This window comes from Canis lupus, chromosome 31 (assembly GCF_011100685.1).
Source record: "Canis lupus familiaris isolate Mischka breed German Shepherd chromosome 31, alternate assembly UU_Cfam_GSD_1.0, whole genome shotgun sequence".
Lineage (NCBI taxonomy): Eukaryota > Metazoa > Chordata > Mammalia > Carnivora > Canidae > Canis > Canis lupus.
This window is the reverse complement of record NC_049252.1, coordinates 25,666,628-25,738,716: the sequence shown is the minus strand read 5'-3', so window position 1 is coordinate 25,738,716 and position 72,089 is coordinate 25,666,628. Positions and strand designations below refer to the sequence as shown.

The 72,089-nt window shown below is 36.4% G+C and overlaps 3 protein-coding genes and 1 long non-coding RNA gene across 13 annotated transcripts; 3 read left to right on the top strand and 1 right to left on the bottom strand.

Moving 5' to 3' along the window:
* Positions 1-14,374: 14,374 nt before the first annotated feature.
* Positions 14,375-15,184, top strand: KRTAP26-1 (keratin associated protein 26-1). The gene has a single exon (XM_038581321.1). The coding sequence runs from the start codon at positions 14,401-14,403 to the stop codon at positions 14,968-14,970; it is 570 nt and encodes a 189-aa protein (XP_038437249.1). The 5' UTR covers positions 14,375-14,400; the 3' UTR covers positions 14,971-15,184.
* A 10,851-nt stretch (positions 15,185-26,035) lies between these two features.
* On the bottom strand, positions 26,036-48,812 carry LOC111093496. The gene is made up of 2 exons (XR_005382252.1): positions 48,556-48,812; positions 26,036-26,127 (listed from the first exon to the last, which is right to left on the bottom strand). It is a non-coding gene; the product is annotated as an uncharacterized LOC111093496 (long non-coding RNA).
* On the top strand, positions 35,844-66,144 carry KRTAP24-1 (keratin associated protein 24-1). 6 transcript variants are annotated; one of them, XR_005382248.1, is made up of 5 exons: positions 35,860-35,978; positions 36,732-36,948; positions 39,584-39,683; positions 46,087-46,183; positions 46,764-46,945. XR_005382248.1 is itself a non-coding variant. In XM_038581315.1 (2 exons), the coding sequence occupies exon 2, from the start codon at positions 55,970-55,972 to the stop codon at positions 56,729-56,731; it is 762 nt and encodes a 253-aa protein (XP_038437243.1). In that variant the 5' UTR covers positions 35,855-35,978; positions 55,868-55,969; the 3' UTR covers positions 56,732-57,585. The 6 variants fall into 6 exon arrangements, 1 of the variants encoding a protein (XP_038437243.1); XR_005382249.1 differs by lacking the exons at positions 36,732-36,948; positions 39,584-39,683; positions 46,087-46,183; positions 46,764-46,945 and adding exons at positions 64,143-64,269; positions 64,789-64,952; positions 65,531-66,144 and having other exon boundaries at positions 35,844-35,978; XR_005382247.1 differs by lacking the exons at positions 36,732-36,948; positions 39,584-39,683; positions 46,087-46,183; positions 46,764-46,945 and adding exons at positions 64,143-64,269; positions 64,815-64,952; positions 65,531-66,144 and having other exon boundaries at positions 35,849-35,978.
* On the top strand, positions 35,846-49,453 carry KRTAP25-1 (keratin associated protein 25-1). Of its 5 annotated transcripts, none has more exons than XM_038581317.1 (3): positions 35,934-35,978; positions 46,087-46,183; positions 48,527-49,453. In XM_038581317.1, the coding sequence occupies exon 3, from the start codon at positions 48,577-48,579 to the stop codon at positions 49,207-49,209; it is 633 nt and encodes a 210-aa protein (XP_038437245.1). In that variant the 5' UTR covers positions 35,934-35,978; positions 46,087-46,183; positions 48,527-48,576; the 3' UTR covers positions 49,210-49,453. The 5 variants fall into 5 exon arrangements, with proteins under 5 accessions (XP_038437246.1, XP_038437245.1, XP_038437244.1 ...); XM_038581319.1 differs by lacking the exon at positions 35,934-35,978 and adding an exon at positions 36,930-36,948; XM_038581318.1 differs by lacking the exon at positions 46,087-46,183 and having other exon boundaries at positions 35,846-35,978.
* Positions 66,145-72,089: the final 5,945 nt, after the last annotated feature.

Below are 72,089 nucleotides of genomic sequence, written 5' to 3'. Positions count from 1 at the left end.
AAGAGAGAGTGAATCAAATAAAATGTAAATATTAGCCATATTGATATTCACAAGTGCTATAATGTATTTATCTAATGACCAGATTTACAGTAAATCAGTCAAGGTTTGTAATGATCACAGATGGTACTTACCAGATTAAAGAACATCCATTACTACTGAGAGAAACGTTTTTCAAAAAATTTTCTCAGGAAACAAAAACAGCCATCAGTGCCATTCTATCATGTTTTAAGTCTAGATTTGTTCACCAGGTTGCTCAAAGTGGGTTTGCTCCCAGTTTCTTGTGTCCTGTCTCCCCAGGGCTGTGGCTGATTGTGGCTTGATCCCCAGGAGTCTGGTTTAATTTCCTGTAGTAAATAAGTCTAGCAATCAAAATGTTGATCTTGAGGTGGTCCTGGAGGGACTCCTAATGCAAGGCCAGTGGTTGGGGGGCCCTTGGGCTACAAATGGAACACTAGGCAATCAAAAAAAAAAAAACATGTGCTACATTCTAGGCTGTTGAGCTTTCCTCTGGAGGACAAATATCATCCCAAACTATGTTTGTTCTGAAAGATGTCCAATCAGAGTTACGTGTTTCCCATATATCCATCAAGTAGCTTACTTAGCAAAATGCGGATGGCCTATGTATTTGTGGTGAAGACCAGCTGACCATTTTTACATGGATTTTCTTAGGCTCTCTCATTTCTATCACAGTTACATCTTCATAGAATCATAATTATTTCTCAACGTGTAAGAGATCTTTGGTGAGCTTCACTCATTATACAGTTGAGCAAATATACTTGCCAAGGTTATATGATTTACTCAAGCAGAGTCAGGGTTAGAAATCAAGCCTAGAGATTACCATTTCAGTGCCCCACTGACCATACTCCAAAGTGTCCCTCATGAGAAGTTTATTAAAAATATTTAAATGTACTAAGCACAATAATTTTCATGAGCCCTGTATGTGCATTAAAGGCTACCCATAACACATAAAAACCTTTATTGGATCATAAACATGACCTATCTTAAATTAATATGCCAGCTATAATAAACATTAATCTATCTACAGAATTTCAAATATCTTTTAATGAAGATTAGAATATTATTTTTCTAAATGCATGGTTTGTTGAATGGTAAATAAAACAATAGGTCCCTTGTTTTGGAGATTCAGCTGTAAATAGCTACCTTCCCTGACATTTATGAAACCATGAGTCAGAATAAAGCCTGCAATGGATGCCAATACTCATTACTAAAAAGTTTTAGAAGCCACAGCACAAAAGGGGGAATAGCACATAGTGTGGGTACTTTGCCTAGAATCTGCACTTAGGACATCCTGTCTTTTTTTAATAATTGCTCAGCTACAAATTACAACTGTGATTCCCTCAGGGGTTATTGCTATATTTCTGTCTTCTCCTCAAATAACTCTTTCCTCCACGTGAGCCTTGGAGGTGACCTCTGCTTAGCCAGTAGCAGTTGTAACAGAACCCAGCTCCTGAAGGACTGCCAGGAAACCAGAAGGGAACCATCAGCTGTCAACCAGCATGCCTGTGCCCAGCTTCCATGAACCATTCCCTACACTTCTCTGCTTTTGGTATGTCCAGAGCCTATCACATAATCATCACCTACCTTTTTCTCCTGAAGTCTTTAGGTCCCTACGACCCAATAACCTGCACTCAAAACTTTGAGCTATATAGGCAATAATAACTGTCCTAGGGTTCACAGGTCTCATGCTTCAGCATGATTGGATATAGCAGCCACTGACCCCTAGTGGCGTGCTTTTCTTATTAACAAATGAGCTACAAATTCAATAGCTTTTGTCCCTGAGTTCCATATCTTATAACTTGAGGTATTTTGAGTAATCTCTCATAGTTGCTGATTCCTAAATAAAGTACCTACATGTTTCTACTTAGCCTAGTTAGAAGAGGTGGACAATCTCTTAGAAGACCATGTTATAAGTCCGTATTATTGTTGTTGCTTAAGATTTATTTATTTGAGAGGGAAAGAGAGCAAACAGGGAAGAGGGGCAGAGGGAGAGAGAATCTCCAGAAGACTCCCCAATGAGTGTAGAGCCTGATGTGAGGCTCCATCTCACAACACTGGATCATGACCTGAGCCAAAACCAAGAGTCAGATGCTTAATCCACTGGGCCATCCAGGCTCTCCTTGGCTGCATTGTCTTAAAGAAAAATTTAACATACCCATCTATTGCTTTACTATTCGGATTTAAGATTATTTATTAACTAAGCCATGGCTCATATTTATTATTTTTGTCAATTTTCTTCTTCTTTTAATGCCCTTTAAGGATTTGAAATATGTTTTCAATATGGCATCAAGTAGTTTTATCTTCTAATAAATTTGATTAATCTATGCTAGTGACTGCTGCATAAATGCCTAATTTTTCATGATTATTTCAATAGTACTATAATTACTGTACTTATACTAAAATTTCTGTCTTATTAAATGATTGCTAAAACAAATAGAGTTAGTTATGACATTGCAGAGCCACAGTTTCAACTAGAAAACAGAAATTTTTGGAAGGGGACAATGAGAACCATGCACAGTCTGAGATTTTACTTGCAAACTGACAAGTTAGCCTAGCACAGATTCATGGATGCTGGCAGAAGACATGACACCCGTGGGTCAGAGACAAAGGCTTTATTATTCATGGCAATAACAGAAGCCAGAGTATTAGCATTTGCACCAATTCCCTGACTCTCAATTCCCTCAGCATAACAGGAAGCCACATGGTACTTGCAGTTGCAGTGAGTTGTTTTATAGGAGAGAAGTCTTGAGATCAGGAAGCTGGATCATGGCTACAATAATGGACATGAAGCATATCCCTTTTTTGCCTCAGTGAGAAATGCTATTTATTTTCCAAAATTATTTACTATGCAAACATGACTGAAAAGATAATTTAGAGAAGAAGGAATCAGTGAGTCTATTCTCAAGACACATAGAAATGCTGAAGTCCTACAGGTACCATTCCCCCCACCCAATATCTAACTCTTTTTTCTACACTGCACTGCTTCTGATGAATTTTCCTGTGAGGATGGCACTCCACTCCACTGGCTACTCAGATCAGTCTGAGTAGTCTGAAGTTGCAACGAAGTCTAGGTCTTCAAGCAGCAATCAGTGGGTAGAGGCTGTCTCCCTTTGCCAAAGTCTACAGCCAGCAAAATCATCAATCACAGAGACTTGTAGCTCAAACTGGGTTCCAGGGAGTATTAACAATTATATAAACATACCTCTTCACAATCAGGAGAATCCCCTTTGGAATTTATGGAATGGGGATGTATAGTTCCATGATACTTATAACAACAAAAGTTCATTGAATTGGCCCCAAAGACCCCCACCCACAAGATCACCTTACCTATTCTTCTCTACTGTGATATCTTTTAAAATCTGATTGGCTGAATCCAAGCATTCCCCTCTTGTCCACTGAACTGGGTAGAAAGGTGACTTGGGCATCTGTCCCAAAAGGAGCTATAAAAGTGTGAATCCCTCTTTCCCAGAAGTTTCACAGCATATTGAAAGGAACTCACATGGGCCTCTGTCTTCCTTGGGGAAAGAGAGACATAATTCCTATGGGTCTTACCCTGAATTGTCTCTCTCTTTAAAGTGACTGTTATCAGGATATGGGAGACAGAGAGAGAGGAGAAAGTCAGTCTTTCATTATATAGCAAGTCACCTTTTATCAGCATTATAAACCCAAATCAAGGCACTCAATACCTCATCTCTGGTGTCCCACAGGAGTCTATTTGGAAATTTCCTTGAGAAAACAAAAGCCTCCTTCCAGTGAACAGAACCCACTGAAAAAAACTCTTTGACCTTTTACCATCACCTCCAAGTAGTCAGGCTGCAGGAGGGTCTGAGCTAGGAGATGGCCTAACTATTCACTCTTCCTTCACAGGAAGGAGCATATCATCCCTTAATCCCCCAAGAGAACCAGCTCAGGTTCTAACAATGTAGCTAGTTTCTGGTTATACCATTAGTGAATTTTCTTCATTTTAAGCTCAGTGTAGGTGCATATCTCTATAACTGTCATCTGAAAGAGGGTGGAAATTTTTGCCCACTCAGATGAATCTTTGTACTAGTGATTTTATTAGGGAGAACTTGGGATGGACTGTCAGAGTAGAGAAAACTTCATCCTGCTCAAGCCAGGCATTGTTGGTCAGCTCTTTGTGAATCTGTTTCCCAGGAGGTGACTTTTAATTGCTTGCCCAATTCCTCCTTATTAACAAACAATAAAATGTTAATTAATAGACAATTAACAGACAATAAAATATCGCCCTATTAACCATACAAGTTGGTCTACATGTTCATTTGATTCCAATAGACTGCCTTCAAATTCATCAACCTATGAGGTCTTCTTCCCTCTTCAAGAAAGTGATGTCTCTTTTAACAACCCATCTTTATTGCCATGGGGAAAATGAGGATGTAGGTAAATGTGGGGAAGGAGCAGATGAATGTGATGTGAAATGTTGGGGTCTGGGAGCAAATGGTCAAGAAATAATTCCTGAAACATTTTTGGTGCAAAAAGGGTGGTTTTATGAAAGCACAGGGACAGGACCTGTGGGCAGAGAGCTGCATTGGGGTTGTGAGGAGTTACTGATTATATACTTTCATGTTGGGAGGGGGTTAGGGATAGTGTAAGTTTCTAAGGAATTTGGAAGCAAGGTTTCCAGGACCTACCTTGAGGGGCTAGCTGTTGTTAGGAAAAGGTCATTTACTACTATCTAGTGAAACCTTAGTCATGAGACCCCTCAGATGTATATCAGTGGGCTATATGCTTGGAAAATGATTGCTAACATATATCTTAGGGAGGGTACAGATAACAGAACTTTACAAAAGGATTTTTATAAGATCCTGGAAATTGGGCTAAGGTTTCCTTTTGCCTCTAGCAAAGTATTCACATTGAGATAGCTAAACGCCTTGAGGAAGGCACTCGGCCAGTTTCAAGTACTTGTCAATGGGGTGTAAGTTATAAAGAGGTTTATTTTTCTTCTATGTTTCTTTGCCTTTGTTCCTCAAGTCAAATGGGTAAGTGATCCAGAGTAGTCCCAACATTCTTCTGACTGCTTAACACATCCAACTCATTTCCACTTCTTGTTTTTGTTTTGCAGGTTGTTTGGCTGAAAAATCTTTAAACTTCTCATAGAATAACCCAACCCCTTGCTTCTGGTTTAGATATTACGTTTGGCAATACTTTATTTTCTCAATATTCTGATTTTGAAGTCCATACCTCCAAGGAAGGTCACCACTAGGCAAGCAAAGTAGTCAACAAATGCTCTGAAAGACCTGTGGTTACTCCAGCTTGAGCTTCTTCAGTTTTTGGATTATTTCAGTTTTATGCATGATCGTTAAAGTCTAAAGTCAGTTTACTCATTCTCATGCTAAGATGCTAAAATGCTAGGCAATGGATGATTATTACGAAAGGATTTTTTTTAATCATAAAATTAAGCATTCTATAGTCTTTGTGATACTTCACATCACTTTCAAGATACCTGCTGGTTTAAGGGTTTAAGATTTTTTTAAACTAAAGGACCATTTGCTAAGTAATCCAATCTATATGCATTTCAGATAAGAGAGTGTTCTCCATTCTTTTCAGAATGGCTCTACATTCCTCCAGAAGATTCTTGGTGAGATAAGGTAGATCAGAATAGAACAGTCCTCCTTTCTTTACCATTAATATGAAAAACAGATAGTTGTCATTTGTGGTAACCAACTCCTGTGTTTTCAGAGTATTTCGCCATTGATTAATTTGCCTAAATACAAAATAAGACCACCTCAAGAGATACTGGTCAAGAAAAGAGATGAAAGGTTTTCAAATATTATGAGAAAACTTTTAGAAAAAACAAAATCTCCCCCACTTGGAAAACAAAACAAAACAATTCTATCAAAACCGAGGAGTAGCCTGTGCTAAAGATCAAGATAAAGACTTGAATCACTTAAATGTCTTTCAACTGAAGAAGAGTGTTTCTTGATCTTTTATGAAGTGTTCTAAAATAATACTTCAGAGGAAACAAATGTTTTAGGCAAGTCAGAGTCTTCATTTGGCCCTAAGTTCTGTTCTATGTGGCAGGATAAAGGTTTGTTAGTGCCAAACTCCCAAAAAGCACCTACTGATTTCAGTGGGACTGTTTGAGTTGCTGACAAGTCAAAATATTGACATTTTGATCTCATATTCTATTAAAAAAAAAAAAAACTAGAAAATCTTTGTATTCTAAAGTGATATTTCTTATCATAAAGTCTTTCCCCAGAGTTCTAGTGTGCCCACAGAGTCTAGAGTAAGAAGGAGCCAGAAGAGGTGCTTTTTCTATGCAAGGAAATAACTGAACAAGGATCCTCTGTGACCTAGAGGTGAACTGCAGTCTTCCCCTGGCTGTAAAGTGTGTTATGTGAAAAATCCAGGACAAGCACTATAATAGACCTAGACCTTCCTTTTCTTTAGGAGGTTTATAGTAAATCTTTGTCTTGGCTGTGAAAAGCTCTCAAAGAACCAAAGACAAATTGTTTCTAGTTTCTAAAACTAAGGGCCAAAGGGATTGCAGATATACATGCACATCCAAGTGAATAAGTTAGGAACTATCAGACAGAATGACTGAAAATAAGGCAGACTCTGCCAATCTCTAATCAATTTTTTTTTAAGGATTTTATTTATTTATTCATGAGAGACACAAAGAGAGAGGCAGAGACATAGGCAGAGGGAGAAGCAGACCCCTCACAGGGAGCCTGATATAGGACTCCATCCCAGGACGCTGGGATCATGCTCTGAGCCGAAGGTAGATGGTCAACCACTGAGCCACCCAGGCCTCCCTCTAATCAAAGTCTTCTCAGCAGCCATTTACCATCACATACATTGATCTTCATTCTGATATGAGAAATATTTGAGATAAAAGACAACTAAATGCATGAACTAAATAGAAGAAAACAGTGACTAAAACATTTTTATTTATTGTTTGAATAAATATTTACAAAAACAAAATATTGGGCATTTTTAGCAATACACACAGAAATAAGGCTATAATGTCTTTAATATAATTGTGATCAAGCAGCAAAAATAAGAGGTGAACTAAATAAATATAAAGTATGAAATGATCAGTACAATAGGAGATAGGTAAAGTAGAAACAAATTCCAAGGAAAATAAGTGGCTTCTGGTTGGGCAGAAATGAAAACTTCCTGGTAGGGATTATATTTGACTTGAGCTGTAAAGAGTAAGTAGGATATGGTTAATTAGAGAGGGTAGAAAAGCATTAGAGACAGCAAAGGAGATATGAGCAATATAAGTAAGACACTCACAGAGAATGGCAAATACGGGTCATCTGTAGTTCCAGATAAACACTTGAAGGACTCAGGCCTGGCAATGTATATGGGATCCATATTCTGAATAGCTTTGAGTGAGAATTTAAGGACCTTTGATTTTATTCTGTGGACAATGGGGAGGTACTCGAGATAACTGCAACTGAGGGAAAGATATTACTTGAGCTATATTTTATTACTAATCTGTCCTTGGGAATATGATAAAGATAGAAGTTTTTGTGAGAATAGTTTTATAATATTTTAAGCCTATGTGGCTGAGAGAATATGGTACCATAAGTACAGATCAAGTGTGTGGAAGGAGAAACCAACTTTAGAGAAAGCACTATTTATATATAAATATTTAATTTGAAAGGTAAGGTGTCCCAATGGAATGATCTAACAGACAACTACAAATGCAGGAACACAGATCAAGAGAGTAAGCCTGTAATTTAAAATACTGTGTAATTTATGTAGAGCTGTTAATTGAATGCTTATGATAGATGAAATGCAGAATAAGGAAAATGCAGAAGAAGAGGATTGAGAAAAATCTATTCTGGAGAATAGAAGGAAAAAAGGGATGTAGATATGAAGACAGAGCAGGTGGTCTGTGTGATAGAAACAGAACCATGGAATCAGAGCATTGCTGAATAAAAGTAGGACATGGTATCAAAAGACAGAGTCACCTGCCATGGATCTAAGACTGAGGGGAAAATTGCCATTGCATGCAGGGAATTCATCATGGGTGATCTTGAAGATCACAGCCAAAATATTGGTAAGGATAAAATTTAGATTTCAAAAATATGGATGGAGAAACATAGGGAAAATATATTGAGATTAGGTAAAGGTTTTTTTAGCTATAAAACACAATCTGTAACAAAAATTAATAACTTGAACTTCATCACAATTAAAAATATCTACTCCTCAAAAAGTCACTATTATAAGGTAAAGACAAACCACAGGCTGGTAGAAAATATTTATAAGTTTTATATCTAATTAAAAAGTTGTATCTAAAATATTTAAAGAATACCTCAAATTGAACAATAAAAAGCAGACAACCCAATTAAAAAAAAAAGAAAAAGGAAAAAACATTGAGCAGTGTCCTTACTAAAGAAGATATACAGATGGAAAATAAGAAATGAATACGCTCAGCATCATCAACTACTAACACATTTTAAAGCCGGAATGAAATGCTACCATATACTTAGTAGAAGAGCAATCTGACTCTACCACGTGTCTGAATATACCAATGCTGAAAAGCATGAAGTAGCTTGTACTCTTGTACACTTCTGGTGGGAATATAAAATGTTGTAGTTAGTTTAAATAACAATTTGACAACTCCTTAAGAGTTAAACATTGACCTATCATGTGAGCAAATAATTCCATTCATAGGTATTTATCCAACAGAGATGAATTTATATATGCATTCAAAAACTTGTACGTGAAGACTGCCTGGATGGCACAGTCGGTTAAGTTATCTGACTCTTTGGTTTCAGCTCAGGTCATGATCTCAGGACCCTGATCTCAGGGTCATATTTTCAGGGTCATGAGATTGACAACTCCCACCCCCAATGTGGGGCTTTGTGCTAAGTTAGGAGTCAGCTTGAGATTCGCTCTCACTCTTCTGCCCTCCTACTCGTGCTCTCTTTCTCTATATATATAAAAATAAATAAAATATATAAAAAAACTTATACAAAAATGTTCATAGTATTTTTGTGTTTGTAATTCTCAAAACCTATACATAGCTCAATTGCTCATAAACATATGAATGGATAAACAAATTATGGTATATGCATACAATAGAACATTGTGCAGAAATACAAAGAAGGAACAATTGATACATGCTACAACTTGGATGAATCTCAAAATAGATATACTTGAGTAAAAGAAGAGAGAAAAAATAGAATGTATGCTGTATCATTTCATTTCATTTAGCAAAATGTTAGAAAATGCAAACTAATCCAAAATGGCAGAAAGATCAGAGATATTTGGGGGATGAAAGGTAAGAGTGGGGTGAGGTGGAGAAAGGTAGGAAGGAAGGACTACAAACAGTCATGAGGAGATTTGGGGAGATAATGAATGTTATTATTATCTTGATTTTTAATACATACAAATGCCAAAACATAACAAATTGCACTCTTTAAATATGTCAGCTTATTGTATCAATTATACCTTACTAAAGTTATAAAATATATGAACAAAGGGAGCAAGTTGAAAAAGACCTTGTAAAGGTGAACAGGACACAATTCAAGGGCTTAACTATGAATAGCAGAAGGGATACCTCCACCTACACTGTCTTTAATACAGATATAAAAAGATGTACTAATAAAAAAGAGTTTTCTGATATCATCTATGGCAAGTTCCTTTATATGAATGAAGTGAGAATGAGTGAAGCAAATTTTGTTCAAATCATGTGTAAACCATAGTTTCCACACTCAAGAATGTTATAATATATGAAAATTCAGTTGAAAGTAGACTACTGCCTTATTAGTTATCCAAAACTCTGCATTGCTGATCATTGAATTAGTACTTCCAATTGATTATGATTTAATGATTTTACACATGGCATCCAACAGGGGATGCTATATAATTAGGCCACTTCATTATGTTGTAAGTTGAAGTGGACTGACTACAGATAATGGGTTGTCTTTTTTAAGCCAAGTTGAGTATTAACCAGGGATTGCAGAATGATCAGGAGAGAAATTTGATGAAGTGTTTCCCATCCCCCTGAACTTCTATGTTCATATTCTTTTATATATCTTGAAAGCTGACTTTCCCTGGTGAAACTGGATAGATGGTAAGAAAAGTATATAAAAGAGATTACTGAGTGGACTAAGTAAAGGTCAACTTTTATTTTATTTTATTTTATTTTATTTTATTTTATTTCATTTCACTTATTTATTTATTTTTTAGACAACTTTTATTTAATAAAGAAAACCTAAGTTATATTTTGTGAATGCTATGATGTTAGTCAGCAAATATTTATTATGGATTGACTGTTTCCACACATATATTAATAATAATGATCACACCTACTCGCATAGGAATGCTGTGAGGATTAAATTGGTAAATATGCAAAAAACACATGGAATCATGTCTGATATATAATAAGAACTCAGTAAATAGTAGCTAATAAGGGTTCTCTAATGTAGTCAAAATATAAGACACTACAGCACATACAGAAAGAATGTTTTGCTTGCAATGCAAAGGAATGTGTGTGTGTCTGTGTGTGTATATGCGCACACACGTGTGCATTAAATAATGATAGCCATACAGATTGAAGGCTGGAGAGATTTATGTTGATAGGAAGATATTTACAAAGAAGGAGCTAATTTAACTGTGGTGTGAATGATGGATAAAATCAAAGAATCATTGCAAAGGAGAGGAAGGGTAGCATGGATGAGGAGGGGATGTGAAATGAGGAAGAATGTGCAGTAACATGAACAGACAATCCCAAAATACGGAAGAGAATCCCTACTGGGAAGCAGAGGAAAGCTCACTAAGTGTTGGGACAATTCTCTACGGACAAAAAGAAGTCATTGATGTTTTCGAGTAAGAGTCATATGATGAAATTAATTCAGGGGCTATTAATTTGAATACAATATTCAAGCTAAAGAGAAGATGATAGTGATTATGAGTCAAGATGGCAGTAAGAAATGTTCATATTCACTGAAGGGGAACAAAACCCAACTTGAGGGATGGCAGTGATAATAGGAAGGGAAATGGATGAAAAGACATACTATTAGTGGAACAAGGGAGAAAACCATTACGATAGGTTTTCCCTATTTCCAATGTTTAATCATAGCCCTCTCTTCTTGAAATCAGGTACTACAGCACCATGCCTATAGAACAAAATCTTAACTGCTTCTTTGATGATTAAATTAGATTCAGCATGTGAATCTAAGTTTAGTTGCTACAATTTGTCTCTAAGAATCCTCCACTGAAAGCACTACGTGGTCATTTTTTTTCTGTGTTTATGCCATTTGCCACCATATACCCTGAAGCATCTTCCCCTTGCCAAGCCCACTGACATCTCCTTCTATGCTCCAAAATTAATATTGAATCCAAACTCTATGTAAAGTCAGTGAGCAATGTTTACCCTTCTCTATCTAACATTTATAGAACTTCGTAAACACTGACATGGATTGAGGCCTGTCTTATCACATATACAAGACTGGGTGTATTTGAAAGTAAAAATCAGTAGTATCTTGGTATTATTGGCAGCATCTATCATAATGTTTAGCTCAGACAAAATGCTCAATAACTATTTGTTGGCTAAATGAACACAAAACTATATCATTTACTGTCTTAACTATATTGTTGCAATGGTCTGAGGATCCTTTGTGTTAGAGAGAGAGAGAGAGAGAGATTCAGAGATGTTCCTATAGAGTAAGAAGGGTAAGGACCTCTGGTTCATTGAAGAAAAAGCAGAAAAGTGAGTAAATCTGGGGGAGCACAAAGGATGCCTTGTTCCTCAGTCTATCCCTGAACTTCTGCGTCAGAAGAGTGTGAAACCTGTTTATAGCTTATGGGAGCCTGCTAATGAGATACCTATTATGCCACTTGAACTCTACAGTCTCTACCAAACAGCATTATTTCAACATTTGCTACATTAAGGTGCAACTTACATTTGGGGAATCCTATCTTCTAAGATATCATGAATATTTTTGCAATGTTACCTACACATAACAGGAAAAAAATGAGAGTCTTCAGTAGTGCTCTAAACTAATTAGACTCAAGGTGATACTTTTTGGAATGGGATAAGAAGGCTAAAGCAAGAAAATAAATTATTCTACTCTACTGTCTTTCAGTTTACCATTTCAGTTTTTCTTATATCTCAATGAGTTCTAAAAATGAAACTGAAAAATAGATTATTATTAATATTCCAATAATGCCATGGAATGGTACTGATAGGGACTGGGAATCAGAGCAATTATGCTAATTGAAAATGATTAATAAATGATACTATAAAAATATTTCTAAATAATGCCATATCAGATAATGATACCAAAAACACTTTGGGGGCCAAGGTTACCCCAAAACAAATGTTCAAATGTTTGAACCTCCTTTGTTCAAATATTTTTTTGTATTAGTTAGTGTAATTTTCTACATTTCAAATTTTCTCATATGAATACTTAAAATAGTAAAATTGACTGTAAAGCATTGTGAGGATAAAGTGATGTGACATGTGGATTTCTATACTATAAGGCTTGCACAACGTAGACACTAAAGGAATGCTAGTTTCCTCATTCCACACCCGTTTTCATGGAAAAACATTCATATATACATACAACACAAACAATACATATACATGCATAAACAGAAATATATCGATGTACTAATTATACTGATCTTGGGCTCTTGCTTACTTTAGAGAAGAACAGGCTTAAAGAACCCCAACATATAAATGAGATAAGTATTCAGTTAAATATAGTGGCTGCACCTATTACTAACGCCATTCAGTTGATGTATCCAGGATTTCACAAGAAGACTCTAGCAATGTGTACAGAGTATCAGGTGACTAAGACAGGAGGGGTGGAGATTGAGTTTGGAGGAACTCCTCAAGCTCCTCAGGTACAAATCATCAAAGGGTAATGTTCTCTGACCTAAAATACTAAGATAATTTAAACGTATTAGTACAAGACCTCAGAGACAATATCATTTTCTTTTCATATTTCTATCCCTGGTAGCAAACATAGTCCTATATTGGCTCATAGAGAAACCAATCTTCTGTTTCAGAGATTTGGCTCCTCCTGGATGGAGGGAGACTTATTAAGTGTGGGTGTATCCATTGAACATTAAAATGGAAGAAATTGTGATTTACATTGAATTTTTAGCTAAAGGGAATTGGAAAGTAGATCAAGCAAGGCAATTAAAATTCCTGTTAAAGTAGTCACTAGAGCCACTAGATATGTTGATATATAAAAATACAGTGGAATGGATGAAGCTAAATACAATGAAGCATTTTTAAACCAATTTTTACAGGAAAATATATTCCCAAATAGCCTTGAAAGCACTAATGCTATATATATGATGATTTCATATATATATATGATGTTATTTCCCATGTAAAGCAGTTTAGAAGCTATTTTTTTTTGGAAATTGACATCAGAACCAATGTAAGAAGCAAAACCAAACCCATTTCCAGGTCCTAATCATCATTTCTTTCTTCTTTTTTTATTCTATCAAGAACATTAGTTTTTGTTAGGAACATGAGTAAGCATGAAATATATAAACCTATACTAACTATTAAAAAAAAATGTCATGCTGTTCAACTTTCTTTGAGGGGTGTTGTTTACTTGCTGTTGTTCACAGTAGTATTTATATTTTCAACTGAAATCATCTTATTTTTCTATAGTAAGAATACTTTAAACATAAACCAAGCTTTTCAGCATGACTCTGTTTATTGAAATGCATAAAATGAGTATCGCTTTTTAAAATAAAAATATTTTGGTAGGAAGCCATTTCCACCAGGATTCTAAAAATAAAGCAAAGCATAAATTTAGGCACATTGACATTTTCTGTGTTATACCGCTTTTAAACTTTTTCTGCCCCAAATCATTTAGGTTATAGATCTTCCACATCTTTAGGTTATAGATTTTCCACATCCTTTTACAAAATACTTGTATTCAAGTTTCTTACTATTGGCGATTTCCAAAAAGAATAGAATTTCCCCTCAAAGAGAAAGAATTTGCCACTGTTTCAAAGAATTTTGCTACGCCTTTTTTTTTTTTTTTCTCCCGGAGAGTTTTGCTACAACTTTTAAAGGGAATTCCAAGACAGGAATTCTAAGAACGTTTACATAGTGGTGGTTATACTTGGATTACATGAATGACCTTCAGACATACCTGTTTTGATTGGATATTTTAAGGAGAGATCCTATTAAAATTCAGTCACACTTCTTTATAGATATACTTAATCCATAGAAGGAACATCCAGGTTTATGGGAGGTGGGAGCTCCCCTTTCAGGGCTATAATAGAGAGTGCTGATGCAGCTTCCTACAACAAGGAGGAAGAGAGTCTGCGTTCCCAATCACCACCTTCCAGGGATATATAAGGGATCAAGTTAAATGAGGGGGGACACTCACTTCTTTCCATTCAACGAGAGCCTGCTTTTGAAACCTCACTATGTCTTGCCACAACTGCTCTGCCAACTACAGCTTGGGATCTCTCAGAAATCCCTGCCATATTCCTCTCACCTCCTCCGTGGCCCTCTGCTCTACCCATGTGAGCTGTGGTGATGTCGTCTGCTTGCCTACTAACTGTCAAGACCATCCCCAGCCTCTGGACAACTGCCAGGAGACCTGCAGTGAATCAACCAGCTGTCAGCCAGGCCACTGTGAGCCCAACAACTGTGAAACATCTTGCTACCCTTCTACTACTTACTACGTGTCCAGACCCTGCCAAGGAACCACTTTTCTTCCTGCTGTTTCCTACGTCTCTGGCTCCTGCCTCCCCGTATCCTTTAGACCTCTGACCTGTGTGTCCAACAGTGGCCGACCCCTGAGCCTCTTCACTTATGGATGCCGCCCCTTGGGTTCTTTGCCCTGTGGTCCTCAAACACTGAGCATTGTACCCAGCAGCCTCAGACCTCTGCGTCCTGTCTTCAGTGGATCCCAACCTCTGAACCATGTGTACAGCACTTGCCGTCCATCTTGCTCTGCTCTGGGAGGGCAGTGGCTTCCTTGTTCCAGTTAATAATCATGCTAAGGATCTGGGACAAAAAATTCAAACTGTGGACTTTTGCTTCTTTCCTAGTAGTGCCCTTTCTTGCTTTTTACTCTGCCTGACGTAATTTGTGCTCCTCCTTTCATATTTTTATCTTTTCTTTTTATCGCTCTTTGGCATAAAATTATTTGATTTACAATGCTGTTCATTGTCACTCAGGTGTGGGAAGAATTTATTTGGTTCATGTTGCAATAAATGAGATTAAGTCAGAATTAAGAATCTGGTTCTTCAGTTTGTCTTTCATTATTTCATTTGAACACAGAAATGACCAACCTCAACTGTGCGCATGAATAAGACATGGGATATGCAACCATATGTTCTTGTCTGACAGTAGGGGAATGGCTTAGTGGTTTATTCCTCAAACTTCTTTCTAGATCTCTGATCCTACATACTTAAGACACCCCAAAAGCCCTTGGTGGAAGTAACTTTAAGAAGGCAAGATTAGGAACATTTTCCTTTTCTCTCCCATCCAATAAACATACTTCCACCAAAATGTCCTTTCTCATTGCAAACTGAATTCTGTTCCCCTGCTACGAAAGCCTTTGATGGGTTCCTATGCTCTTATTCCTATAAAATTGCAAACCCCTGACCATGACATTGTTTTCCCTCATTGTGTTCCTCCATGCCATCTCTCTGGCTTCATCCCTTTCTCAATGTTGCCAAACTAAACTTCTGCAATTCTGACTTATGCGTAGGTCCTCAAACATGCAACATTTTATAATTATCTACCATTCTGCATGTCATCATCAAGGCCAGGATGCACTTCTAATCAATCTACCTTGAAAACTTGTCCTCAGTTGTAAAAACAGAAACCAATGTCATTTAGTAATTGTTGGTTTATTCAGCACAACTTTATGGCCTACCTACTATATCTTAAACCATCCTGCACCAGAGACAAAGAGCTGGACAGGGCAGCCCAGGTGGCTCAGCAGTTTAGTGTTGCCTTTGGCCCAGGGCCTGATCCTGGAGACCTGGAATCGAGTCCCACGTCAGGCTCTCTGCATGGAGCTTGCTTCTCCCTCTGCTTCTGTCTCTGCCTCTCTCTCTCTCTCAATCTGTGTCTCTCATGAATAAATAAATAAAATCTTAAAAAAAAAAGAGCTGGACAAGATCAACCTGAACCATCTCAGTTTTTGCCAGAAGCCTATATTCTGGGACATATCTGTATTAAAGATACATTTTTCCCTCACTCAATGTAAAATGTGTAGGGTATATATTTTCCAAATTAAAAAACACTAAATTGTAAAGGCATGATGTTAACATTTCTGGAGAACTGAAATATCTGGAAACTATCAGCATGCAAGAAAGACAATGATCTTCATGGGCTGACAAGTAGCTGTTTCCTTTAGAGAAGGCATATGCATCTGGTTCTCAGAATCCATCTTCCCCTGTAGACTTTCTGACACTGAAGTGGAATGCCAGTTCCTCACATATTCATGTTCATGCAACTGTTGTGAAATCCATTCTAGTTCATTCTTCTGCCTAACCAGCCCTGTCTCTCCTAGATGTTCTTCAAGTTTGTGACATCTGCACTCTTTATATTTTGAAGCTTTTCTCAACCTTTTCCTTGCCCTTTACCCTGAAGAGTAAATCGTGACTTAGCCTGTTTTTATCTCAGACATACTTCTATTGTTGACATTGTTGGACTGCTTATTTTAAAAACAATTTTAAGTGGTATTGTACTGGAAATGAAACATACTAATTTGTGCTCAAATCATTATTCCACAGAAGAAGCCATTCTTCTGATTTCTAACCCATGTGTTTGTTGTGCCTATCCTTGAACTTTAAAATGAAATTATACAGTATCTACCCATTTTTTTTCTGACTTATTTTACTAAATACTGTGTTTGTGAGATTTGTCCATGTTTTGTAAATATCAGTAGTCTAGTTTTTTTTTTTTTTTTTTTGATACGTATAATACCCAAGGTAGTAAAACACCAACATTTATTTAACCATTCTGCTGTTGACGATCATAACAAGTTGGTTCCTGTTTAGGTTAGGAATAATGTATAGAATACTCTTTTATTCATGTACCTATCTTTTGCTATACATATGGAGGTATTTCTATTGGGTAATATACTTAGGAGTGGAATTGATAAATTGCAAGGGATGTGCCTGTTCAGCTTTATTCTGTGCCACAACAAGGTAATGCCCAACAGTTATACCAATATTAATTTCTACTATCTGAGCATGAGCATTTCATGGCTCTGAATCCTCATCAATATTTGTAATTGTCAGTATTTTTACATTTGGCTATTCTAGTGAGTATGTTGTTATGAAAATTTTGGTTTTATTTTGATTCCCTTAGTGACTCATTAGATCAGGAATATTTTTTAATGCTTCTTTGTCACTTGCCTTTTTTTTTTTGTAAAGTATCCATTCGTGTCCTTTGTGGATGTTTTTAATTGATATGTCTGTGTTCAGAATGAAGAATTTCTTTACATAGTGTCTGCATTCTTTGTGGGGTAGATGTAGTTTGAATACCTTCCTCCACATCCTTGCTTATCTTTTCTCTTTCTTACTGGTGTCTTTGGATTAATAGAAGTTCCTTATTTTAAGTTAATCCAATATATCGATATTTTATTTATGGTTAGTACTTCTTAGTTTCCTATTTAGGAAATCTCTGTTTGCCCCAAATTGGTGAAGATACTATACTACATGGTAACTTTAGAAACTTTTGTTTTGCCTTCAGCACTTGTATATAACATCAATGTAAAGTTGATGTGTGTATGTTACACAGAGGAGGCCAAAAGTCCAGTTGAACCACCACCTTCTCCTAAAAGACTCTCCTTTTCCTACTGCCCTTTATTTCATAAATCAAATATCTATATATGGATGTGTCTATATCTAGATTCTATTCTGTTCTATTCACTATTTGTTCTTACATCAAAATCATGCTTAATTTTTCCTTGTTTTATTTATATTTCTGAACTCTTCTCTAGACTTTGAGGTCTTCAAAGGCTGCCTTTGTATCAATAATGACTAGGCTCACTGAAAATGTTTGTTGATTTGAACTTAAGTAAGTTATATTTTGGTTAGATAGTTGTGGAAGCTAGGGAAAGAGGTATTTAGATTTAGAAGAGTACTGATGAGAAATTGCACATGTTCAGTTTTGTTCCAGAGGAGTCTTATTCTGTGTTATTTTTGTGAAGTTTGGCTGAAAACTGGTATACACTTCTCATCTCTCCCTAGTTTAGAACTCAAACAGGAGGATTTTAAGGGAAATTCTATACCCAATATCTCCTGACTACATAGAACCTACTAATATTTATATATTAGCTTGCAAGTGATGATTTTGTATTGCTAGCCCAGGATCATGTTTCTTATTTAATTAATTTAATTACTTTAACATGCAGTAGGTCATTATAATTGTTCCTAATTTAGACAAAATCATACAGATTGTAAGTTACTGATCTGGGATTTATTTATTATTTACTAGTAAACTACATTATGATTATAATACAAAAAATGTGTTTGTTTAAGCCAGTTAATTTCAGGTCAGTAAATAAGTTGATAGGAAGCTAGATGCTTTCTAGCTTCATGGATATATTTCCTATGGCTAATGTAAGGGGAGAATAGGTGCTTAAGCTTTTTCTTCCACATATTTATTCTTTATTAATATCCAAGCACCAATGTGTTGATTGCAATTAACCCTCTGGGTATTGTCATCTTCGAACTGGCTGTCACAAGAACAAACTTACTTTTGCTAAGCCATGAACTCAAATACTGCTTTGCCCTTCCTATATGAACTCTAACCAAGAATACATGTTAGGTCTCCAGCATAACTAACTATGAAACATTGTCCCTGAAGTTCAAAATCAGACAGAATCATCTCGTTCTTTTTCTTGCCTGAAGTAAATTGAGGAAAAATAAATATTTAAACTTGAGTAATGATGAGCTAAGTCTTTAAATCAGGCATCCAAAAAGAAAAAATGCAGTGTTAGTCTGACAGATTGTTCAGATATTTTGAGGGTAGAAATTGGAATCTGAGTTTTTTCCTCAAGGCTTAATTCTGTATAATCACTTCTCAATATAAACAGTAGTTTCTTCCTTCTCCACTGAGACATAATTTCTCACAGGGAAATTTTCTAGAAATTGAAAAAGGTGACGCCACTGGAGTAACTCTTAAGGAACATGTGGACTTCCAGTTTTAGCTCCAACATGTAAAGAATGTAGAGGTCATCACTTCTGTCTTACAACAAGAAAAATTAGGACTACTTGAAAATCAATGACTTTTCTTGGACCCATCAGAGAGATGAATTTACACAGTAAGTTGCCATCTCAAAATTTGGAGAACCAAGTGAATCCAGAGAATCACAGCTGAGCTTGTTTACATGGAGCAGAAAGTCATGCTGAAACCATAACCCAGTTGGAATACTTAATAATTTTGAGTCACTGGGGGGCTGAGTATGAACCAGCATGAGGATAAGTATATCCTAAGGGCCACAGTTTTAGGGATGTCTGATATTTCATGTGTTTTACCTCCAGGAACTCCATCAGTTTCTTGGAATGAAGAATCCAGGAAGATGCTCTTTCAGCCATATCCAAGGAAGGGGCAGAGTAATCCTAGTGCAGCATACCCAGAGCCACTTCCTCTATAACAATCCCCACTCTCCAGGAAGAAAAACTTTGCTAGAGCTTTTCCCAACCTGAGGAAAAGACATTTCTCTCTTTTTAGTTCCCCACAGCTTTCCTCTTTCACCTAAGTGGCAGGGAGGAGGTGCAAAAACTAAGACACATGTGTGAAGGTCAAACTCAGGAACAGGTCCTCTGCAAGGTTGAGTTTTAATTATAATAGAAGGTGCCCACTCTCCCCTACCTTATCACCATGCCAACAGCCCTGCAGCCTAATAATAGTGGGTTGCAGTCAAAAGAGCTACATGATGCAGCTTCTGTCTGTGAAGCATATGTAGGAAAGCCCAAAGCCAAAAGGAGAGATTAAAAAAAAAAAAAAAGAAATGAAAAAAAGAATACTAGAGAAATCTGAAGCCTCAGGCACCTACAGCTATGGAAAATATCTAACACGGCCAAAATCTTAGGCAGATTAATTGGAAGCCTCACACTAAAGGCCTATTTACCTCAGTTTCTAACATTCTATGCATCTTGTCTGACTTTCAATGAACTTTTAAGGCACACCAAAAGGCAATAAAATCCACTGTCTCCAGAGAAAAAATAAGCATGAAACTCAGTTCAGATATAATGTAGTTGTTGGAATTATCGGACAGGGAATTAAAGTAATTCTCATTACTATGTTCAGAGCTCCTGTGGAAAAGTAGGCAATATACAAGAACATATATATGGCTAATGTGAGTGGAGATAAAATATGAAGAAAGGATAAAAAAATGCTAGAAATAAAAAATACCATACAAAAATGAAGAAATGCCTTTGATCATCTCATTAGTAGACTGGACATGGCCAAGGAAAGAATCAGTGAGCTTGAAGATAGATCAATAGAAACTTCCCAAACTGAAATGCACAGAGAAAAGAGAATAGAGAAAACATATAACAGAGCTTCTAAGAATTGTGGGACAATTTTGAAATGATGGTATACTTTTGGCATAATTGGCATAATTAGAATACCAAAAGGAGAAGAAAGAAAGGAAAATAAAACATTAATTGAGGTAATAATGTCTGAGAATTTTCAAACTTTAATGAAAAGCCCCAACCCCTGATTTATAAAACTCAAAGAACATCAAGAAGCATCAAAACCAAACCAAAGCCAAAACCAAACAAAAAGAATGTTTATACCTCTCATGTCATATTTAAGTCACAGAAAAACAAAGTGAAATCTTGAAAAACAAAACAAACAAACAAACAAAAAGCCAGAGATAAAATAACTTATTGAGAGGAAATAAGATAAGAACTATAGTGTACTTTTTGTCAGAAAGCATGGAGGCAAGAATGGAGTGAAATATTTAAAATATTGAAAGAAAAAAAAACACTAATCTAGAATCCTATATCCAATAAAATTATCCTTTAAAAGTGAGAAAGTATTAAGGTTTTTCTCAAACAAATTCTGGGGAATTCATCAGCAGTAGAACTCTCCTGCAAAAATTTGTTAAAAGAAGTTCTTTGGGGAGAAGAAAATTATGTTTGTAAGAAACTCTGCTCCACATAAAGAAAAGAAGAGTGGAGAAGAAATAAAGATATAAAATAAACGTTTTCATATTTCCATCCTTAATTAATCTAAAAAGAATGTATACAGTGGCAGGGCTGCTTAGCTAAAATTCCTTTCATCATTTGAATCAAACCAGTCTTTTGCTAACTTTTTTTTTTTTTTTTTTTGAAGAGTGGTGGATATTACCCCTGAAATGGTTGAGAACGTCTACTTATATAAGAATTACTTCAGATTTACAACTCTGTCAATATTTCATTGTATTAGTTGACTAATACATTTGCAGCATTTGGTGTACATTATTGTTCAGTACATAATAAAGAATTCTTATTATGTGCCAAGTTCTCTTCTGGGCACTGCAGCAACAGTGATAAACAAAACAGATGCAGGGATGCCTGGGTTGCTCAGTGGTTGGCCATCTGCCTTCGACTCAGAGCATGATCCCAGGGTTCTGGGATCGAGTCCCACATCAGGTTCCCTGTAGGGTGCCTGCTTCTTCCTCTGCCTGTGTCTCTGCCTCTTTCTCTGTGTCTCTTATGAATAAATAAAAAAATATTAAAAAAGAAAAACAAAAAAAACAAGACAGATGCTATCCCTTCTCTTCTGGAGCTTACACTCAATCTGGGGGAGAGACAGAAATAGATAGTAAATAGTGATCAAGAATATGAGAACATTAGAGTGGATAAAGTAGTATAAAAGGAATGAAAATAGTACTATAAACAGGAGGAGATAGCTACTTTCAACAAGGTCAGAAGCATTTTTGTCTTTTAAAAAGTGACATATGCATTGTAACTAGTAGGATTAGAAGAAGAGCATCCTGTGATGAACTGAGGGAGATGTTTGGAGCAAGGAGGACAAAATCAAAGGCACATACTTGGGATGGATCTAGAACAGAATGAGATTAGTGTGGCTTCGGGGCAGTGAGTGAAATTGCCAATATATTTGCCAATCTATTAGACACTCTTGCCAACAATACGATCATCAACTCTATCGGGTTGATGTGTTTAACAAGCATTGGTTATGAGTGTCAACTGGATGGGTGTCCAATTAGAGACAGGTATTTCACCCATACTTACAATGAATCATAGCATCTTACTGGGACAGTAAGACTCAGAGTGGTTCCTATTACATAAAAATGACTGGTTATCTTACAAGAAGATCTTTTAAGAATAATCTTCAGCTATAATTTTTAGTATTTGTTAAACAGTGACTAATCTCATGTTTTACTGGAGTAACACTAGGTTCTGACCTAAGATTTCATAAGATAAAATATTCTTTTTAAAAAAAAATTTTTGGTAAAGGTTTTATTTATTTATTCACGACAGACACAAAGAGAGAGAGGCAGAGATACAGGCAGAGGGAGAAGCAGGCTCCATGCATGGAGCCCAATGTGGGACTCGATCCCGGGTCTTCAGGATTCCACCCTGGGCCGAAGGCAGGAGCTAAACTGCTGAGCCACCCAGGGATCCCAAGGTAGAAGCTTCAGAGGAAGAGGAGCTGGAGATGCAAAACACAGAATTTTGCTGTATGGAATGTGTCAGTGGCCATTCAGGAATAAACAATTATATTCTTCTCCAGATGTTTTAACATCATCTCTGCCAGTTATTTATACATTTATTGAATCAGCTGAATAAAAATAGCAACAACAGGGCTTGAACTTTCAGATAGATCCTTTGGAGTTATTATGTGATAGAATAATACATCATGTGGGTAACTCTCAAACCAACAGATATGAGAAACATAGCTTGAGATCACAGGGACATGGTATGGAAGTGCCTTTTTTAGCACTAAAAATATTTTACTTACTAAAAATATTTTAGTAAGAATACTTAATTATCTCTCCTTTACAATGTCCAATACCTTCTAATACCTTTGGCTATTGTGGTTCAAGCCAAAGGTACTCAAGCAATACTTATGAATGTCTTGCTCACTTTTGAAGGTTAACATTCACAGAAAAAAAAAAAAAAAGAAAAAATATATATAGAGAGAGATGTCAGAGTAACCCTGATTGTCAACTTCAAAAAATATTTAAAGGAAAACATTCTTAATTCTGCACTTTTTCTGACATATTTACCATGACAATACTTAAATATTTTCATAAGCTTGTTTAAAGTCCAACTTTTTTCCCTCTCCATTATTTTGATATTTCTGCTCCTTTTTACTGATTGCATTACTTTTTCTGTATGGGAAATTGCTCAGCATATGTTAATGTACTTTCTTGGTCAAACAAACATATGTCGTTAATAGGTATTCATTACTTCTAATGTGTTTGTCATAATAATTTTTCTATTTTTTAAAAAAAGATTTATGTGTTTATTTTAGAGAGAGAGAGTGCATAGGAGAGAGGGGCATAGGAAGAATCTCAAGCAGACTCCACACTGAGCACAGAGCCTGAAGCAAGGATTGTTCTCACCACCTTGAGATCACAACCTAAGCTGAAACCAAGTTTGATGTTTAACCGCCTACATGACCTAGGTGCCCCATTTTTCTATTTTTTTTGGGGGGGGGCATACAGATGTTAAAAGTTTAGGTTGTACATTGAAATGAAAGCAGGTGGGCAGCCTGGGTGGCTCAGTGGTTTAGCGCCTGCCTTCAGCCCAGGGAGTGATCCTGGAGTCCTGGGATCGAGTTCCACATCTGGGTCCCTGCATGGAGCCTGCTTCTCCCTCTGCCTGTGTCTCTGCCCCTCTCTCTCTCTCTCTCTGTCTCACATGAATAAATAAAATAAATAAAATATAAAAAAATAAAAATAAATGAAAGCAGGTTTTATCTCTACTTACCTAATTTGTGCTGGAAAATATATAAAAATTAAAACTAAAGATTTCCTTAAAAAATAAAACATGTGGAGCACCTGAGTGCCTCGGTTGTTAAGACTTTGACTCTTGGTTTCAGCTCAGGTCATGATCCCAGGGTCATGAGATTGAGCCCTATGTTGGGCTCTGTGCTCAGAGGAGAGTCTGTTTGAGATTCTTTTCCTCTTTCCCTTCCCCATTTGTGCTTGCTTTCTCTTTCTCTCTCTCTCACATCAATCAATCATCAATCAATCATCAATCAATCAATCAATCAATCTTTTAAATAAGAAAAGAAGTGTCTGGGTGGCTCATTTGGTTGAGCCTCCAACTCTTTGTTTCAACTTGGGTCATGATCTCAGGGTAGTGAGAATGTGCCCTGAATCAGGCTTTGCACTCAGCAGGCAGTCTGCTTGAGATTCTCTCCCTCTTCCTCTGCCCCTCTCCCTAGTCACACACACACATACACTCTCTCTCTCAAATAAATAAAAATAAATAAATAAAACATGATGTTATTTATACTCTAAGGTATCTAGCAATTGCCTTCATAAGTACAACTAATTAAGGAAAACCCTGTGGGTTAATGAAAGCATCCATATGTTATGCATACTCTGATATTTTTACATTGTGGAAAGCAGTGACCTTTTCCCAGTGGATGAATGCCCTTTATGTGACATCTGGGCCTCCAGGATGTTATAAGAAGGCAGTTTACTTAATCACACAAGGAGCCTACATATTGTGTCATGCATAAAAAATGCTGCCATTGAGAAGTTGTAGGATGAACTAACAGAAAATCTTCCCAGTTTGTATTCCAACAAAGTGAACTGAGGAACAGCACTTCTGTGGACACTAATGTCAAGCATGCCGCTCTGATAAAGGTCCCTCACTTGAATCTGGAGAAACAATGCTGCAAATCAGACATCTGATATATAGATCTTTCAATCAGGTACTAGAATTTCTTAGTTTTAGAAAACTCATCCAAACATACTTTTTAATAAAAATTTAATCTAATCACAAGATCGTTGAACTCTATATACCTCCAAAAAGCATATTTAATCCCACTTAGTAAATTCCTTAATGTCTCATGCTGTTAATCTAAATGTGAAGTTAATGATAAACACCATATCAGTATTTAATGCCTTTTACGTTATTTTATATTGCGTTGCATTATATTGCATAATACTGTCAAGCCTTTTAAATTATACCTGTGAACCAATGCAGTGTTGAATATACTATGTTTTGTTTTCTTAATCACAGGTCTGCTGACCAGCTCTGACACAATGTATATGTCAAATCATTTAGCAAAATGTTAACATGTCCTTTTTTAAACAAAACGTTTTACATTCAAAGGATTGTAGGAAATAAGCCCATGTGAAAATTTAAAGCAATAGAAAATTCAATTATGGGAGCTCACAGGTTCTGATGCACAAGTCTCTTTAATCATCTGACTCTAGACATAAATGTGTAAAATATCCTCATTCATAGTGAGTACAGGATCACAGGGGTCTTAGTTTTGTATTTCTTCTACTTTTGTCTTATTTTCTGATCCAAAGATGAAAGATACTATGATTCCTTGAAAAAAAAGAAACAAATCTTAAAAAAATAAATTTTATTCTTTGATTATTTGCCTCTTTGACAATTATTTAGAGGTGAAAGAAAAGATTGTCAGGACCATGGCATAGGACATACTTAGATGAGCAGACTAGATTTTCTTCTGAATTCAAATCAGAACTTCACTGAAAATGTGAAAATATTTTTATTTCTGTGATCCAAGGAAATGGAGTTTACTCATTAAGGAAGGAATGAAGGAATTGTGTACTGAACCTTCAGAGGAGCAACTGAGACACTTAAAGCCAATGGTTTCAGAGGCACATTGAAAGGACACGCAAAAATATTTTGCTGCTTATCCACTTTTCTATTTTTTTTTTAATTCCATTTGCAAGTGCAAACTACCTCTGTTTCCCAATGTAAATAGACCATTGTCAGATCTAACAACTCAAAGGAAAAGAGAGAACACTCAAGGAAATATTAGGTGGCCCACACATAACACATTGCCGGCTCCTATTTACTCCATCAGCAGTTGTATTGATGAGCCTTCGTTTTCATTAATAGAAGAGCCTTTTCCATTTTCTTTATGAAATTCGTATTGGTTGATAAATATCCAGGATTGTCAAGTCAGCATAAGCTGTATCTCTGGAGGTGATGATGGCCTGCAAGATATATCTGTAATACACATTTATGAATTGATTATAGAACTTTCTCAGCTGCAGGGTGAAAAGACTGCTATATTTTAAATCATACTTGGCATCTTGTTTCTTATAGAGAAACCTATTCTCCATTATTCCATTTATTATTAGGAAGAAAGTGCAGTAACATACAACACTTCTTTTTCCTTTACAGTCGGGTGCAGAGAGGGTGGAAAAGAAGAAAAAGAAATAAAAAGAGGGAGAGGTTGAAAGGAAAAAACGAAGATGGCCCAGGGGTGAATCTCAAACTATGTTGGTGGGCTACCACATATATCTTTAACATTGTATCTCCAAATGCAATTTATTCAACATCATGTATTCAACAGATATTTTTGAGTTGTTATTATACACTGGACATGATTTATTTGCATGGATAGACAAACTTCTGAATCATGTATGTCTCTAAACAAGCAGTATTGTCACCATGTTGATGCTTTGGCATTTGGAAGCAGATCTCCATAAAGCTTTGATCCAATGTATTGCTGTACAATCTACCCAGCAAACAGCAAAGCAATTTGACTGGGGGGTGAGGGGGACATTTTCTGGAAAAGTCTGGAAAAGTTAAAAGTTGCAGAACGTTCTATGAGAACTTTTACCAGCAATAAACTTTTTAAAATGGAAAAGAGTTCCTTAAAATCTGGAATGCAGTGGGTTTGTTTTTATTTTATTTAGGCATGGCTGATTATAGACTTTGAGAATTGGTGAATGCCTAAGGAATTTTCCTGTCCAGTAGGTCCCTAACCAGGTTTGTAGAGGCATCTGCAAAAATAAATCAGGTTCGTGGGGCCAATTATGACTAAGAATACAAGCCTCTAAGTCATAGGTCCAGGAATCTGCTTTAGTTTTCCCCCTAAAAACTCACCATATTTTTCAAAGCAAAGTTGGATTTGTCAATAAATAATCTAAACTACCTTTTCTAGATGTTCATGTTCTTCTGGGTTCTTAAGAGAATAAGAGAATCTCATATTATGAAATATGTTTAACAAATGATGTTAAAACTGACAATCAAGATCCAAAAACTAGAAAGTTAAGTTATTAATACAAATATACCAAAATAGGAAATCTCATCAGTTACCCAAAAATTTTATTAGATCAATAATAACACCATTTTTCTTATCAAATTGGCAAAAAACAAATAATAGTAACAATACTCCATAGTACTGAGCATTTGGTAAGTCTAATAATCTACCGTGTTAGAAATGTGGCTTTGGGGGGCATCTGGATGAGTCAGTCAGTTAAGGACCAACTTTTGGTTTCAGCTCAGGTCATGATCTCATGGGTCATGAGTCTGAGCCCTGTGTCAGGCTTCAAAATCATGGAAGAGTCTTCTTGAAGATTCTCTCCCTTTGCCCCTTCCCCCATTTGCATTCTCTCTCTTTCTCTCTCTCTCTCTAAAATGAGTAAATAAATCTTTTTAAAAAATTGGATTTAGAAACACATATCAAGAGCTTTTAAAATATATCACGATTTGGTTATGTTAGATTTTTTTTAAAGAAATAATAAACTAAACAGAAATAAAGCAGAAATATGGGCAAGCCTCCAAACAAATCCTAATGGATTCATTCGTTGTTATGGGGATCTATGGAAACATTTGCAAAGTCTGTCAGGCCTTTCAAAGCCACTTCACCTCAGGTAGTGCGTGTTCTAATTATTTGGATTGTTATATGCCAGTATTTTTTAATGGAGAATTTACATGTAGATATAACCTGGTTTTAGTTTTAGAATAAATGCAATATTTCACTTTGAAAAGTGTTGCTTATAAAATTCCACCACATTGTACATATTTTTCTCATTTTGCTGATAACCAGAATTGTGATAACATCAAAGATGACTAGTCATTCTTGCTTTGTAAGCCCCTTGCCTCGTCTTTGACCACTTAGGGATACAAATACTTATGTTTCTCCCTCCCCTCTTAGACTAGACTGTGGAGAAGGAATTCCCTTTCTGCTAGTTCTGACCCTGCACTTTGCTGCAAGTCATAGGAAGAATGAGAGTAAATATCTGGGACAGAAATATTTGAAAAAAACAAGTAAGACTTTATGACAAGGTTGGAGGGTATTTTCACTGGCATCTGGACAACCATTAACGTAATGCTATCAGGTAAAAGCATCTCAGCAAGACAGAAGGTAGTGTGTGTATGGAACTGCCAGGAAGCAGAGAGGATATATAGAAAATTTGCCTAACAGGAAACAATCACATTTGAGAGAGTCTCTATAATTCTTCTGAAACTCCCTCTGATAACTTCACATCTTTCAACAACTGCTGCTCTGGAAATGGTAGCCCCATCTCTTTTGGGAGTCATCACTATATTACTTTTTTTTTTTTTTTTTTAAAGATCTCTTGTCCTCTGCTCTAGAACAATAGTCTGTGTAAGTAGCCTCTGTTTAATCAATAGTTGCCAACCTGGTTTCTGGACTACAGTCAAGAGCACTGTGGTGAGCCCACCAACTGCCAACCAGGTAACTATGACCCAGCAACTTGATGTCCTTTTATTAATTGCCGTATGTCCCTGCAGAAACTGACTTTGTTTCTATTACTTTCTGTGTCTTCAGTTCAGGCCATCTGCCCTGTTGGGTGATGTCATCGAGAGGATATGACTGCCAGTTGACCATAAGCTGGAGGGCGTTGGAGGCTCCCATCCCCTCCCCTGTCTGTGGACTGTCCATTCCATTTGCCTTCCCCACTCTCTGAAACTGTCCTAAGGATACAGCCTTGAGATAGAAATATGATGTTGAGGCCTCTGAGCTGAGTATCTAACTGAACTCAGTTAAGGCCTCTAGATAAAATTTTAAGATTTCATGGGCAGGGTCAGAGAGTCTATATATCTTGCAGCAGCCAAGATAAGCCTTATAGGAAAGTCACCTCTGCTATCTGTCAACCTGGAGTGGCCTCCCTTTTCTTTGATGTCTCCCTGCCTTTTGCTTAGGGGGTCTCAGTTGGAGATTTCAACCAGGAAGCTCCCAGGAAGGTTGGGAACTGGCAACTGATGAGCCAGCCAGGAGACAGAATAAATAGGCCTTGTGAAAGAGGCATCGGTGAGGAATTTCTGAGAGGGGTGACCCATTTGCTGGATGTTTGTGGATCACTGCATGAGTATGGGGACACCCTGAAAATGCTGTCTAGCCTAATGCACTTCTTTGAGGAACTATGCAGAGCAGTTCCTTAGGAAAGAAGGGGAGAGCATGGCTGCACAGGAAAGAAGGGGAGAGCATGGCTGCACAGCGGCCGGCCTCTACTGTTGGCTGCACACTGATGCCAGACCAAAGGCCAAAACTTATGTTAGAAAGTAGGAAGAGCAATTGAAGAAAGACTTGTGGGTATCTCCCACTCAATTGGCTTCAGGGCTGGCAGATAAGAATCAGATGGAGAGCTTAGTGGGTCATTTTACAAAGCTAGGAGGGCTCAAGCAGGTTAAGGTCTGAGAATTTGGGACAAAGCCTGATTGGGACCCTAAGAAGCAGAATCCCAGGGAAAATAATGAGAATGAAGAACAGGATGTTGTGGAGATTAATGGAGAAATAAAGCAAAATGCCCCAGGTCATTTACAGCTGCTCCAAAGGAAAGTTTTAAATGGCATTTATCCCCAAACACCTGGGAGAAAACTTACATTCTTTTTCTATCCTTTGGAGTTGTAGATCTTATCATGTCTTTGAGATGTAAACACTCCAGGTAACCATACATTGACCAAAAAGACTCAAGAAAACGGGGTGGGACATGAAGCTTTATAAATAGATTATTGTAGAAGCTCATTTGACCAAAATAATCAGGCCCACAACCTCCATCAGACCAGAAATATCAGTAAATAGCTTTAGCCCTGTGACTGGGCACCTGATTCATGCCGTTTCTGTTTGTGTTAGGTGCATCTAGACACGCCTATCATGTATATATGATGTTTTTCTACTTCTGAATGTATTGCCAAAATTGATTGATAAAAGAGCTTAGGTTTTTTCAAAACTACTAAAATGATAAGGGTAAAAGAAAATGATAGTATATAGAAAGTAGGTAAGAAAAATAGAAGCTGATTTTTGGGTAAAGAAAGAGTTAGGACATAAGGATTTTTTGGTAAAGAAAGTAATTTTTCCTAAAGTAAGTGGTTTGTTCCAGGATGGATAAAGAGGACAGGGCAAAAACTGAATGGATATATAAAGTCGCAGAAGGTTTTATGGAAAAGGAATATTGAGAAAGGAATTTTATGCATAGTCAGGCTAAGATTGGAACAGATTTATTTAAGTTAAAAAGAAAAAAGTAGGGGGTTAATATCAAAAGTAGACTGGTACAAAATGAGAATTTGGTTTTCTCTGATAAAAGGGCAAAGTTTTTTAGATTACTCTTCTGCTTTAAATTGGAAACTGTAATCAAAAGTTTTCTTTACCTTTAATGTAATCTGCCTAGAAAACAAAGATTCTGTGTTTTGTCTTTATCTGGTCTTTGATTACTTAAGAAAATGGAGTCTTCTCTATTAAAAGAGTTATTTTATTTTATTTTATTTTTTTTACAACTGTGTAACTTTTGTATACATTAATTTTCATGGGAAACATAAGAAGTGATGCTAAACTTTTTTAGGGCATATTTACATAAAATTCTAAAAATCTGATATGTCCTGGTATAATACTATCAATCATAATTTTAAAATGTATTCCACAGAAATAAGCAAATTCTCTTATCAATTGCCTTATAATGAACTCTTGCCAAATCTTTAACCATGGTCATTTTTAAATCTTTTGTCCTTTGTAGACACTTATTGTTTTACTCTGATGCTTTGGCAAAGGTGTTCCCACAAAAACACTTCTTCTTCAAGGAGATTCATGGAAAAGACTTTTGACAAGTTTCTGATAACTAAGATCGATTTGCCTTCATGTAGGAGGGACAATAAAGAATCTTTCAAGCGCTTCCCCAAGACTACCTGCACACCTTACCATCTGTTGTGGGATTGTAGCCTGAGACTTATCCCCACACAAGTAAAATACAATGGTAACATGTGAAAACTTCCTTCTGCTGCAAGGCACTATGAAGGTTTTGCTGGAACATTAGCAAGGAGGTGGATGGGTAGTGAGCCCACAGAAAATTCAAGCCCCAGGTACTACCATTAGGTTATGGGAGTTATTTGAGCAGGTAAGATATATGTTGCTCCAGAAGCTATATTTGATAAGACACAAGCCTATCCAACCCCTAAGAATGTAAAGGAGATGCAAGTTTTTGTAGGGACTTGGGATTTTTAAATAACTCTGTTCCCTCCCTGCAATGGTGCCTTTGTCCCTTATGCCTCTGGGTAAAGAAAGGGACATGTGGGACTGGGGATCACAGCAGCAGGCCACTATTGAGAAAGCAAAACTACTAATGAAGCAGATTAAAGCTCTGGACATCTCCCAAACAAGGCTATCATTTAAATTAGATGTTTCCATAGCTCTTAAAGTTTATGGATCGGGCACTGTGACAGAGACATAACAAGAGGAGTGAGTATGTTCCTAGGATATTGTCCCAGTCTAGAAGGGGACAAAACCTCCACATGACCCCATAGAGCAAGTGTACACAGTGTTCCTCCAGGTGGAGCTTCTCATGGAGGAACAACCATAGCAGCCAATGGGTTGAACTCAGAGTGGTTTGGCTGGTGATCACTCCTGCGCCCTGGCCATGAACCCTTCACATGGACACGTGACATGCAGTTATAAAGAGATTAATCCTGTGGCTTGGATATGAGAAGGGGTGGATGATTCTTGAATAGGCCCTTGTGGGATTGAAATATGTGGAGGGACATTTGGGTTCACCTGCAGAAGCCTGAGGTAATCCTCACTTTCTTCCTCTTCGTAGCTCATAAGGCATTGACACTCCCTGGTAATCAGGAAGCTGATCTCTTAACTAGAGCATAAGCCCTAACAACTGACCCTTTAGCAGATATAGCAGATCGGACGCATAGAAAGAGTGGCAACTGCAATACCTGGGTGGGGTGGTATATTGTCAAAGATGATGGAGGGCCTTGAAATACAATCACTTGGTTAATTTAATAACAGAATTTCATGTGTATTCTAAACAATGCCCAAGGCAATTGCCAAAATAATCTGAAGCCACCTACCAGAGTTTCCAACTAAAGAGGTTTTGGCAATTGGTTATATTGACCCCTTCCTCTAAGTGAGGGTTCTAAATATGCTCTAGTTTGTGTGGTCACTGCATCTAGCCTAAACCAAGCTTTCCTTTGTTGCTGTTAGGGGGTTAGAAACACTGGCTACTGCATGCAAATAAGTCACATTGGGGGTCACATTTCAAAGGTCATAATATGCAAGACTGGACAAAGAACATGACACTGAATGGAGGTTCTGTCTCCCTTATAACTTGTAAGAAGCAAAGTTAGTGGGGAAAAAAATGGAATATTAAAACAGCTGTGCAACTCTTGATCTCGAGGTATAAATTCAAGGCCCCTGTTGGGTGTAGAGATTACTGAAAAACAAACAAACAGTGGATTAAATTGCTAACAGGTAAATCCACCTCAGCTGGGTGGACTAAAGTACTATCCCAGGCTTTGATATATTTGATCAACCAGTAGGCCTGCCCCCCAGATAGGGGACTCCTGCCAAAGTACCCAGGACCATAAAGATATAGAAATGGCAGGAAATAACCATTGGCCTGACTCTTAACATGGATCAATACGCTATGCTGCTGAAAACACTAAGCTCCATCATCTGAGAAAAGAATCATTTAGTAGAATTCACAACGGGACATCCTACTGGAATGGGTGAGTTACTTTTGTGCCCCTAGAAGAGAGGGTACTACTGAATCTCCACTGGGATCTGATTGAAACACAAACTAGATATGTTGTAATGCATTATACCTGAAATGGAACAAGCACCATTAAAAGAGAGAAAAGGTGGGAATTCTAGTCTGGCATACCCCATCCCCATCTCCTCATCCCTGACAATGCTCCCTCCCCTGGTCAGGATGTACAATATATACAACCAAGTCAAGTTTCTAGAGCTGTCAGCCTCCTTCTCCTCAAGGCCATATGGACATATTCTATTTCTCATTGGTATAATCATTTTGCTGCCACCTCTGTTTCCTCCATTGGCCTGAGAATGTTATAGCCCTTACTAAATTTACCCAACAACACTTGAATGATAGCCAACAAAATGTGTCCTTATCAAACACTGAAATGTCTGTAAGAGAAGCTGTCTTCCAAAATAGAATGGCCCTGGGCATTTTCACTGCTTCCTTGCGTCTCTGCCACTAACCAAACAGAGTGTGGTGTGTTTATACCTGATGAGTTTGTTAATGTGTTGTCTTTATAAAATCATATAAAACACAAATGAAAGCCCTGAGTAATCTGATCCCCAGACTAGGGAACTTAATAAATCAATGGTTTGGATCATGAGGCTTATGGCAGAAGAGTTGTCACTGAGTTTGGGAAATATTGTCTTAACCTATATTTTGTCTTGTCTGTGCCTATATTGGTACTGTGATTTCTGTCTCCAGTGCAGTCAGATAACCATCAAATGAACCATCCCCATGCTAGTGAAACTTCTTGTTAGTAGCTCAGGGCACACTGCAGAAGAGAAGATGAGATATTGTAGAGGGGTAGAGTGTTGGGAGAGGTCATCAAAAAGATATGACTGCCAGTTGACCTGTGAGCTAGCTATGGGCAATTGGAGACTCCTCACTTTCTTCTCTGTTCTTGGAATGTGCATTTTGCTTGCCTTCCCTGATCCTAGAAGCTGCCCCAAGGACAGTCTTGAGATAGATATGCAGTGTTGAGACTATCTAGGTGGTATATGTGACTAAACTCAATTAAGGCCTCTATATAAATTTAAAATTTTGTGGGAGGGTGAAGAGAATCTATTCATCTTGTGATGCCCAAGACAAGCCTAATAAGTAGGTTCTCTTGCTCATTAAACCTGATACCTACCAATCTGGAGTGTTGTACCTCTTTCTTCAGTCTGTTCCTGCTCTCTGAGTATGAGGCCCGGTTTAAATTACACCAGGGAAGCTCCTGAGGGGATTGTGAACCAATATACCAACAAACACCAGACACTCAAGGTCCCAATTAATAGTGGCCACCCCCTGATCTCCCTCTCCTGTTTCTTCTAGGTCTCTAGAACTATATATCTGGTAAGTGGCTTACCTTTAATCTATGACTCTGTTGTTGGAATCATTTAGTGCCTAGCAGTGGCCAACCACTAACTTTATTGTCCAGTAACTTTATACCTCTGGCCAGTGTATCTGGCAATTTCTAAAGCTCATGTCCCATCTGAAACACTGGTATCACTTATCTTCCAGTAAGTTTGGTTGAGTAGAATCAGTATTTGGATTGGGATTTCTTGCTAAAAATGTCTTTCCATATATCAGTTATAAAACTCTTCTGAAGATGAAGAGATAGATAATAGATCAATAGTTTTTGGGGGGAGTTTTTTGGTACCAGTTGTTTCAAGATGTTCCTGGACATGACAGTTTCTTTCTTTTTTTTTAAGATTTTTTTGTTTACTTATTCATGAGAGACACAGAGAGGCAGAGACAGGAGAAACGGGCTGCGTGCAAGGAGCCCAGGACTCCACGATCATACCCAGAGTCGAAGGCAGATGCTCAACTGCTGAGCTACCCAGGCATCCCTGAACATGACAATTTCTAACTCAGTTTTTGTTTGCATGTCTTCCAGAATGTGAAAAAACACATGCTTTAACTCTTACTAAATGTGCTTTCTCAAGTACTATAACTATGGCTTTTGCTAAAATTCATTTGTTGATTATATTGAATTTTTAATGTTTTTAATTAATGAAAGGGCTCTGTCCACTCAATAATGAATGGCAAATGTAACCTGAGTGATTTTTTTTTTACTTATTCATGGTTGTATTCAGTTTTATTCAATTCAAAGTTGTGTCAGATACCTATGCTCTATTATTTTCTTTGGATACTTTTGGATGTTGGTAATCCTAAACATCAATATTTTTAACATTTATGCACTACTCTGATTAAAGTCATTCTCTAATTCTGAGGCTCTCATGGGCATAAGAGCAGAAAGGATTAAACATCATTCAGTGGTAGTTCACAGGCTTCGATGAGGAGGACAGTACTTGGAGTTTATTCTATTTAATTATGGCTCTCAAAGATGGCAGGTAATTAAAGTTGTGTAATCTTGTTGATGGGTCTCCAAGTGGCCACTGTGGTTAAAAATATAAAAACTGTTAACTAAATATTGTGGGGTGTACGTGTGAAAGAGCATTCAGTGATTATTGAATTAAATGTATGTGTAAATCCCTCAGAATAAATTAGTATGTGTTGAAGTTCCATCAACTCTTCTGCATCTGGGAAAAATATTTACAAAGTGGTATTGTAGAATTAATTAATTGTACCAGTTACTGAAGAGTATGCATCCTGGGAGTTTAAATAGAAATAGAATTTGACAGAGAAGTATATATTATATACAGAAGGTTATATTTTTCTCAGTGTTTTATTCACTAGTGTTTGTAAATTAGTCACATGTGTACATATTGGTACAGAGTGATGTTACAAGTTGCCCCATTTCAACTTTCTGACAATGCATTGGTTTTCGATAATTTTTCTATTAAAAAGTAGGAAATCGTGTGGTTTTTGAAGTAATAGCTCCCAAAACTCATGAAGACATTGAGAGATACCCATCCACTGGTGTGTTTAATCTATTGTCCACTCATCACAAATAGAACCATGGATTGTCTTGTCACAAATGTTAAATTCTTCTTTGCTTGGATACATCTGGGTGGTATGTTGGAAGCTTAACAACAAGATTTCTCACCATGAAGCCCACTGTATTCCTGAGAAATGAAATATAAGTGAAGCTACAATCAGTTGCTCCATTCTTATTCCTAGAGTGTAAGTAGAGAAATATGAGGGGGTGGCTACCTAGCAAAGTATATAGGCATCATTGTTTCTCAGGCTACGGCTGTGCTATTTAACATTCAAAAACAGTATGGTAACATATTATTTTGCACTCTGACCATATTCAAAGGGAAAAAAAAATCACCTTTAACAATGGCTTATGCTTGAGGGAAATACTAAAAAATACTGAGTAAGAGTCTGTAAGAGCTGGCTTAGAGACTCAGCTTTGCTTCTTAATAACTCTGTGACTTGGACAAATTGAATACATTTTTAAATTTATCTTCTCATCAGGGAAACAAACCTGCCATCCTGCCTCTGAAAGCTGCTACAGAAATTAAATGATGCAAATATGAGAAAGGGCTTTATTTTGGTATCTGAATGATATCACAATGTAAGTTATTAAATGGTAGCTTATTTGACAAAAGAAATCCCCAAAGCCTATGGCATAAACTGATAAAGAGATGAAATAAACAAATCTCTTTGATTTTTCAGTAGTAAAGAATTTAGCCTGAGGTTTGCATTTTAAATAAATCTTTTATTTTAGAATTGTTTTAGATCTACAGAAAAGTGATAAAGTAATACAGAAAGTTCCATATACTCCACACAGAGTCTCTCCATTACTAACAGCTAACATTGGTACTTACATTTGTCCCAATTAGTGAACTGATGTTGACTTATTGTTACGAACTTAAATGCATACTCATTCAGACTTCCTTATTTTTACCTAATGTCCTTTTTACATTCTAGGATCTCATTCAGGATATCACACTTTATGTAATTGTCAAGTCTCCTTCGGATGTTCTTGGTTGTGACAGTTTCTCAAATTTTTCTTGTTTTGATGCCCTTGAGAGTATTGAGAGGTACTGATCAGGAATTATGTAGAGGGTTCTCAATCTGGATTTGCCTGACATTTTCCCTCAAGATTAGACCTGGATTATGGGTTTTAAGGAGAAACACCATAGAGGTAAAGTTCCATATCAAGAACACATACAATCAATATGACTTATCATTATTGATATTAACCTTGATCACTTGGCTGAAATAGTGTTTGTCAGGATTCTCTTCAGTAAAGTACTTGTTTTTCCCTCTATCTAAACTGTGCTCTTTGAAAGGAAGTTACTATGTGTAGTCCCTGCTTAAGAGGAAGTTGTGCTCCACTACTTTAAAGGAGAAACTTGTACATATATTACTTGGAATCCTTCTACATAGGAGATTTGTCTCTTCTCTACTTATTATTTATACTATGATTGATTTATTTCTGGATGGATACACATCTATGTATTTTATACTTTGGGATATAATCTAATGTTATTTTTTTATTTGAATTATTTCAGTGTTGGTCATGAAGAGCTCTTTCATTTGACTTTGTGTGTCTTTGACATACCTTTGTAATTGTTTAGTTTACTTTTGTGTTTTTATTTTTTAATTACATTACATTTATTGTTATTATTACATTTTGTTATTCAGTTAGTACACAAGTCCTTATTTAGTGGATTAAATAATGCTGATTTAGGGACGCTGGGTGGCACAGGAAGTTAAGCTTCAGACTCTTGATTTCAGCTCAGGTAGTGATCTCAGGGTCCTGAGATTGAGCCCAGCATAGAGCTTCGAGTCTTCTTGAGATTCTCTCCCTCTCCCCCTCACCCTCTCACTCTTTTTTTCTTTCTCAAAAATAAGTAAGTAAATGAAACATTAAAAAAAAATTACTAGAGAGGCAAAGAAGCAGGAAAATAATACCTATAATAAAGGAGAAAAATAAATCAAAACTATCCAGAAATAGCACAGATGATAGAATTATTAGACAAGAATGTTAAAGCAGCTAGTATACCTATAATTCATATGTTGAAGAAGTTAGAGGAAATATTGTTTGTGTTAAATAGACAAGTAAGAGGTATAAATGGAACTCAAATGAAACTTAGATAAAAACTATAATGACTGAGGCAGAAAATACAGTGAATGGTATTCACAGATGATTAGACACTGTAGAAAAAAGCAGTAATAAATTTTAAGACATAGCAATAGAAACTATCCAGAATGAAACAGGGCAAAACAAACAAACAAACAAAAAAAAACACTAAATAAAATGAACAAACAAGATGATGTATTGAGATCTTTCCTAGCATTACAAATTCACAAATGAAATACAGACAGAGCTCCAGTAGGAGACAAAATTTTGTCCTCCCATGTTTGGCTATACTTGACTCTAATTCTTGCCATTTCTATAATTCATGAAAATCCTGCACCATCCTGCTATTTCTATGAATTCCCTGGGGATTACTGTCCTATCTGCTTACTGTTTCTGCTGCCACTCTTTTGCTCATCATCTACCCAGAAGCTATACACAGCCCTTCACTACTTTCCAAAATGAGTTAATGATATTACTGTGAAGATTGGTCACATCGTGGGTCATTTAATAATACATACATCACATCTCTTCTCAAATCAGTTCCTCTGCACTCATTTCCTTATTCTGTTCTTATTTGGATTGATGGGGAACTCCAAAATCTTCTTGTTTTCCCTTTAAAAGAAATTTAACCCTCTCCAAGTCTTAAGTAAACTCATGTTAGAGGGCAGTGAATGGATGATAAATAGCAGAGTTTTTTTCCTGTTATATTTGTGTGGCCTCAGGGGAGCCATAACAATATTTCTATTCTTTTATTATTTGTGACATTTTATCTATACAGAAACAGGTCAATATATTAAAGTCAGCAATATTTTTAAAAAGATTTATTGATTGGGGCACCTGGGGGGCTCAGTGGTTGAGCATCTTCATTCTGCTCAGATCATGATCCCAGGATCCTGGGATCAAATCCCACATTAAGTTCTCCACGGGGAACCTGCTTCTCCCTCTGCCTTTGTCTCTGCCTCTCTCTATGTTTCTCTCATGAATAAATAAATGAAATCTTAAAAAAAATGTTGATTAATTTTAGAAGACTAGAGAGTGCACATGTACAAGCTCAAGGAGAGCTGAGTGGGAGGGAGAAAGAGAATCCCAAGCAGACTACCTGCTGAACCCAGAGCCTGACTGGTGTTAGGGGGAATTTCATGACTCTGAGTTCACAATCCGAGCTGAAATCAAGAATCTGATGCATAACCTACTGTGCCACCCTGGTGTCCCTAAGTCAACATTATTTAATCCACTAAATAAGGATTTGTGTACTAACTGAATAACAAAATGTAATAATAACAATAAATGTACTGATGTAAATCAGAATATTTACAATTAAGCAAAATTCATTAGGTTACAGGTATCTAATAGCAGGGATCTAACTATACAGAATAATAATCCAGAATATTCTCTATCCAGTAAGAGAACAACACAATTCCATTATTGGCTATTAATGAATTTAAAGGATAAATCTACCCTGTGGCATTAATCATGAAGATACTTAGAACATTTTTTAACATTTTATTTATTTATTCATGGACACACACACACAGAGAGAGAGAGAGAGAGGCAGAGACACAGGCAGAGGGAGAAGCAGGCCCCATGCAGGGAACCCGATGCAGGATATATGTATTTACATATATATTTTTTTTTTTTTATGAAAAACATGGCCATAAATGAACTTTCCCCAATTATGTGGATCCATTTGAAGGTTTTTAACAGCAACTTCAAGGAATTGTCAAGGCCTGTAAACAAACCTGATTCCTAAAGAAGCAGTTGACTCATACTGGGAGAGAGATTTAGCAAGGGAGGTAAGATTGACTTCAGAATGATAGTTATCTGAAGGATGTGATTCAGATAATATGTATTTTATAGGTTGATGGGAGGACTGGTTGGTAGACAACTAAAAAATATTCTAATGAGATGCCATAGAAATGGTTTTGAAATATGAGCAGGAGGATAGGCATAGAGGGAGCCAACTCTTAACAGCCGTGATATATAAATTCTATGTCCAGCTAGTAAGAGTCACACTTCAGCAACCTGCTGTTTGCAATTTAAGTAAGGACTGATCTTCCAACTCCATCATGTCTCACAATTGGTGCTCTAGAAACTATACTCTCATTCTTTTGGGAAGTCCTCCCAAGTTCCTGTCACCTCACCCAGAGCTCTCTGCTCCACTGAGGTGAGCTGTGGGGATGCCCTCTGTTCTTCTAGTAGCAGCCGAGGCAGCAACGTATTCCATGACAACTGCCACAAGCTTTGTGGCCAACCCATGAGTGGCCAACTGACCAGCTGTGAGAACAGTGTCTTTGCCCTTATGGCCACTCTTTGATTGTCTCGAACATGTTCAGATCTGATCAAGGAACTAGCTGTCTCCCATTCACATCCTGTGGTTCCAGTTCTTGCCATCTAGCATCTTGTAGACAACCTTTGAGCTTCCATCGTCCAAGTTACCAGTCCTATGATCATCAACCCCTGAGCTTACCTGACTTATGACTGTTAAGCATTGAGCTAACTGACCCAGGACATCAGCCACTGAGCTTTCTTATGATCCTCAGCCCTTGAACTACCTATCTTATCAATGCTGTTCTCTAAGCTACATGTCCAACTGTTAGAAACCCATAAGTTATGCATACAGCAAGTTTCAATAATACTCCTCTTCCTTGAGGACTGGCAGTAAGTATCCTTATTAAAAATGATCATAAATAGCTGGAAACAGCCTCTTATTCATTGTCTTCAAGAGATCACTCAGCTTCACATCAATAAATTATGTGATCTCTTTTAATTCTATACTAAATTTCTTCAATAAGGATTTTCTTTGCTTTAGGAGTTATCACTTATTTTTATAAAAAAGTTTGATCTTTTCTACCTAGATGAAATTCCTTTTCTCTATTTTCTTTCCAATTAAAGTACAGCTTGGCATACATATCATGCTTTACATGTGTTATCATTTATGTGTACCTTATTTTATGTCTAGTTATTTTCTTGGTTACATCAACTGCCTTATGCTATGTATTCTAGGTTATTCATGGAGAGTATTGAAATTGTCCAGAATTTAAGAAAATGATTCATTAAGATGACTTTGAAAAAAATATTAAAGTATATGGACCAATGTGACTTGGTGACACAGAAGTATTCATGTAGTACATGGCTTAATTTGGGGTTTGGCTTTAGGGTCCTTCAGATAATAGTAAATTTAGCCTCATGGGATGCTACTGGTCAGAATAGGTTAAGCATTATAACAAATAAATCCCCAAATATATAATGATTTAAACACATCCTTGTTTTTCTAACAATACTGTGCAAAGAAAGAGGTCAGAAGAGAAGTCCTTTTCTATACAGTCTTTAGAGTTTACTGATAGGGAATTGACTCCAGAAACTTGACAGAAACTCGACTTGTGATTACCAACATGGCCCTAAGAGTTGCATTCCATTTTAGTCAAGTATGGAACTCAGTCCCTTAGCCTTATATAACCATAGGAGAGGCTGTTACATATAACATGTATTCATGAAGACGAGGGTTACATATAATTAGTAGAGCATCTAATAATTTCCTAGAACAGGGACTAATTTGAGATAGATTTGGGAAGAAAAAGAAAATCCCCACTTCCTGCCATATTATACCTAAAATTCTAACTGTGAAAAAAAAGTGATTATATTTATTTTACAGAATTCAGATATTTGATGCTCCTGTTTCAGTTTACCAAATCCTGTTGTATTCCATATTATTTTTCAACTTGCAGCTATAGGAATACAGTCCTGTTTCCTAAAATTACTATCTTTCAAATTTGTTTCTTCTTTGCTCATCTCAACTTAAAACTGTCAAATCCAGCTAATATGACCCTTTGCCAAATCAGTTTGATGTCCATAACCAGGTATTATGGCTTGATTTTAATCAGTGCTGACATTGTGTTTACTATTAGACATAGGGCACAGAGAACAACTACTACATGCCAGTCACTTCTTTATATTACCACATTAATCCTCATCACTACTCTCTTATACCAAAACTATCACTGTTTTTATAATCTAGAAGACTTAGGTTCAGAAAAATCAAGCAAGTTGCCTGTGTGTGTGTATGTGTGTGTAAAATATAAAGTTTCAAAGAACAGTTGAAATTCAAATCCACATCTGTCTGTTCTGGTACTTATGTCCTGTTTGCAATCATTTACTTGAGTCTCAAATGTTCCTGTTCTGCTGTACCTTACTTCATGTCTAGTTACTCCATTGGGTTATGTCAACTGCCTTATGCAATGTTGATAATTTATAGAAAAATTGTAAAAAGAAGGAAAATCATGGAAAAAATATATGTCATTTATTCCACATTGCTAGTGCCAGGCATTTTATATATATTAACCCTAATCTTTGTCACAAATTGAGAAGTCTTACCTCTGCTTTACTGATGAAGAAATAGGCTCAGTAAGATTAAACTTCTAGCCTAAGATCTCATTACTAAGAAGTGAGAAAGTACAAATTTGAAATCAAAACAGTATTATTACTCTTTTTATATGTAGCTGAATGCTAACATTAGTCTGTTGACAGTTTGATTATGAATTTTGATTTTGTTGCTGGTACCCAAAGAGGAAAAAAAAAAAAGAAAAAATCAAATATCAACCATACGGAGAATTGAAATTCAACATAATTGAATGGCTGAGTCTATATGAATAATAAGTATGCTTTGTAAACATCAGAATTACGTCACTAATTCTATCATCCATTCATTTTGAAATGATTCTTTCCATTCCCATTTACAAAATATAAGCTGATATGTGAAAATGTGACTAGATAATAAATATAAAAGGCACATTTCAACTGTGAAATACTTTTCAGTTTACTGGAAGTCTCTGTCTTGGAATGCTACAGTCATCCTGTAGAACATTCAGATTGCTTCACCATGTCCATACTTATGGTATCTGAGTCAATTACTCATATAATTATTTTTCCAGATCTGTAGATATATAAAGTAAATTACAGAGAATTTTTTGTAAAAAGAGATGACTTTCTTCATTCATTGCTGTACTCAAAACATATCTTTTGGCTAACAACTATGTGACATGCACTATTGTATTTATTGTAATACAGCAGTGAGCAAACAGGAATAATTCCTGCTCTCATGGACCATGACATCTAGTAAAGATGATGATCAATGAACTTAAAAATAAATAACTGAATGTATAACTAGGACTCATAATAAGTATTATGAAAGAAATTAAATTCATTTATAGATAATGTGAAATTTGGATAGAGGGGCTGCCAATGAGATTGGAAGGGCTGTGGGATCCTCTCTGAGTAGAGAAGTCCTAACACCTGGAAGGTGAAAAGGAAGTAGCTGTACAAAGAGCAGAGGGAAGCATAGTGCAAGATTAGGAAACAACAGGGATCCCTGAGTGGCACAGCGGTTTAGCGCCTGCCTTTGGCCCAGGGCGCGATCCTGGAGACCCGGGATCCAATCCCACGTCGGGCTCCCAGTGCATGGAGCTTGCTTCTCCCTCTGCCTATGTCTCTGCCTCTCTCTCTCTCTCTGTGTGACTATCATAAATAAATAAAAAAAAAATTAAAAAAAAAAGATTAGGAAACAACATGTGCCAGGACCAGTGGTTGAAAGAATTTGGTAAGTTTGAGAAGGTCAGAAGAGATTGAAGTGGCTGAATTGATGAAGAAAGAGGAGAGTAGAATGTGAGATTGTGGAAGTAGTCAAGGTATAGACTATTCAAGGTCTTGGAATGTACATTTTTCATTGTATTCCCAGGAAATGAAAATGTTGTTTATGTTTTAAACAAGAGAATGATACTGGTTCTAAAATGTTGTTCTGGACTTCCAGTTTCCAGTCTGGCATATAACAAGCTTGGAAGTTGTTGCTGTGGAACAATTATAAAAAGTGTAACATACTTGCATGTAATGAAAATGCCATAAGAAAAAGAGAAAGGAATAGAAGAATTATGTGAAGCAATAATGACTGTGAAGTGCCCCAGGTTAATGATAAGACATTAAGCCACAGATCAAGGAAGCTCAGAGAACATATTCCAGATAAATGCCAGAATAAGCTACAACTTAGACATACCATACTTAACCTGCAAAAAAAAAAACAAAACAAAACAAAACAAACAAAACAAACAAACAAACAAAAAACAAACTTAAAAACCTTAAAAGAGGCCAGAGGGAAGAAAAACATCTTACCTATAGAGCAGCAAGAATATGAATTACATCAGATTTCTGTTCAGATGCTTTGTAAGCAAAAAAAGAATAGAGAGAAATATTTAAAGTATTAAAAGGAAAAATGCATCAACCTAGAATTCTGGATACAGCAAAATTATCATTCAAAATGAAAGAGAAATAGAGATTTGGTCAGATACAAAACAGAGAATTTAACATCAGTAAACCTCCCTTGCAAGAAATAAAATAAATCCTTTAGAATGAAGGAAAGTTATATAGGCCACATACTTGCATCTACATAGAAAAAGGGAGTGTAGTAGAGAATAAATAAATAAATACCACTCTGACCATAGTGAAAAGAACAAATTAGAAGGATAAGAAGTGGAAGCAGGTAAGTTGTGGAGATGTGGAAATGATGACAACTTGAGGAACTGCAATGAGGAAATATTTATGGATAGAAACAGACACAGTTGAGATCTACTGAGAAGAAAGAAACTCGGCACTTGCTTATTGTTTGTAAAGTGGTAAGGGAAAGGAAAGGACCAAGGTTGATGTGCAGATCTTTGGCTTAAGAAACCAGTAGATAATTTTTTACTTACTAAGATGGGAAAGTATATGAGAGAACGTTTGGAGGAATGAAATCAAGAATTCCACTGTGGATGCTAAATTTGACTAAAAGAGAAAGAAAAGTCATCAAAAGCAAGATGTCTAATAAGCATCTGGACTAAAAATAAATCTTATCTCAGTATAAAGAATATGTGATTTGTTCAACATTTTAAAATGTTTATTGAGCATCTACTGTGTTCAAGAAACTGGCAACTGGTGATGTTGATATGAATAAGACATAGTCTTTGACCTCAAGCAAGTCAATGTTTTGGTGATACCAGGAAAGAGAGGCTTTAAGCATATAGATTCAATATCATAAGTGCATTAGTTAATTTGCAAATAAAGTTCTGTAGAGGAAGGAAAAAAGAAGGAAAGCAAAATGAAGTAAAGTGTCTTAGGGAGCATTCATCGTCCAGATATGACTCATAGTTTATATTTTCCTACTGTATACATTAGAATTATTAGGCTATTTTATTAAAATGTGGCAATGTCCTGGATAGAGCTACTAAATCCTTGAGTGAACACTATTTGTGCTCAGCCAGGTTGATAGACATATAACAAGAACAAAGAAATTCAAATTTCGATGCTGGGGTCATATGAGGAAAGTCACAGTATTTCCTAGAAAGGACAGGTGAGGAATTGAGAAAGTGGAGTCTTTCCTAATCTCTGCAAACAACCAAGACAAATAGGCCAATATAAAAATGACTTGCAGCTTTTATACTAATGTGGGGAGAATCAAATGGAACGTTTAAAACATCATGCATGGGGCAGCCCGGGTGGCTCAGCGATTTAGCAACGCCTTCAGCCCAGGTCGTGATCCTGGAGACCGAGGATCGAGTCCCACATCAGGCTCCCTGCATGGATCCTGCTTCTCCCTCTGCCTGTGTCTCTGCCTCTCTCTCTCTCTCTCTCTAGTGAATAAATAAAATCATAAATAAATAAATAAATAAATAAATAAATAAATAAATATAAATAAAACATCATGCATGGAAGTGAGTAAAAAGATGAAGAAATATCTTTGAGATAGTGATTCTGGATCTGCTGTAAAGAATGCACAGTCATTCCCAGAAGACATAATAGAGAAGGATGTTCCAGAAAGGAGAAACTTGTACAGCCTCTGAGATTTAAAAAAGAGGGTTCAGGACATATTGAATATTTAAATAAAACTGAAATATGGGTGTCGTGGAGCAGAATAATGGGCTCTAATGAAACTCTAATGCAAATAGTTCCCTCTAATGAACTCTAATGAAAAAATGGAGAATGTATTAGACTTATGGGCTCTAAATAATATTTTGTTAATTAATTGAAAATGTTAATTGACTATTATGTGAGAATGAAAATATCACATACTCTCGATGTGATTTTCATTATCTTGTGTTATTTCATCATATCTTCAACCAATCATCTCTAACACAAGATAGAATTCCTCAGTATTTTTTTTTTTTTCCATTTCAGGCTCTTGAGACTATATAGAGTTGCAACAAATGTGAAGAAAGTCTTGGTAGACATCAAGGGGAATTACAGATAATAAATTAGGACACATGTCAGCTAGGTATGTGTATTATACTCTCCTGCATCTGTCATGAAAATGTGATAAAGATTTGATGATACCAGGCTTCTCTCAGTTCCATGTCCTGCATCTAACTTACATTTTAATTACTTATAATTAATGATGGGATCACATTCAACTTGATAACTATAGCCTCTGCTGTGTCCCAGTTATCAAATACATTTCAATAGCAGTTATATGAAGACTAAATCTATTTTTTACTATGGACTAAAATGAAAGACTTCAGTTATCTTTTTGAAACTCATATGCAGCATGCCTACATGCTGGGGAAGACATTTCATAGACTAGTGGGTTATCACTTCTTTTTGAACTTAGCAAGGAACAAAAGAAGAAAAGAGAATCTTGAACTAAATCATGAGGAATTTAGATGTGACACAAAAAAACTATTTTGGTTGAAAGTTATCAAGGTGAGAGGAGAAATCTTTTTTGGAAGCAAATAAGAGTTTAAGAGATTTCATTTATCTATAAAGGCTTAAAGCTCTTAGAGGAGATAAGCAATTTATCAAATAGACTTCTCAAACTCTCAACTCTTGATGACTCAATATCCTGTTATTTTTGCCAGTAACAGGCTTTGGACAATGGGAAATTATCTGAGACTTTCTTTGAGAAAGAATGTGGTATACTGAATTGGAAAACACCCCACATGAGACATCAAATATTTCTTCCTCCACTACTCGAAACAAAAAAAAAAAAGTTGAAATTCAGGAGAAAGACTAATATTTCATTTGCACCAAGGTCGTGCTTTCTGTGACATTTAAAAAATAAAATAAAACATTTAAAAAATATATATCACAAGTGTGTTCATATCACCCCCTTCCCCTTTGCATGCTTGCATGGGTACATTAAATCTTACATTTTTTACATAGCTTTACATAGAGGTTACATAGCTTTATGAAAGCTATAAACATTTTAAAACATCTTTTCTCAGGGAAAAATCACAGCAGTCTTCTGGACTCTTTGATGGATAATATAGGGACGATGGACATTGGTGGGAAAAGAGAATTGTGCAGACGGGAAGTGACTTCATGGTTACTGATGTTACCATGCCTCCCTATGGCCGTATTCCCCAAAGGAACTGGGATGTTAGTGTGATAGGAAAACAGCCACCAAAAGGATCAAGTTACTATTGGAATATCTACCTTTCTCCAGTTATTCCCAACTACATCGTCTTTGACCTCCTGAGTTGTAGTTTGAAAAGAGATATTTCTGGTTCTGGATGACTACAGACCCAAGGGAATAGATAGCTAGCTAGCTAGCTAGCTAGCTAGCTAGATAGATAGATGATAGAGAGATGATAGATGATAGAGAGATAGAGAGATAGAGAGATAGATGATAGATGATAGATGATAGAGAGATAGAGAGATAGAGAGATAGAGGCACAATCCAAAATAAGGCCCAGAGACTGTTCCTTACAGGTGTCCAAATAAGAACCATTCACATATCTTTCTTCATGTGACACTAAAATATTTCCTAATCCTTGTTCACTTTAATTGTATGAAGACAGGTGTCTTAGTAAATTATCTCAGGTGCAGCCATTAATTCTGGAATGCAAGTACACAAGCTGATGACGTTTGATATCATTTATCTTCTTAGTTGAATGTCACCAACAGACATGGATGATATTTTTACTAGTAAAACCAAGTATGTCATCAGTGTTACCATGTAGGAAAAATCACATGCATTCCCTCAAGTCTTTGGAAATAAAACCCAATTTTTAAATATGAAGAATATCAAGTTGTCAGGGTGTAGTAGCTCTTTAAAATGTACTCTAAGATGCTAAACTGAAATCGACTGCCAAGACAAATACACAGAGAACAACACCACATAATTAGATTGTCAGCTGAGTATTAAAAATATGGAATAGTATGAGGTTTTTCATCTGGAAAATCCCATAAGTGTTAGTAAGTAGGATCTATTTCAGTACATTAAATACTTCCTCCGAGTATTACATTATGTCAATTCTTCAAAGGTGAGGACTGTCTTCTTAACCATGTTTTTTCTTGTAGATAATAACTGGGGTAAACATCCATTCAAATGGACTCCTTTTACAAGCATTATTTAGGGGTGGGAACAGAAGGAAAACAGGTACACAGGTGATTGCATCATAAATTCTCAAGCCTGATAACAGGGGAAGATTAGGATGGTGGATACATAGGACATGTAAACTGGACTTATTTTATGGAAGAGTGGGAGGTCATCTTCTCAGGCAGCACAATAAGGAACTAATGAGATGTTATGATGCTAACCGATCTAAACTATGGGTAGGAGAAGAGTCTGGGCATGTACCACCAAGGTATATAAGCAATCTGGTCTACTTCCATGCAGATTCAGACAAGGTGCTCTTCATTGCTTACCTGAAGTGTGTTCATATCACCATGCCATCCAACATTTGCTCTTCTGGAAACTATGGTTCTCCTCTCGGGAGTTACTGCCATGTTCCTGTTACCTCATCCACTACTTTCTACACTGCTGGTATGAACTGTGGTAATAGACTCCGCTTGCCCAGCCAACACAGAACATGGCTTCTGGACAACATGAAGACCTGTGGTAAACTTTCCAGCTATCGACCATCCAGCCGTGTGCCCACAACCTATGAAATTTCTTGCTACCCTTCCACTATGTACTGTGCCTCCAGGCCCTGCAGAGGAACCAGTTTTTTTCCCATCAGTTCTTATCTCTCCAGTTTCTGTCAACCTTCAATGCATCATAGACCTCAGAACTGTCTGTCCAGTCGTTCTCGCCCACAGATCCACCTCTCTTATGGCTGTCAGCCACAGAACTTCATCTCCTGTGGGTATCGACCACTGAATTTTGTGTCCAGTGCCTGCCATCCTTTGAGATATCTATCCTGTCACAGTCAACCTCTTGGTTATGCCTTAAGCAGCTTCAGACCCCTGGACTATGTGTCTAACAGGTTTCAACCTGTTCGCTACATTTACAACAGTTTCCAACCAGTGTGCTCCTCCTTTGGGACTTGGCAATCTCCATTTATTAGAAGATCTTGCTGAACTGTCATTCTTGCATCTTGCTAGTAAAGAAGTATTTTCTTTAGATTGATGGATTGTTTTTAGGCTGATGGGTCATCGTGCTTTTAGTTAAGTTACTATTTTAAAATGTACTCTTATTTGATCAGATTCTAAGTGATTTTAATAGTTTGCTTATTCACTAGAATATTCTTGATATCTGGTTTCTTGATTTCTATGCCATTACTGTGTTCTTCTGAAAAAAAAATTGTGGTTATCTCTAAATAAACTTACTTCAAATAATTCAGAAAACAATACTTTTTGAATTCTTTATTATCCTTCATGAAGATAAAGCCTTTAGTTATACTAAACCAAATATATTTGAAGAAAAAAAAAAGGAGTGTCTGAATAAAGTGAACAAGATAGATACTTTTGCGGTCCTGATTGAATACGTGATACCACTTGAGCATTAAATATGCATCTGCATTTTCTAAAACTTAAACAGGGAATTATGAAGGTTCTTGAGTCAGAACAGACTTTGTTTTATCACAGTAACTTATATATAACTTCAAAATTCCAAAAGCTTGAAATTATAATGGTTTATTTATCATTCATAATACACATTCATTGTTTCATCTTCAAAATCATTCTCATTCTCAGATTCAGGAGTAGGGAGCCTTCACTATAGGAAATGTTGCCAGTAGAGACAGAGGGAAGATGGCAAGAGAGTCACCTGTCAACTCTCTATATATGTCTTTCAACATATTGTGGAACAGAGCAGGTTATAATGTTCACCTTACCTTATGGGATAATCCACAAAGGGTTTACATATTTTAATTCTGAACAATGGAAAGCACATAATATTTCCCCCTTGAATTAAACTTATCAAGTGCTTCCTCCTACCTCCTCATGGATTCTTACCTAGAGAACACTTGTTACTTAGAACTTATTTCTCTCTTTTATACGTATGTAACTAATTAATTCAATTCTTCCATGTACTTAGTGAGACTTCTCTTCCTACAAACAACTTCTCATATCTACCATACTGATACTTTCAATACATCATGGTACCACTACATAATCAGAAACCTGCTATGACCACCACTAGGAAAAAATGTTATTTCCCCCATTTTTACAAATAAGAAAAAGTCCAATAGGGCAAGCAACTTGCCAAAAGACCCAGTTAAGTTGAATTCCAAAGGCATTCATTTATTCTCCATATTACCTATAGTCTTTTATTTTTTTTTTCCTTTTTTTTTTTTTTTTGGCCTATAGTCTTTTCCATTTAGTTAATGAGCAATCTGGAAGCCTCTCAGAAGTTGTCAATACCTTGGGAACCATGACCTTCAACTCTAAAACTGCCAAGTCTAAACTGAAAACAAAACTATTTCTTCTCTGTCTCAGCCACAGCCCACCCATCTCTCTAGGATGCTGACTAATTTTAATGGTACATACATTTATGTCCTCTCTGCAGTCTTACTTCCTATGTAGATGGTAGGAAATATCCTCATCATATTAAATTTCTCTAAATCATATATTTATATATATGTATACACACATTTATTAGAAGGATTATTAGGTTATTATTATTTATTAGAAGGTTATATATATATATATATATATATATAAATATGTGTGTGTGTGTTTGATATAGAACTTATATATACAAGTTTTCTAGCCTAAAACTTAGCCTTCTCTAGTGCATTTTCTTCTCTTTCTCTTTTTCTTTTTCTCTTTTTATGATGTACTCTTATAAAATGCAGTAGTTCTTTTTATTTATTATTTATTTTTTTAAAAGATTTTATTTTATTTATTCATGAGAGACACAGGGAGAGAGGCAGAGATCTAGGCAGAGGGAGAAGCAGGTTACCTACAGGGAGCCCGATGTGGTACTCGATCCAGGGATTCTGGGATCACATCCTGAGCAGAAGGCAGATGCTTAACTGCTGAGCCACCCAGGCATCCCTAAAATGCAGGAGGTTTTAGATGAGATCCAGTAATAATAATGATGATGAAAGTAATAATATTTAATAATAATAATACCACTAAAAAAGATTGTAGGCTAGTGATAATGATAAAAGCTAACATCAACCATACTAAGTATATTGCATAACCTCTTCTTGATTAACTAATTTAATCCTTAGAATCATCTGTGGAGAAAATACAATGTTATTAATTCCATTTTGAAGATATAAACATTGAGTCATGAAAACATCTGGTAGTTAATTGATATTCTAAGTGAGCATCAGAGATAAGATTACAAATCTATGAAATCTGAGTATTGAGCTCTTATTCTGAATAACTGTATATGCAGCCTTCCAGGAATTAGCTCATGACCATAACACAGAAGTAAGAAGTCATTAGCGATCTGATGTCAAGCAAAGCATTTTTCTTAACTACATGGGGTAGAAATGTCCATTATGGCATTAACTTTTAGAAGAGACAAGATTGTTGAAGAACATGTCTTTGCAACATCAAAGTAAATTAACAATGAGAATTTTTTTTTTTTTTTAGTCTAATGGTTGGCTAGAATTTTCTTTTTAAATTACAGAGAATTAGAAAGAAAAGTAATATTTGATTTGCATCTACTATGTACCAAGCACTCTGTTAAGTATTTTCACATTTTTTATCTCATTCTGTCTTCCCAACAGTCCTGCAAAGTAGGTGCTATTAGCTCGGGTTTTATGTCAGAAGGTAGTGAGGTACTGAGAGATAACAAGTTTCCAAGGTCACACACAAATAAATATGTTTCAGTAGTACTTAGTAAGAGAGTGATTCATAATTTGTGAAGGCATAGTCTTGACAGCTCCATCTCAAAATATTTAACTCTTACTTGCAATATCTCTTGATATTCTTACAATGTTTTCCTGAAAAGATAAGCACAAATCAGACTTGTATTTCTATCTGGTCACACACTTGTGTTATAATTTTCATAATACTTCATCTTCATTTACTCCTGTTTCCTAAATTTTTAATTTTGCTCATCTGCCCTTCAGTTGTTGAACCAATTAATGATCTATAAAGCCAATAGGGTAAATGTAGCTACAGTATCCACCATCTTAGGTTACCACTAAAATTTAAGAATCATTTGAACTCAATAGTTACAATTTAATTGCTATGTAAGTATGGGTTTGCATACATTTTGTTTTATTAAATCATGGGATCACTGTTGCAATATTTAATAGCACTGGGGCAAATGGAATTAGAATACAAATATATATGTGGTGGCAAAAAAGGAAGATAAAAATTCTATCATGACTTAAAAGGCTGGAAGGTGACCTCCATTACTTTTTTTAAGGGCCATTTACTGGAAAATTTAGCTTTCTTTGATCTTCTGTGTTTACCCTAAAGGATTTTTAACCTTTGAAAAAAATTGGGAAAGAGTTCCATAATTCTTTTTTAATGAGTTACAAGGAATCTGCTGCCTCATTAGATAAAGGGATTTTGTTTCTTATTCTTCAGAGGCGTGGGAATTTCTCTGAATTATCTGATATTAGGGAGCTTATTCCTTGCATCTTAAACTTGCCCTGGATACAGAGCCCAAACTCTACATAAAGACTAACTAATTGAGTGACCTAGATTCTTTAACATAATGTATTAGCTTCCTGTGGCTGCTATAACATATTACTACAAACCTGATGGCTTAACATAATAGAAATGTATTCTCTTGCAATTTTGGAGACCAGAAGTCCAAAATCAGTTTTATTGCACTAAAGTCATGATGTCAAAAGGGCTGGTTCTTTCTGAAATCTCGAGTGGAAAATCCATTCCTTGCCTCTTCCAGCTTCTCAAGGTTGCCAGCATTGTCATCATTCCTTCACTTTTGTCAGCATCACTCCATTCTCTGCCTCTGTCATCAGACTGCCTGGTTTCTGATTGCCTCCTTAGGAGAACTACCATGACTACATCAGGCTCCCCCAGAAACCTATCTCAAAACTTTTAACTTAATCATGCCTGCAAAGTCCCTTTTGCCACATAGGATAACATTCACAGTATCCAAGAATTAGGAAGTGGGCATTTTGGGTGAGTGGGCAGGTTTCTATTTAGCTTTTCATGCAGAAAAAAACAATACAAATAGAGGAATTAATGGAAGGAAAGATCTTTTTAATAATTCAGTGAAAATAGAGGTATTCATATGCTTCTCCAAATCCTTCAGAAGACAATGACACCCAAATGGTTTTTACTTTCTGCTAAAACTTATTATTGTGATGAGCTTATTTGCTCTATCACTGATGCTATCATCTCTGTGTCTTGCCAAGATGCAGACTAAAATAGATGACAATTCTGTAGAGGTATCAATTACAGAACATGGTGTGTGAATGGTTATAATGGTTACCCGTGACTGTGATGGGTAGGTAAGATGGCAAAACAAAAGCAAATGACAGGAGTTGATCCAACATGGATGGACCTACAGGGTATTTTGCTAAGTGAAATAAGTGAAACAGAGAAAGACAAATACCATGTGATTTTACTTATATGTGGAATCTGAAAAACAAAACAAAAGAATGAATAAACAAACAAAAACAGTCTCATAAATACAGAAAACAAACTGGTGGTTGCCAGAGGAGGAGGGCTTGGGGGCGGGGGGATGAGTGAAGTAGGTGAAGGGAATTAAGAGGTACAAAGTTCCACTTACAAAATAAATAAGTCATGGGACTAAAAGAAAAGCATAGGGAATATAGTCAATAATATTGTTATAACCTTGTATGATGACAGATAATAGCTACACTTATCCTGTTGAGTATAGGGTAATGTAGAGCATTGTGGAATCACCATATTGCACACCTGGAACTAATATAACATTGTATTTTAACTATAATTCAATTTAAAAAATAGAGGAGTTGAGCTAACACTACTTTTGCAAATCTCAACATTTGGTTGTCTAGAATATTATTGTACCAAATAAATTTAAATATGTTGTAAAGTCTCATGTTGTGAATATTGGTTATGCTGTGTGATGTTCTACATACTTTTTGTTGGATTTACACTAGTGCGAATGGTATTAATTTAAAATACTATTTAACACTAAATTCAAAGGAAAGCATGTGGGTTTAACAGCTGACTGACTTATTCTGTTCTCCTTTACCCTCGCCTCAAATCTACTTTGAGGAAAAATGAGACGAGATACCATATAGAAATACAGAAATAAAGTTCCACCAACCTCTGGGCTCTTCTATATATCACTAGGATTTGGAAACTCAGTGGAAAGTTGGCCATCAGCTGCCTTCTTTATTTGATTTCTTCTCTTGCCTGCCTCAGGACTGAACATTTCTGCACAAAATCCCAGGACACTCTGTAGCCAAACAATTTGCTGAAAATATAGTTCCCTGATCCTGACCCTTTTCACTTGAGAGACACTTCACAAGACAGCAAAACATGTTTAATAAAGAGTTGCTTACAGAATAAATATTGAGAGAAGCATGGAGAAAACTCAGATTGAGAAAAATGGAGAAAGTCTGTAGATTTAAATTGGTGTGCATTTTAAAAATCTAGCTGAGAAGCAGAGAATAGGAAGAGAAATCTAATTGTCATCTGTAAGGACAGTGTATTTTAAAAACTATCCTCATAGCTTATCTTACCTGAATAAGTTGGTACTGTCCTCTCTCTGAACTCATCACTGTTAATAAATGCATTCCTGTTTCCAATTCAATGTAGGTTGTAAGTTTGAATTATAGTTTATATTTTCAAGAACAAAATGCCAATTCTTCAGTTTGAATTAAAATCTTTAAATAAAATATTTCCATCCACTTTCACCATAAGGAGCAAAAAGTGTCATTTAAGATGTACAGTACTTATAGGAACTATATGTTATTCAAATACACTTTTAAACATAGCTATTCTCTTTTGTGGGTATAGAAAAAAATAACTCTTCAACACAGGAATAAGATAAAGTCTATGTACAAAAAAGAAGCAAATCAAGAATAAATCAAACTTATTTTGGGAGAAACAGAAAAATGGTATACATCTGGCAGGAATTGGGCTTTACAGCTGGGACAATGGAATGCATGATATATAATCTTAGCCAATTAGGAAGACATAATCTTGAGAAACTGGCCTTCTTTGATACTACATATTGCAGAAACTCTAAGAAAGAAATCTCATAGAAGTCTCGGTTACTTAGCAACCACTGACCCATGAGCACAAGTTAGGTCACTAAATCTCACGTGGATTACTGTGTCTTAGAGGGGGAATTCTCCAAATATGTCAGATGAGAAGTCATCACCAATATATGGCCTAGCACAGTTAAGAGCATAGTACATATTTTGGGGGAACAATTCTTTCTATTAATAGTTCAATGCTTTACCCTCTCTTTTAAGCAACAGTATTGAGACAAAGTATTCAGCTCAGTTCACAATATAGGATTAAGTCCAACAGTATTTTACAGTAGCCAAAAGAATGGAAAATACAGGTTCCTTGTTTTGCTGGAATCCTTATTAACCCTCTAACGACTAGCTGCAGAAACCCATAGACACGTGAACTCTTGTTAACCAATGATTGACAGATGAGAGTTTGCTTATTAATGTTAAAATCACTATTCACTGAAGCTATGGTCTACAGATGATGGGTGATGGGTGATGCTCAAAGTGGCGATGAGAGATACTTTGAAGAATCAAAATAAACTTATTTTTATAGGAGTGCAAAGATGTCAGCTGCTGTAGCTAAACAACACATTAATAAGATGTTGTGTTGTTGTCCGAGGCAGTGAGAAGGAAGAGAGTCTGGAGAAGCTGCAGACAATCTCCAGGAAAGATATAAAAACTCCGTGGGCCACAGTATCACCATACTTCCACAGCCATCACTGAACATGCAGTCAGGCTCCATGTCTCTCTCAGGCTATTCTGGGAATTGCAGCAGCACATCCTACAGAACTCACTGTTATATCCCAGTAACTCCTTCCATTACTCTTTGCTCCAGTGATGTAAGCCCTACTCTTGGGCTCTGCTTACCCAGTAGTTACCAAGGAAATCTCTGGCTCCTGGATAACTGCCAAGAAACCTTTGGTGAAGCACCAAGCTGTGAATCTCCTAGCTGTGAGCTCAAGACCTGCACCGCAAGTTGTGACCCATCAAACTCCTGTGTGCCCTGCAACTCTCCAACAGCGGGCCAAGTTTGCAGTGCCTGTGAAACTACCAACATTGGACCCAAACCCAGCTGCAGCCCATGCACTCAGAAGAAGGGGTATGTATCTAATTGCTACAGACCCAGCCAATGTGCACCTAAAGCCTTCCAGAGTTTCAGCAATGGCTTCAAATGCTTTGGGGAACTTAATTGCTGGTCCAACAGTTTCCGACCCCTAAACCACTGTGGACTGGGTAGTTTGAGGTATAGAGGCTACCAGCATCTTCCCTGCATCCCCAGGGCCTTCTCACCATCGTGTTATATTGCCAGAAGCTGCCAATCCCAAAACTATTTAGTGAGAAATTGCCGATACTCAAGTTATGGACCAATGAATTGCCAACCGCTGAGATATTTTTCTAGAAACTTCCAGTCTCTGAGCTGCATTCCAAGTACCTTTCCTCCTCTGAGGTATTTATGCAGTGGTTGCAGACCTCTGAATTGCTATTGAGCAATGTTTTGCATTTATAGCTACTGGAAATTGGCCCATGGGGCTGATTCTACCAAGTAGTCACCTTCTCTAATATTCTGCTGAATTACTTCATGTGTCTTAAGAATTTTTTTTTTTTATATTAACCTCAAGTGCAACTCCAGGACTTATTAACCACAGCCATAATCACTTGCTAGCTTGTTTTCTCTGTTGCTCTGTTAATGTCCTTTGTGTTGAGGGCTGATCCTGAAGGTGGTATTGTTTCCGAGATTCCTACAATGGACACAATGAAGAGATTCCACAAAAAATACAACCATCGCCAGTTTTTTTTTTTTATGTTGGCTGTTGCTGTCCCTTGTCTGCCAATGGGAGTACCCCCTACATTCTTGATGAAGAGGGGCCTTTTTGGTTTGACTGATGATTCCAGCACAGTCTTTCAGATTATTTTGCTTTTTATCAATGGTTTTGTGGACTGCTTAACTAGCATCGTGCTAAGAAGCTAAGAGATAGCATTACTTTAAATATGTTATGTTCAGCTACTGCATCCATCCCCTACTGACTGATTATAAGGATGTGAAAGCAGCAATGTCCAACTACAGCTCAAAATCGGAAGACCTTCAGCAACCCTTCTCTTCCAAAGAAGCCCAAAAGCCCTCAATTGTCTGGTATTTGGCTTTTATTCCCAATGCCTAAGAGAGAGCTCCAGGAGTAGCAGCAGCACAAGAATTATTTGTTGAAAGAATGACAAAATACTCTTATAGATTCTTCATGATTAGTGATGATCTATGTTCATGTTTCTGCTATAATCTTCCCTTGCTGAATTATGCTTTCTGATTCTACAAAAGGTTCTGGTTCATAGTTAATAAACAAATTTCTATTGGGAAATAACATTTTGCATTGTGCTTATTTCATATTCACCAAAGTTTTATCAATGTTCTGGGCAAAATGCATAGCATTGTAGAAGTACCAGTTTTCTGTCATTTAGTTTAACAGCCTAATTTAAAATATAAAGAAGATAGAATATGAATTCCTAGGACTTGTATTTGTTTTGTTTTGCTCTATTTTTAACACACTGAGTGACATTTCTCTGAGAGTGTCTGTGATTGATATGCCTATAGAAAAGCTGGGAGAAACATTTATAAAATAAATCAATTTAGTGCAAATTGTATAAAGTATTAAATGTATATATATTTCCATGCACAATGTGTGTATTTATTGGTTTTGTAGATAAAGTTTGGGCTTTGGAATAGATTTAATATTGAACCCTGAGAGAAATTAACCTCTAAAAAGTTCTCCAAAAAGTGAAAATAAAATCATCCATCTCAGTGGTAAAAAGTAACATCTATCCTAAGAATTTTTGTAAATGAAAAGCAAATCATGTTTAAAGTCAAATAAAATGGCCTGTGGGGATGGGTGTTAACTGGAAATTGGAAGAATGGAAGATGGTCATCAATATCAGGAGTCTAAAGTTAAAACTGTTGAAGCAGACAAAAGGAGCTGCCATTTTATTTATTCAGTAGTCCTACTATGGATAAGAAAAGCTTATAGAGGGGATCCCTGGGTGGCTCAGTGGTTTAGTGCCTGCCTTGGGCTCAGGGCATGATCCCAGAGTCCTGGGATCTAGTCCCACATCGGTCTCCCTGCATGGAGCCTGCTTCTCCCTCTGCCTGTGTCTCTGCCTCTCTTTCTCTCTCTCTGTGTCTCTCATGAATAAATAAATAAAATCTTAAAAAAAAGAAAGGTGTAATATTAATTTTTAAAAAAGGAATATTAATGCATTACTTCTGCTTGCATCTGTCTGTGGACACTCGAGTCACTCCTTTGTGAGTTCATTTCATTTTCAGAGAATTCTATTTGTTGAAAATGTCTTCTTTATATTGACACAAATCAGATTGTTCTTAGCAACCATCCATTGACCATATAGGACCATTTTAATTCCTTTAACATTGAACAGGTGTTCAAGTATTTGAAAATAATTACTGTTGTCCCGACCGAGTATTCAGCTGTCCAAAACTAAACATACACTCTTTCTCTTTACAAACTTTAATAGAAAACCTATTCTTTGAAGCGTCGAATGAGATTCTTTGGGGATATCAAGATTTATAGATCCTCTTCTCAAGGACTATACAGAGGAGTAATATACTGAAACAAACATAATACTGCTTCAACCATTTTGAGTACAATATAAAATGAATCATAAGGAGGACTCTAACAGGAGAATTAGAGAATACTTGGTGGAAGAAAGAGCATTGGAGTGACACCTGAATGTGAGCTGACTGGGGTATGAGTATGCAATGAAGAAAAAGGAGAGTGGGGGTAATATATATTCTTAAAAAGAGGCATAGATTAGTTTAAATCAAGGGAAGGAAACATAAGATCATCAGTAAGGGAAAAAACTGGGAGAAAATATAAGACATTGGATTAAATAAATATCTTGGATAGGAAAGAGTTACTTAAAAAGGAATAGACAAATAATAGTTATAAAATAAAAGACTTGTAAATGTGGTTACAACAAGATCAAAAGCTCCTGGTAGCAGGAGACATTATAATGAAATTAAAGCAAAAATGGGGGGGGTGGGGGTGAGAGGGAGTCTGAGAACTTTCTGTACTTTCCACTCAAATTTTTTGTAAATCTAAAGCCTAACAAACAGTCCTAGTGGAAAATCATCACACCTCTTATATGTCAGTTATAGCCAAATGATAATAATAATAAACCAAACAAACAAAACATACAAACAAAAAAGCAGGATTGAGAGAAAATAGTTATAACCTGCACCATAAAATTATTGTTCAGAATATTTAAGAACTACAAAAAAAGAAAAAAAAAAAGCCCTAGTGACTTAAGAAGAGGTAAAGAATACAAGCAATTAGGGGTGCCTGAGTGGCTCAGTCAGTTATCAGTCTGCCTTCAGCTCAGGTCATGATCTGGGTGCAGGGATTGAGCCCTGTGTCAGACTTCCTGCTCAGTGAGTAGTCTGCTTGTCTCTCTCTCACTGCCCCTTACCTCTGCTTATTCTTAAATACCCCTCCCTCTCTTAAATAAAATATTTTAAAAAATATAAGCAATTATTCATAAAATAAATACAAGTGGCCAGTAAACATATTGAAAATTGTTCCATCAAGTAGTCATTGGTATTACAAATGCAAGACATTATTTTTAATCATCCATTTGGCAAACATTTTAGTTTTGTCAACTCAGAAACATATTCTTACACACTGAAGCTGGTGGTAGAATTTGACAGAGCTGCTATATGTGAATATTTAAAATGTACATATTGTATGACCAGATACTTCCACTTCTTAATGTCCCCCCTACAGAAACATTCTTTCAAGTCCTACAATATTTATTTCAGTACTGCCTGGATACTGAAAAATTAGAAGCAATGGAAAAGTTCACCAAAGGGTAACAAATTAAATGTAATGTAGTCATACTAATCAATATTTTACAAGAATTAAAAACAGTGGATCCATATGACACATAAACATGTAGATCTATATGCGTTGTATGATGAAAGATATATTACAAAATAAAAAATAAGATTACAAAAATATGATAACGTGTGACTTTTATGTATAATCTCACACTTATCAATTAACATTTCTTAAAATTATTTATCATCTATTTATCTAGGCATCTATGTATCTGATTAGAATAAAAAAATTCTAGAAAAACACAACCTAAGTTATGTTAGCTTTGGGGGAGTTTTAGAAATGGTAGTTGGTGATTCTCAAAGTGATTTTTAGACTTAACAGTCCTGCTTTGATTCCCTAAGTAATTAAATTTGGTCCCATTCTATGGCTTTGTAAAGTATATAATCAACAACTTCTCCTACACTACTATTTTTTTTTAAGATTTTATTTATTCATGAGAGACGCACAGAGATAGGCAGAGAAGTAGGCAGAGGGAGAAGCAGGCTTCATGCAGGGAGCCCGATGTGGAACTCGATCTCAGAACCACAGGATCATGTCCTGAACCAAAGGCAGATGCTCAACTGCTGAGCCACCCAGGTGTCCCATCCTACACTACTGTTAATAAAAATATTAATTAGCAAAGTGCTCTATAACACATTGTCTTCTAGAAAACCAGAGAATGCAAAGTCTCATACATGTCTGTTCAATTTAACTTAGGCATAAAATATGCTTAATAAATAAAATACAATGTCCATAGCTCCGATAGCAGCTAATTTGTAGAATCCAACAAGGTCTTTTTAAATTTGCGCTTAAAAGTAGACAAATGAATTATTACTTTTCCCACACATTTCACTGCACAGCTGACCAACACTTTCTGCTTCCCAAATAAAAGGAGAACAACTATTTTTTGTTTAAACAAGCTACTTATAGACTTAAAATATTACTTTCTATAGTTGTAAAAGTTTTACAAATCCAAATATAAATGTCTTTTTTTTATGCTTATCTCCCTCTTTCATACACAGCAGAGCAAGGAATACAATAAATTTACATATACATCTATTTTCTAAATGCTATATATCAAACGACTCTATCCTGGAATTTATTTAGTGCTCAATTGACTTAATGGATGATTAAAGTCTCCAGTCTAATTTATATTCTTAAAAGTCTATGTTTAGATGATTAACAATTTACTTTATAACAAAATTTTAGATAGTTGATGAAGCTACTGCATTTGGCATGCTATTAAAGGCCTGAATAAAATTGCATAGTTCTCCTGTTTGTTTCTATCTACTATCTCGAAACTATATAATTAGCCAATATCTTTTTGAATCTTTCTTTCATCTACTATATTTTCTTATTTATTTATTTATTTTTAAATTTATTTTTTATTGGTGTTCAATTTACCAACATACGGAATAACCCCCAGTGCCCGTCACCCATTCACTACTATATTTTCTAATGGATCAGAAGTAAACCCATATCATTTCTAAGCTCAGTGTAAACATTAATAGATTTTTAAACTTTTGTTCCATTGAGTTTCTCAATTGTGTCTTTCTCTTTGAGTTCTGCATGAAATGCCTATCAATGCTTTCAATATACAGTGGGTGTGCTACACATGATTTGTTTAAGAAAAATGGATCTCATCCACCAAGAGGTCTTTGATGAATTAGCAGTCTCACCTGACAGTTCAATTAACCATATTGTCACTCTCAATATCACAGAGAATATCTCAAAACCATGTAACTCTATATTTATTCATAACCACTGACACTATGCGGTCCATACTAAAATTTCCACCTACACTAGCACCTGCTGAAATTATAGTTTCTAGATTCACTTCAGAAGTGAATCAGAAGTGAAGTGAATCCTTGATCAGATGTGTGTACCTGTTGTCTCAGAGCTAATAAAATTATTTCTTCAAGTATTCACTATGCTCACTATGCTTGCTCTTTTTGTTTGTTATTTTAATACAATTGACAGGTGGGACTCAGGAAATTATCAAGTTGTGTATCTATAATCAGGTCACTGACAGATGGGAAAAGAATGGAATCTCAGCTCCCACCATTGTTTTCTATGCTTTACCGTTTGTAGTCCTGAAATTTCTAGATGATTCTATTTTGACTGCTCTCATTCTAAGGCCTTAAAACCTTAAAGGAAATGTTATCCAAAAATATGAAATATTCTTTTAATTAAATATATATTATAAATTATAAATAATTCATAAATTATAATTTATAAATTTATAATATATAAAATTTATAATATATAATATATAATATATATTGACATATATTACATATAATATATATATAACCTCTAAGTTTACATTTGGAATCTGATCTAAAAGAATAATGTTAAAATTTCCCTAAGGAATAAAAATTCTAAAATCAGAATGATTTTTTTCAAGAAAGAAAAAAATAAAGATTTTAAGTCCAGAATCCTTTCTTTCAAGAAATAATTATGACAAAGGTAATTATTATTATCATTTATCATTGCTTTTTATTGTGAACTGTTCTCACCTGGAGTGTGGGCACTGAGATGGGTGGATTAAAAATCATACTATCCCAGAATCTTTTCTTTTTTTTATCAATATGCATCTTCTAGCAGCCATCTCTAGCAAGGAATAGGCTTTTGTGAGCTCTTCCGTCCAGGATTGGGGAATACATTGGAGCTCTGCTTTGTCCTACAAAAACTGGGTGCTATATGAATCTTGAGTCACTTCAAAGAATATTTTTTTGGCCAACGTACTCAAAGATATATACTAAGTGTTTGTTTCATCATGTAGTTTTGTGTGTGACATCATGACTCACACATCATGAGTGTAGCACAGAGATTAGCAGAAGAACTAGGGTATTTATTTATTTATTTATTTATTTATTTATTTATTTATTTTTAGAACTAGAGTTTAAATCCTGAATCTGCCACTTACAGGTTATGCAACTTAAGCTGTCTCTTAACCCTCTAGGCCTTTATAAAGTAAGGGGCTTTCTGACAAGTAAGTGAACTAGTTTATAAAACACCTGGACCCAATACCTGGGAATAGTGCTCAACAAATAGCAGGCATTTTTATTACATAAACAAGCAAAGAGATCCTCAAACTTATTAAAACAGCAGGTGTCTTTCTGCAGATGATGTGATTGAAAACCAGAATCCAAAGTTCTAGGGCTAGTTAGTTGGGTAGCAAGAACCAAAATCTAGATTCCCTTTGTACTAGTCCAGTATTTTAGCAGGGCAGACAGTCTTATCCTCACTAGTTCCTATGAGGAATTAATTTTTCCTTAATGCCCACCTGACTACTCTTTCAATCCTTTCTCACTAGGCCCCTGGGGAAATGAGTAACCTTTATGATTGATAAATGTGAAGAATAATGGGGCACTTGCCTTTCAGCCTTGATCTTCCCATCTTGGGAGTTCTTCCTTCCTGCTTTCTCCATTGTGGGAAATTTCTCCCAGACCCAAGCTGTCCTGATGTAAATAAATTCTAGGGTTCAGAGTCAGCAAGGTTATTTGTTTTAAAAGTCCTAATTCTACAACTTGGCTTCTATCAATAATAAAGGGGATAAATATGTGTGTTCTCTGCCTGTAATTTTCTTCAATTTTGATTTTTAAGTGTTCAGAACTCACTTAGTAACAAGTAGTCTCTCAGAACTCCAATAGTGCTTTCTAAAATAAGTCACACAGCTTATCACTTAAGGAAGATTACCTATACTCTAAGAAACAACTCATTAATGAAGAGATGTACTCTAGAATACTACCAGTATGTAATTATTTTAAACCAAGTTCATGGGTAAAGTAAACCAGATAACAGTACTACATTTCATGATGGCCTCTTTTTCCCATTGTGGTTATTAAATATAGGAAGTGAATTGAACATTAAACTGGAAAAATATTTATTTGATAGAATACACACATGGCATATATATCATATATATATAAATATATATATATATTTAGCCCAATGCTATGGCTAGAGGCATAGGTGACAGAACAGGAACTGTATAAGGAAAGTATAAATCTTTTAGATCCAATAAAATTATTATAAACCACCTAACTTTGTCATTCCAAGATCAGATTGTGCCATTTAACTTCATTTGATTCCGTGAAGCAAGGAACCTACAGGAAAGATGCCAAGAACAACAAATCTCCAGTGTATGTAACCTTTCCCCTCTAGGTTAGGACATTGTTCTGAGGTACTGAATCATATGAGTTTACAATCCATAATTCAGGGAAAGATATTACATGGGAATGAGTCAAAGGGGGTAATACTTATAGGAGAAAAATATTTTAAAATTGGATATCAAACAGAGTAAAATATTTGGAGAACTGTATAGAATTAGAACTTGTGATCCTGATCTTGTATACATTTGAGGAAGCTGATAGTCTAGGATGAGAATAAACACATTCTCAAAGAAAGAGATTTAACTTGAGTCAGTACAGCCCTTAAAATTTGGCTTGGAACACACAGCATGTACTTATTACCATCAACAATAAAAACAGGTAAGAGAAGCAGACAGAAAAGGAGGGAGGGTCAGAGGGGAAGGCAGTGTGGTGGAAAGAGGGAAAGAGATGGGGATAGAAATGGAAGTAGGGGTGGAAAGAGGAAGAGAAGGCAAAGGATAGGAAAAGAAAGAAAAGGGAAGGGAAAGGTATTCTTTAATTATTTTCCAGAAATCCCTCTTCCTCCGCTTATATAGGAATTATTAAACTGGCATCCTAATAAGCTACCAAGCTCTTAAGCTCATGATCAATCAATGCCATCTTGACCTGGGCCTCTTTGCCTTGGTGGGCCACATCTGACTCCCCAGGATTTCATCTCTTGCAAGATTATTAAGGTGGGTCACAAATAAATTTTGAATTATTGCTAAAACCAGTGTGATCTTTGACAATTATCCTAGAACTAATAAAGGTAATAGTTATACTAACTTTATGAATGCTTCTGAATAAATATGTTTATAGATATATGTGTATGTCTACATATACACATCTATTTTTTTATCATGATTCTTAAACTGTGTGTGTATCTAGAAGTCCTGGTTCCACATATTTTGTAATATATATTTTGAAAATACATATTTACCACTTAGGTTTTTTTTTTTGTATATTTCTTTATTGGAATTTGATTTGCCAACATATAGTATAACACCCAGTGCTCATCCTGTCAAGTGCTCCCCTAAGTGCCCGTCACCCAGTCACCACTTATGTTTTTTTCTTTTTTCTTTTTTATTTTTTTATTTTATTTTATTTTATTTTATTTTATTTTATTTTTTTACCACTTATGTTTTAATTATCAGTTTAACACCTGGGTGTAATAATCACAAGTGTATCTTCTCCATAATTTAGAAAACTGATGATAAAGAGAATTGACCCAAGATACATTTTTCCTTTTCTTCTTGTCTCTCTTGAAATATAGGTAATAGAGATATTAAGCATAAAAGTACAATCCAGCCTGAGGCTTAGAACATCTACATTTCTCGTTGCTTTCAGGTAAGATAGACTGCTATTATAAAATATTAATGGAAACATAATATAAAAGCATAAGTATCCACCAAAATGGTAGGATAGCTCTATTTGACAGAAATAGTTGTGGTGATTTTCAAGGAAGCCATCTCTACTCATTCTGGAAGAAGCATGAACTCTTTAGTCTAAAAGCTCCTGACCCACCTGAATGTAAAGGCACAGTGAAGGCCACCAATTACAGCTGAACAGTGGAAGAGAAATTTATGTACACAATTCTGGGAGAAATACTCTCGAGGAAGCATCACTGAAGGAGGAAAAAATGTTTTTCAGGTAATGACAGTTAAATCAGACACAAAATTGACCCAAATCCTTTTTCTCTGATCTAAATATGGGACTCAATTTCAGTCTCTTGATTCCAATGTAATTGATACATGTTCTATGCTAATCAATAGTGTAAGAAGACCTCAACTTCAGAGTCTCAGGCCCTAAAGATCTCTGTTTCCAGTGGTTGTAAGAACACTTCATGCCATCAATATCTGTTTACCAAGTTTTACAATTTTATTTTTTATTTTTTTTCAATTTATTTATTTATTTATTTATGATAGTCACAGAGAGAGAGAGAGGCAGAGACACAGGCAGAGGGAGAAGCAGGCTCCATGCAGAGATCCCAACGTGGGATTCGATCCCGGGTCTCCAGGATCGCGCCCTGGGCCAAAGGCAGGTGCCAAACCACTGCGCCACCCAGGGATCCCAAGTTTTACAATTTTAATCCACACATGAAAATTTGCAAATATTTGCCATTATTTCCTCATAAGAAACTAGGAAGTTCAAGGTAAACATGTTCTAAAACAAACTGTTAAAGGCAGAGGGTTTTCATGATCACTACCCAAAAGGGAGCAAGTGTCAATGAACAAGGGCTTCAGGGACAGTGTGTTGACCTGAAAATGTCTGCCTCTGATCACATGAGGGTCTCGATCGATTTGGCCATCCTGCTAGAGAACATGGAGCCAAAAAGCACTCCCAACAAAGTCATGTATGTCCAAGTCTTTTTGTGTTTGTGTGTGTATGTGTATGTCTTTAAAAAATACAAAGACAATGAATTTTTTAGAATGAACAGTCTTTCAACTTTTCTGTATAAATACTAAAGGCCATTTGGATGGTTGCCTGGGAAAGCTTGCACGCTGGTGGGAAGCGGGTATAGTCTGGCCTGTCACTGCAGCAAAGTTGGACAGATGGCTAGGGATTAAGCAAAAACAGTGCTTGATCATACAAGGAAACCAGGCGTGGAGTCAGGAGACCATTCTCCAGTTTGGATTTTGCCACTAAATAGTTGTGTGACTAAGATAAAAGCACGTTTTCTCTGTGGGCCTCAGTTTCCTTTCCAGTAAAACGAAAAGGTTAAATTTAATGAGCCCATACACCTGTAAAATATGATGATTCTATCATTCTAGATATAATATGTGTTAAAATTTTTTATGGTGTTTGACTATGCTTTCCTTCCCTCTGTTCCTTTCCCAAGGTGCTTATCAAGATCCACTTAAGCCTAGCCAATGTCTGTTAATGATATAGGCATATTTTAATTACATGTGGAAAATAAATCATTACATCATGAGAGATGCTCTTAGTTCTGGTACATTCTAATTATTAAATTGCCAAGAGTTACCAATGGGAAGCTTTACACCTAATTTATCTGCTTCCACAAGACACAGCCTTCAGCTAATGCTAGTTTATGTGTGAAAAGGGGCAGAAACAGAGGAAATACCCATAGGAGAGCTGAATTTTCTGCATGAGCTAATTTTCTGAGAAGAACCCACATACTCCAATCATTTTAACTCAGAGACCCCACCCCTCTTGTAAAACATGTACACCAGGTACACTAGTAAAATGAGCCTCAGCCCTCAGGCCAGACTGCTATAGCTTTTCACTGGATTCCAGCTCCTGACATCTGACGAATCACATGTCACAACTGAAAACACTACTGTCATTATAAGGTAATAAATAATAAGGTATGCACTAATGTTGACCATTCAATCTCTACCACTTATGAACCTTTCAAAAGAGTAAAATAATAAAAAGTCTGACACATTTTTTTTCAAGCAACATATTAACTCGGGTTTGGTTGGGCTGGGATCTGGACTTCTTCCAAGAGTTGGTGAAAAAGATTACTAATTCACACATTCTTTTCCTCATGTGAAGATCCAGAGATATCATCTGCTTATTTTTGAAAGTGTAAAATAAAAAGAAAACACAAAGAAAGGAGAGGCAAGCTAATCGATGCAATCATCATACTCAGAAACTCAAGGGAACACCAAAGATGAAACATTTATGATAACCAGGCACCAGAATATAACCTGATCACAGGGGCAGATAGAGGAGCAGAGACACCAGGATAAATTATCCTCAAGTGGTGCAATTTTTTACAGGCTAAGAAGCAGTGTGGAGAATTTTTACTTAGTTCCTTAAACCTTAGGGTGAGTTTTTGTTGCTAAATCACTCTAAGTGATGAGATTTCAATGCAAAGTAGGAACATGTGGTTTTGTTTTGTTTTATTTTGTTTTTTCCCCTTCTCTAGATTTACTCTTGCCTGGAGGCAACACGGGTTGTAAAATAATGTATCTGAGAAACAAGTTTTAATAGTGCATGATTACTCTCAACTAATTTCTAGCAACCAGGTCATTTGCCAAGATCCCTACTTTTGACCCTTGCTCTAATTGCAGATAAAGTGAGTTGCTCACTGTTTCTCAAGCATTTTACCTCTACAGATGTTGCTGCGCACCACGACGTGCACATGGTTCATTGATGTGATGAAGGATCCATGCTGACAGATTCTAGATCTCATTTGGATATTGAATTCTTTTTTTTTTTTTTTTAAGATTTTTAAATGTTATTTATTTGAGACAGTGAGAGAGAACATGAGTTAAGCAAGAGGGGCAGAGGAAAAGGGAAGAACAAGAAGCAGACTCCTTTTCAGTCAGGGAGCCGGATGTGGGGCTTAATCCCAGGACTTTGGGATCATGACCTGTGTGGAAGGCAGATGCTAAACTGACTGGTCACCCAGGCGCCCCTGGATATTGAATTCATTGTGATCTGTCAACTAAAGACTCAGAATGGTTGGAGAATGACCATTTGAGAGTTTAACTTATTTTCCTGAATGTAAGGTACGACTCCCATTCTGACAGCTGCTCAGGGTCCATGCAGAGGAATAGAAGCCATGACAATTAAAAAGAAAGAACTGGTTAAATAAGTATTAGTAATGGAACTGAAAAACAAAGAGAAGTATCAAATTGACAGAGCAAATAATAGTAACTGCAAGAATTCAGGGACAAAGAGAAGTTGAGATTGTTGGAACTTAGTAGCTGTAGGTGCCTGAGAGTCAGATCTCTTGAAGAGGGGTGCTGGTGTCCTGGTGGGGCTTGGAGGACCCTGAAGCCCAGGGCTAGACCCCTGAGGAGGGGGCAATGCTGCTCAGCAGAGCTTGTCTCTTTGGAGCAATGGGGAGGTAGGTTTCAGCGGGGTGTTCTTCACTTCAGAGGGTGGAAGGAGAAGACTGGACCCAACTGCCATTGTCTGGGTGAGGATAACTGGAACAGACGGGAAGAAGCAGTCTCCTTTTTTCTTGGCTGACTTTGTTTCCCTCTAGTGCCCCCTATTGACAGACTCTAACGGGAACAGTTCACAGAGGAGAAACTGTGGCTTTCAGAATCTCAGGAAAATCTCTTAAAGCCAAGACTAGACTGGAAGATTTAAAACTAAGAGATGAGGATGTGGAGAAAGGGGAACCCTTCTGCACTGTTGGTGGGAATGTGAACTGGTGCAGCCACTCGGGAAAACTGTGTGGGGAGGTTCCTCAAAGAGTTAAAAATAGACCTGCCTTATGACCCAGCAATTGCACTGCTGGGGATTTACCCCAAAGATACAGATGCAATGAAAAGCCGGGACACCTGCACCCCGATGTTTCTAGCAGCAATGGCCATAATAGCCAAACTGTGGAAGGAGCCTCGGTGTCCATCGAAAGATGAATGGATAAAGGAGATGTGGTCTATGTATACAATGGAATATTCCTCAGCCATTAGAAATGACAAATACTCGCCATTTGCTTCCACGGATGGAACTGGAGGGTATTATGCTGAGTGAAGTTTGTCGGAGAAGGACAAACATTATATGGTCTCATTCATTTGGGGAATATAAAAAATAGTGAAAGGGAATAAAAGGGAAAGGAGAAAAAATGAGTGGGAAATATCAGAAAGGGAGACAGAACATGAGAGACTCCTAACTCTGGGAAATGAACTAGGGGTGGTGGAAGGGGAGGTGGGCGGGGGGTGGGGGTGAGTGGGTGACGACAGGCACTGAGGGGGGCACTTGGTGGGATGTGCACTGGGTGTTATTCTGTATGTTGGCAAACTGAACAATACAAAAATAAATTTATAAAAAAATAATAAAACCAAAAAAATAAATAAATAAAACTAGAGATGATAGTTTAATAACCATCACAAACTGTACTTTTCTGAGTAAACTCTGTCTATGCTATACATTTGTCATTTTATACTCTCTGTAAAGTCATAAGTACATGTAATTGGTATGTCTGAAAAAAAATTTTTCCTTAAAAAAAAAAAAATACTTGGGTGCCTGGGTGGCTCAGTAGGTTGGTTAAGTGTCTGCCTTTGGCTCAGGTTATGATCCCAGGGTCCTGGGATTGAGCCTCGCATCAGACTCCCTGTCCCTCTGCCCCTCCCTCTGTATGCTCACTTGCTTGCTTGCTCTCTCTTTCTCTCAAATAAATAAAATAAAATAAATAAAATAAATGAGTGAATAAATTTTAAAAAGCCAATGAAACAAAATAAAACAAAACAAAACAAAATACTTTAGCCCTTTGCCATAACTCTGTCACCACCCCATAGCTATGTCACCAAAGAAACTCTTTTATGAGTTTCAGGATAGATGCGTATTATAATGAATCCCTCCCTAACGAATTATACTATTATTTCAGTGTAAAAGAGGCCTGTTTCTAAAGCAAGACTGGCCCATTATTAAAAAACAAACGAATGAAATGAATGTATGACCTAAAATTAGTTGTCTTGTACAACTTTCCTATCTTCTGAATCCCTGTTACATGTTTCTCTAGGGCCTTAGACTTTTATCATCAGTAACTGATCTGGATTGATTTGTTAGGGTTTAATGGTGGTAAAAATAATAGCATCCCTCTTCCTCAGTAACATCTGAATCAATAGAAAAACAAGACAAAAGTATAAGCAAATGAGAGTAAATTGCCACATTTACTACTAAAATAATTATCCTTGGAGAAGAGGGCCTCTATCTGAAGCTAAGTGGTGCTCCTGATATTAAGTACAAAGTTAAACAGACTGATGTTCCCATAATCAATGATACTGGCTCACTGAAGTCCAAAACATATTTAGGAGGGAAGCAGGGCAGAACAAAAGCCCCCTAACAAGAAGGAGAGAAGGTGTAAGTATGCTGCTTTCCTTATGCAAACTCACTAATCAGACAAGAAAATTTCCATCCATTTGCCTGCTGGGCAGATGGAGCCTAGAAGGTCCACTCTGTTGGAACTCCCACCATGTGGAAATAAATACCAAGAGCTGAGGACAAGTCGTTTTCCTCATCCTGTCTCCACCCTGGACAGAATTCTGTGGAGACAGTGACAATGATTGTCTTACTATCAAATCTTCAATGCCTTGGTCAATATTTGACGATTAATAATAACTTCATAAACATCGGTTTATTCCTAGTTGATTGATTCTTAGATGGAAATTCATACTTAGAAAACTTAAATTCAAACTCTGGTCTGATACTAACTAGCAGTGTTACTTTTTGACAAGTCATTTGACATCTCTAGACCTCAATAACTCATCTGTCAGATGGAGTTATAAGCCTAACGCTAACTGGATTCTGGGATCCATTCCAGTTTTACAATTCTTGAGTCTTCTCTATGCTTCTCTAGTGTTGTGCAGAAACTATGGCTGACAAAATCAACCATGTAACCATGGAGCCTGTAGTATAAACAAATGTTAAAATAAACATGTTTAGTGGGCAGTCAGAATGACATGGGCTGATTCTACGGGTAGATTGCCCTTCATTTTCCATTCTCTTGGTATTTTATTCTTCCTGAAGATAAAACCAAAGATTAGAAAACAAGACTGTTATCCTAGTTCCTGCCTTCCACGTGTCTTTTGTACTTTAATAAAGTATTGGAAGTCCAGTGCAGTATCTTGGTGCAACCATATGATAATCAACATGGAATCCTATAAGTAGGTATGATTACCAAGGGAGATTGTGAGAAGAAGCAGTGGGGATTCATAGCAATGGCATAAAAAAGAGAGACTGGACACCTGAGCTCCACCCAAATCTTGCAACCAACTCTCTGTGGGAATTTATGGAAGTCATATAACCTCTCAGACAGGTTTCTCACTTATAAAATAGGAGGCTAGAGTGCAAATCTCTGTATCCTCTTTTAAGACCAATATTCAACAATTCAGGTTAATGCTCTGAAGAAT

Coding starts and splice junctions, on each gene's coding strand:
- KRTAP26-1 (XM_038581321.1), top strand. CDS start 14,401: ATGTCTTGCCACAACTGCTCTGCCAACTACAGCTTGGGATCTCTCAGA.
- KRTAP25-1 (XM_038581316.1), top strand. CDS start 36,921: ATGGGTTTTAAGGAGAAACACCATAGAG. Junction 36,949..48,526: donor TAAGGAGAAACACCATAGAG/GTAAAGTTCCAT, acceptor ACTTCCATGCAG/ATTCAGACAAGGTGCTCTTC.
- KRTAP24-1 (XM_038581315.1), top strand. CDS start 55,970: ATGCAGTCAGGCTCCATGTCTCTCTCAGGCTATTCTGGGAATTGCAGC.